This window comes from Musca autumnalis, unplaced genomic scaffold, assembly GCF_047663935.1.
Source record: "Musca autumnalis isolate F117 unplaced genomic scaffold, ASM4766393v1 scaffold_1, whole genome shotgun sequence".
Classification (NCBI taxonomy): domain Eukaryota; kingdom Metazoa; phylum Arthropoda; class Insecta; order Diptera; family Muscidae; genus Musca; species Musca autumnalis.
In genome coordinates, this window is record NW_027411644.1 from 41378279 (window position 1) to 41450367 (window position 72089).

Below are 72089 nucleotides of genomic sequence, written 5' to 3' on the forward strand. Positions count from 1 at the left end.
TATTGTTAGTTTTTTTCTATTTAGGAATGTTTTGCTATGTAATACTAGTGTTTTGGCCTTTAAGGCTTTTTGTATTACTAATAAATGAATAAATGAAATGAAATGAAAAAAGTTGTAAAATATTCACTTATCTTTAAACAAAAATGGCGCTCTCATTAAAAACTTTTTACTCGACAAATTTGAATGTGTAAAAAATAGTAACATGGTTGCTGGCGTCTGATTGGCTGGTACTCCGACTTTGACATTTGTTCCAGCTTTTTTGACGTTTTTTCCATTTTGCGTTCCTGAACTTTTTGAAAAAACTTTTGTGTGTGATCAATTTTTTTCTCTTTCTCTCTTTTACGAGTTTAAGTCCCAATTTACATTAGGCGAGTTTACTTGCGGCAATTGTCAGTTTGATGGAGAGAGAGGTGAGGCATATGGTAACCCTTTGCCTCTCAGCCCCCTCTCTCACCTACAAACTGACAATTGCCGCAAGTAAACTCGCCTAATGTAAATTGGGACTTACTATTAAAAAGTACGGGAACAAAGCTAGAGTTTTATACAATGATTTATGCCGGATTTAAAACAAATCCACTCAATACGAGAATTTATTTTTGTATGGAAAATCTGGTAGATTATCGCCGGATTTACAAATAAAGGTCATATCTAAATGGCCTATAACTCTAGTCCATTAAGAATTTCCATCTCGTGATTTTCCGTAAAAATGTTCGCTACTTTGGTTTATATTTTTTATACCCTACACACTGTGTGTAAAGGGTATTTATTATAAGTTTGCTTTTCCGAAATTTTCCGATCTGCGCGAAATTTTAAGTTCAGTTTGAGTTTATGACAGAGACGAAGCTTGCAATTCAACATGATGATCAGGTTAAATGGACCAAAACTTTTGTGTGAAAATTGGTAAAAAATCTAGTATAATGACTGTATCTTTATTCCTGAAAAACATATTTCGCCCTTCTGAGATTTATTTTGAAGACGATCTCTTGAATTTTCCATTGATGTCAATTATAGCTCTGTTCCAGAACTAAAAAGTTTTTACAATTTTTACCACTTTTACATATTTTGCGTTCCCGTACACAAAATTTATATAAAAATCGTTTACGACTTTTACCACATTATAAAGTACGGGAACAGGCCATATGTTGATGTACGTGTTTAGATAGCAGAGTTATGCTTGGTTTACATTTACGAAATCCACTCGATTTCAACTGTCAAATCCATAGGTTAAACGTCAAATGGAATCCAACGGATTTCAGATGAGATTTCATTTGACGTTTGAGCTATAGAATTGACAGTTGAAATCGAGTGGATTTCGTAAATGTAAACTTAGCATTACACCCCAGTATATAAAGGGATTCCACAGTATTTATTTTGTGTAGTGTAACCATAATCACACTAGAGGTCACATTTACAGTGCGATACTGCAAAATTTTTGCACGATGTTAGAGTTTTGGTCAAGGAAGATGCCATTAATTTTGAATAATGATCGCAGGTGAAATTAATCATAACTTTTGTGGAAAAAATTGATATTTTATTGTTGATCCATTCTGTAGCACATGTTTCGACAAATTACGAAACATTGAAACCAACTCTTCACCTCTTGCCCCCTTGATGCAAATTACATCAATGATTTGGACGTTTCAGAAAAGTTATAATTGATTTAACATGTCCGTTCGTCCGTCTGTCTGGCTGCCTGGAGCGCACGATAACTCTCAAACCGATCAACAGACAAAGTAATGTTTTGTCCAAACTTACGTCAAGTTGTAAGATGGATCATATGGGTGTACTCCATTGGGTGCCTCTCCCACAGAAGGTTAAATTTTTTTCTCTAAAATGATGATTGTGCGCATCGTAATATTTCTTTTCTAGGTTCGAATGCAGACTATATATGTATTCATACGCCTTTTTAGTGGGTTCATCATCGCTCATTCTTATGATATGGCCTAGCCAACGCAATCGTTGCATCTCGATACGTTTAACTATATTCATGTCTTTGTATAGCTTATATAGCTCGTGGTTCATACGACGTCGATATTCACCGTCAACGCAAATCGGCTCGTAGATCTTTCGAAGAATTTTCCTCTCAAACACACCAAGCACTGCCTTATCTGCTTGCGCAAGTACCCATGCTTCGGAGCCATACCTTAGCACGGGTAGTATCAGCGTTTTGTATAGTGTTATTTTTGTTTGACGAGATGTGGATTTGTTTTTAAATTGCTTACTTAAACCATAGTAGCATCTGTTGGCCAATACAATTCTTCTTCTTATTTCACAACTGATGTTGTTTGTTGTGTTTATGGCAGTGCCGAAGTAGACGAAGTCTTTATCTGCCTCAAAATTGTAGGTACCAACTTCCACAGTTGGTCCGAGCTCTATGAACGCTTTGCGCGTCGACACCATCAATTTGGTCTTTTCGCCGTTTCAAACATTGCATATCGTACAGTCCACAGTTTCTGGTAACTCTCCAAAAATGTTCAAAAATATTTGCTAATTTGGTACACGGGATATGTTTTAAATGGAGCAGCCGATTTGGTAGAAAACATTGGATCTCTTTATATTTTCTCAAAATTTAAGTTCAAAAATTGGCCCAATCGGTACACCTCTTAATGTACCCCCTTTACAAAATATTCTTTAAGGTCTGTTCGAGGGTCCTTTGAAGAATTTTACCGAAAGTACTCCTTGTAGCCCTGTTTACAGCGATATTATGTTTTCCGTTAGAATTCCTGATATAATGGACCAAAAACTTTAAATGTTACTGATAGAATCATTTCATCCACCGCGAAATATCTATCGAAAAGAATGTCTCCAAAATAATGCGGTCCATTTCATTAGATACCTCCATTCTATCACTTATGAGCATTAACCCAGATGCATATTTTGGTCCACATGTCCATACGGCCACAAAATTCTGAAAATCCCCTAAATACACAATTTTTAGGAAAAAATGATGTTGTTGTCCTCACATGATATCTGTGACTGATACTTTTTTTACCTATTTTCATCAGGTTGGCTCTGGTTTTCAATTTTATATATTTGTTGACATATACAATTTTAAATTCTATTCAATTCTATTCAAAATACTCGTATATCATTTCAAGCAAAAGAGCTAAAATTTTTCATAAAATCGTGTTTTTCTTGTAACATCTAATCCATTCGTTAATATATAAACAGTTTCGTGAAATATACCAATGTAGTACATAAGTCCCGGTCAACACTAGAGTGATTTCATTGAAAAAATTGCATGAAATTATGCGTCTCTAGATCGACCTCCATAGTAAAGTAAAATCATAAAATTGCTGTAGTGGTTTAAGAATTTAAGAACACCTAATTTCATGAAATTTTTTAACGAAATTCACGCTAGTGTGGACCGGGACTAATATTCGCAAGCAAAACTATATAGCACAAAAGTGTAACATTTCCCCAATGTGCAAATAATTAGACAATATCGTGCATAGCATTAATTTTTTAAAATGCGAACAAAATATGTTCCCAGCAAAATCTGAAGGAAGGAGTTCTTTGCGATGACGTGATTTCATGTCATCTTTTGCATTGGTTCAAAGGAAGTCGTGAAAGATCCGATCTTTGCATTAGGATTTGAACCAATGCAAAGGAAGTCGTGAAAGATCCGATCTTTTCATCAGCATTTGTACCCATTCCATCGATCCAATAAAGATGATGTTTGTGTTTTTATTTACACACCTGTTTATTTTCATTTTGGTATGTTCCAGTACTGCAAAAATCTACTAATTTTTACTATTTTTTTCCGATAACATAAAGGAAAGATTGTTATCGTAGTAAAAATTAGTAGATTCTTGCAGGTTCTGGAACAGACCAAAGTTGTTAGAACTGTCGTCGTGATGATGTCTTACATTTCCTGCATATCAGCAACTAAAACTTCTAAACAATTGGTATTCTATGAAACTCGAAATGTCTACAATAAAAATGAAGTCCCAATCATCGAGCTAAAAATAGAATCGGACCGCTAAAAATAGAATCGGACTGCACTGGGAACTTTTACCCTTGTCTGTTCTAAATCTGACATAGAACGAAATCAATCAAAGTCCGAAACGAAAAAGAATCTGAAAATAATGCCAAGTTTATACTTGCGCTCCAAAATCCACTGGATTTCACGAAATCCTGAAATACACCCCGGTGTTTACACTTATTTTTTTGTTGATTTCAAACATATCACAATGATCAAGGTGGATGCATATGCGCAGCTGATCGAACATGAATTTTCAAAACAAGTTGTTGTAAATTGAATTAAGCATCAAAAATATACGGCAATATAGAACTTTAAAACTTTATTTGGAAAATTATCGTAAAATGAGCTATATATCGTATTAATTGTGTATAGTACTAACAAATGAAAATATCAAAAAATGATTTTATCGTTGAGACTTCGTTATAATAAATTTTAGCTCTGTTCCAGAACTAAAAAGTTTTTACAATGTTTACCACTTTTACACATTTTCGTTCCCTTACACAAAATTTATATGAAAATCGTTTACTACTTTTACAACTTTTACCACTTTATAAAGTACGGGAACAGGCCATTTGATAGATAAAAATTGTGCTCAGAACCAGCACAAAATTAGTACTTGCAGTAGTTTTCCCGTTTATTGCTAAAAATGCGTTCCCATACTCCGAAATCTAGCAAGACTTGCACTTCTCTTTAAACAAAAATAGCGCCGAATAACACCCTCTTCTTCTGTTTTCTGCCATACAATTTTGGCCTAGTAGAAACTAGCAGCAAGCATGTTCATTGGCATCTAATATGATAGCCGATACGTTGATTTTGATATTTATGCTGGAGTTTTTGCAATTTCCGTCATTTTTCCGTTCCCTTATTTTTTAAGAAATTTGTATGGGGAAGCAATTTTTGACAATTCGCTCTTTTTTCTAACATTACCATTAAAAAGTACGGGAACACAATAAAAAATATCATTGTAACAAAGTAATTTAATATTTTTTTCACATTGTTTCCAAATTTTGATACTAAAATTTTTTGTTGCAGCAATTGACCATCTACCTTGTTTATTGTGAAACGTGAAAAGTGTTGCAACTTTTGGTACTTTTTTAGGCAAAAGCAGGGTTGTATATGATGTGTACTGTGATTTCGATGTTGATTTCGCTGAAATCACGAAATGAGAGGATTTCATTTTTGTATGCGAAATCATGATAAATTTTGCTTGATTCCGCGCGAAATCACGAAACGCCTTCGAAATCACGAAACGGCGCCAAATGTAAACTAAGCATAAGGAAGAAACGACTTTTGGAAAGAAACAACTAAAAATAAATTAATTAATCATAAATGGTATTTTCCAGAAAAAGTCTCTCCTCCCCGTTCGTTACATTTTGTACTTAGAGATCCCTAAAGCAAGCCGGGTTGTAGATCCCTAAATATTTTTGTCACTAAACAAAAGAGTATAAATTTCCAAAATGTTATAAAATAACAAAATTATAAAATAAACGTAATTTACGAAATAAAAATACTTAAAGGAGTGCAATTGGAGTCCATGTCGAAATCTGAACTGGTGATGGAAAGATAACAGAAAAAACCTTTAGTAAGATGAAAGAATATCAGTTTCGGAGAACAGAGGAAGTAATCGTTTGCGTTGCAGCAATTGCAATTTTGGATGTAAACTTTTTGCTGACCAATTAATTGTAGTTATTTCGTGAATTCGTTTGAATTAATAAAGAGTTTTGTTTGTCCATATTTCAATAGAGCACTTCCATTTTCCAAACAAGACATGAAAATGTCATGCCAAGGGGTTGGTGAAAATGACATGTCAAGCATTGGTTAAAATAATATGCCAAAGAATGGGTGAAAATGACATGCCAAAGCATTGGTGGAAATGGCATGTCAATGCATTGGTTAAAATGACATGCTTAGGATCCAAAAAAGAACGTCATCTTTTGGGGGTCACGTTCATATACAATTCATGAGTGAAAATGACAAAAAGATGACATGCCAGATCACTTTCACCCATGATTCAACTCATGATTTTTCATCGAAGATTTTACTGGGTTGTCGTATAACGATATCTGAATCTCTTCTATAATTGGAGACACTCGCAAAACCGCAACCAAAGTATTAAACTGTGTGGTAGAACATTCATATTGTTGAACATAACCATTGTCCATGTAAGAAAAAATATTCCTGAACGTGAATGCAATTTTGCCAATAGATACGTTAGAAGTATTATGTAGCAATAGTCAACATTTTTATCAAATGCCAAAATTATTTACAAATGTCCGTGAATTAAGAAATATACATTTCTACTGCATATCTTATTTAACTGGAGGCACTTGCGAAAATTTAATAAAAGCGTTTAGTTGGGATAAAGTGGTAGTAATTAAGTAAATCGTGTAGACCATAAAATGCCAAGATACTCAAGACAAAGCAAAAATCGGCGACGACAGTTAGCAAGGAATAGAGTTCGACTCATAAGAATCAACGCCAGTGAAAAGCTTGAGTCAACATTAAGTGGTAATTCCCAATGGAGGGCTCGTCGTCGACGAGAAGAACGTGTCGAAGATGCCTAAATCGCGATGTTGGACACGTAGAACAGTTAAATGATACGCAGATACATCGAGAAAGAAGAACAATTTCAATCAATAGATATGAGGAACAGCTGAGAAATACATCGGAACATCAACGTAGACGTGGAAATTTATTGAACCGGGAACCCGAACAGTTAAGAAATACTATTAAACATCGAAATAGACGCCTAAACTTAAGATATCAGGAAGAATAACAAGGTAGTAATTCAGAACAAGACCGTCAAAGACGGACTCGTTGATTGTATAGGGAAATAGAACAAGCCAGAAACACAGAAGAACATCACGAAAGACGTTCAGATTCCTTATATAGAATTTTAGAGCAATCTATAAATACCTGTCAGCGTCAATGAAGACCTCGGGATCATCTTAACCGGGAAATAGAACTATCTGAAAATAGGTCTCGTATGAATCTTAGGCGTAGATCAGGAAGACAGTTAAATTTTGACTCACAGCGAGCTAGAAATGTTAGAGTTATGATATATAGAAACATAGTGCTAACAGAATATTAGAAAACCAAAGACAGGTAGAAAGGAACAGACAATTTAGAAGAAGAAAACATGGTAACTGAAACATCGGTTTTATAAGATATAATGAGACAATAAAGAAGGGACCAACGATTATATGTATATGGTGGTGGATTATGGTTCCCACATCAAGTAGAAAGCATTAATATGGACAGATTTAACGCACATCCCACTTTCAAATCAGAAGTATTCTGTTTGGTGGATAAATTTCCAAATGAAAGTAATGAATATCAGTTCTGTCGTACGTGCATCAGATCTGTCAAAAACAAAAGGAAGCTGAACATTCGTTTATCTAATGGACTTGATTTCCCCGATATTCCTGACTGCTTGAAAGGTTTAACAACAATTGAGGAAAGACTCATTACTTCTAGGCTACCTTTCATGATAATTGTTTCTCTGAAAGGCAAAGCGCAATAAGAGGTGCTGTGGTAAATGTACCCATAAATATTAACATCACTTCCCAGGACGTTTGATCAAGCACAAGTGATCCAACTCCATTTGAAACGTCGTATGTCATATCAACACTATTATATGACCGAAAGACCTGCTACAGTAATAGAAGCAGCAAGGTATCTCGTCGGGGCCCACCTTTATAGAAAACACGAAATTAATATTATTGAATCTTGGCTAATGTACCTTTTATAGCTGATAGAGAAGACAGGGATGTCATTACAGATATCTATAATGCCCAAACGGCAAGACATTCAACTAATAATATTGCAGATGTAGTTAATGATTCCCACGATTTTGAAATCTTAAATCCAGGAGGACAAGAAACCTTATTGGCAAAGTTGCCAATTGAAAATTGGAACGTATTATAATGGCTCCCGGGGAAGGTCAACGTCCACTCGACATGCTGCTAGATGAAGATTCTGAAGAGCTCTCATTTGCAGCTATATATTGTGGATCAAAACGAACATGTCCAGAGACTTATAGTAAAATTGTAAGATCTGAGGTCCGTCGATATGATAGAAGAGCATGAAGTTGGAACTCACATCTATAAGAAACGCTACATCTATAGCTCTACGAAAGCATATGGGCAATAGAAATGTTACTGCTAGTAATGCTCTAAATGACGATTTTATAAATACCTTAATAAAACACGACGATATGTACAGAATTTTGAAAGGAGTTAGGTCTTCTCCTGCTCATTGGGAAGCAGAAATAAGAAGGTAATTGCTATGATTAGACAATTTGGACTTCCAACCCTATTTATGACATCTTCCGCAGCTGAGACTAGATAGCCAGAACTGTTGGTTATTTAAAAAAAACTATTGACAATGCGCATATTTCTGAAGAAGAAGCATCAAATGCATCCTTTGGGGAAAAGGCTCGACTTATACGCAATGATTCTGTCACATGTGCAAGATAATTCGATTTCCGATTTATGCAACTATTTGCTCTACTGAAATCACAAAATGGAATTTTTGATGAAAATAAAATAGAAAAGTATTACTGGAGCAAAAGGGTTCCACTCATGTGCTTGGAATGTACTGGTTAAAATATGTACAGAAAGTTGACTTAAATGATCATACAACATTCCCGCCAGTTATAAATTTTATAGATAAATATATTAGCACGAATAGCTCAGATCAAAGTGTGTACGAATATGTTAATTATCAGTTTCACAACCATAATCGGTCATGTACCAGAGAATGCAGAGGAGAAAAAACGTGTCGCTATGGTATCCCACATCCTCCAATGCCCCAAACAGAAGTTTTCTTGTCCTTACAGGCACAAGTGTGCCTACGATCGTATACAATGTTTTTAATAGCAAATTTGCCTAATGACGTCATATTGCAATTGGACGATTTTCGAACATGAGAAAATTAATATGAGTTACGACGAATATAAGTTGGCTATAAGATCATCATTGAAAAAACCAAAAATATTCCTGCGTAGAAAGTTTTCTGACAAAACGGTAAACGCATTTAATTCAGATATATTAGCTTTACATAAAGCTAATATGGATATACAATTCATTTTAGATGATTACGCTTGTTGTAGTTACATCATTAACTATATTAATAAGTCAAATAACGGTATATCTAGAATCTTAAGGGAAGCTTCAGAAGAAATTCAAACACGGAATTATACTTTGAAACAAAGATTGTAGCACAGAAAGCAGTAATGCTGATGTATACATACATAAATACTGGAAGATCTGGCGAAAGGGTTTCAATCTTGAAACCTCGGTAACAGTTTATGGCTTTACCTACTGATCCAACAGACATTTTTACGTCTGGCTTAAACAATTTAAGCTAATAAAAGAAAATATGATATTTTCGAACAAGAAGATCTCGACAATGCCTTTCAAAATGTACAGAAGGAATTTGATGTAAATAGTAATGGAAATAACAGAAGTAATAAATAATGGTAAATTTTACAAAAACCAAAAAATGATACATACTTACAAAAGTTTTTGTAAAATTTACCATTATTTATATTATGGAATATACTTTTGTTGTATTAAATATTGTTTATTAGTGAGACGAAATAAACCTGTGTAATTGGAATTTCATAAATATCATTACTTTTTCTAAAACCCGAGATTTATGGGGCGTACGTATACTTATGTAAGACTGTATACCTTAATTAGTCCATATGACAAAAACAGGCTGCCAATGAAAGTAATGGAGACAACTTTAACCTGCTTTGGTCATATGGACCAGTTAAGGTATGTCATAGGGCAAATACCGCCTTGGACCCAAACACACAATTTCAACAGTAACGCACAGAGGAGACTCTGTTGTGGTATGGCGTTGTATGAGTGCTTCCGGTGTAGGAAATCGTGTCTTTATCGAAGGAATTAAGGATAGGATGTATTATTTTAACATTCTGAAAGGATAATTTGAAATTTAGGCGCTGAAAAATGGGATTTGGGACAACATTCCAATTTTATCAATATATGAGCCCGAGCACAAATCACATATTTTTCCAAAATGGATGCTATGTAACTGTCCAAAAGTGATTCAAACACCTCCCCGATCCTCCGATTTGAATCCTATAGATAATTTATGGAGTATTTTGGAGACAAATATAAAAAATCGTAACATCTGAAGAATAGGAACCCTGAAATATGCCTTGCAAGAAGAATGGGGAAAAATTCCGATATCTTGCCTTGAAAACTTAGTTAAATCTTTGCCAAAAAGGCTAAAAGCTGTAAAGGATAACAAAGGATGTCATACCAAGTGCTAAACTCCTAAGAAATCCTCTTGGTTTCATGAAACTTTTAGAGTACATAATTTTCACTGTGAGGTAGAAATCGATGTTGTTTAACCATTTTTATATAAATTTATCTGAATTTCGTTAATTTTATTTTATTATATTTAAGTTAAGACACTAATGTAAAAATATAAAAAGGAATGAAATCGCTATCATTAACCAATTCTTAGCAATCGCAGTTTTAATGAAAGAAACTGAAGTGGATACTTTTGACTGTGATTCACTGTATGAGTGTGCAACTGAAATATTTTGACAAAGTTTGACTGCTATACCTAAATAACGACGAACGTACACAAATATTTCACCAACCTACCAAAACAACGCTTTCTGAGCGTCCGTATTGCCCAAATACTTTGTGTCTCAAATCACATTTAAATCACAAAATCCGCGACCGAAACTTACTTAAATGTTTTCATTCGTAAAACAAATAATTTTCCTTTGCAATGAATTGTATTTCATGTTTTGTTGGGCATTTGTTTTTAAAATAAAAAAACACACACACATACAAACAATAACGTTCTGTCAAAGTTAAACTTTTTCAACTTACAAAAAGTATACGCTCGACGTACATATTTCGGTAGTTCTCATAAGAATACATCCCAGCAAAATGTTTGCATCCGCGGATGCAGTTGAATCACTAAAAGTGTACAGTACATTTGCCGTTGGAGTACATCTTTTCCTATGAATTCACTTATGAATCCCAGCAAAAAGTTTGCATCCGCGGATGCAGTTGAATCACTACAAGTGTACGGTACATTTGCCGTTGGAGTACATCTTTTCCTATAAATTCACTTATGAATTTTACAAGAGAGCGCGCAGCTAGGATGCACTCCATTTTGCTTCCACAGCACACAGCTAGGATGCACTCCATTTTCGATCCAAATCACAGCTTTTGATGTAGTGTTTTGGATTGAATTTAAAGGCACTCTTCGGATTGCATTTTTAATCAGTCTAAAGCAGCCAAGATCATCCATATACACATAGCCCAGAAAGTCTGCGTTCACCTTACTACTTTTCAAAAACGATGCTACAACTTTAATAAATAGGTAAATGAGATCAGTTTTTCTTTCATAAATATGTTATTGGCACTCTTTACTTCCAGAATAAAAAGAAAAATTCCTGAAAATATATTATTATTACGAAGATAACGGTAAAAAAGTGTTACAACTGCTAAATTAGAGCCCCAAAAAGTCTGCGTTCACTTTGTATGTTGCAATAATACCGTTAATTTTTTTGATTTTTTTTTTGCAGATTTCTCCCATTTTTAATCAATATTGTCACAACTGGTCATTCTGTGAGGTCGTTTACACACTTAACTTAAAAAAGTAAAATATTTCAAGAATGGAAAACAAGGACAAAGAAATTGGCATCGATAAAAGGAAAATTCTAGGTAAATAATGGAAAAAGTTATCGAAATGTTGGCGAAACTGTAGGTAGAACATATTAGTCTATACATAGAGTGATAATTAACTATAAAAAAATCGGAATTTTGAAGTCAATGCCCAGATCTGGACGGTCAAAGCTCAGTTTTGGACGGTCAAAAATATTATCAGAACGGGAGGAGCGTAACATAACTAATATAGTTAAAACAAACAGTCCGATAATCACTTCAAAAATTGTTGAAAATGTGAAAATTGCATCCAAAAAAAAGTATTTGTGCACAAACCGCCAGAAAAATACTGCATAAAGCTGGATGTCATGGTATAGTCGCACGGCGAAAGCCGTACATATCACTAGTGAACAGGCAGAAGCATATTGAATTTGCTAATGAATACATAAACAAGCCTCCAAGTATTCCGGAATCAAGTCATATTTTCGGCCGAATGCATGTTCTATATGTTTGCAATGAAAGGACTTCAAACTGTTTGGAGAAAGCTCGAACAGCGCTTGAAAAACAAAACCTTGTTTTACACTGTAAAAACTGGCGAGGGTGCTGTTTTGGTTTGGGGTGTGTAGCAGCTTCTGGAGTGGGCCAACTTGTATTTATTGAATCGACAATGGACAAGTATGGTTACCTAAACATCATGAAGCGCAATTTGAACCAAAATGCAGAAGAACTACGAAATTTTGGTTGCAACAACATAACGTTTCAAAGCATACTGCTGAGACTGTAAGGTTTTGGTTCCTATATAATGCCCAGATCTGGGTTTTGACGTAAAAATTCTGGTTTGTTTATAGTTAATTATCACTCTATGTTGGACTAATATGTTCTACCTACAGTTTCGCCAATATTTCGATAGCTTTTTCCATAATTTATCTAGAATTTTCCTTTTATAGATGCCAATTTCTTTGCCCTTGTTTTCCATTCTTGAAGTAACTTATTTTTTTAAGTTAAGTATACAAGCGACCTCACAGAATGACCAGTTGTGACAATACTGATTAAAAATGGGAGAAAACTTCAAAAAAATTCAAAAAATTAACGGTATTATTGCAACATACAAAGTGAACGCAGACTTTTTGGGGCTCCAATTTAGCAGTTGTAAAACTTTTTGACCGTTATCTTCGTAATAATAATATATTTTCAGGAAATTTTCTTTTTATTCTGGTAGTAAAGAGTGCCAATAACATATTTATGATAGAAAAACTGATCTCATTTACCTATTTATTAAAGTTTTAGCATCATTTTTGAAAAGTAGTAAGGTGAACGCAGACTTTCTGGGCTATGTGTACGTTAACGTGACTACAACAACAACACACGTTCTCTTTTTTATCTCATCTGCCGTGGTTTAGCAAAGGAAAGACACTCTCAGAGAAACAAATGAACAAAATAATTTTAGCATCAATGGTCTAAAGATGTAATTAAATTACAAGCCATTGCGAAATAGCCCAAAATAAATAAAATGCATTTATTTTTTGTGTAAAACAAGAAAACAAAGAACTTTATTATATAAACACAAATTAAAAAAAGTTTCCATTAAATTCAATCACATTTGAGCTTACTTCCTCCGTTCTCGATTTAATCCAAGCTCATCTGATTTTCTTTCATCATCCTAATGTTTTTTATGTTGCCTTCCCATCACTAGTTCAGCTTTCGACATGGACTCCAACTCCTCTCGATTAACAATTTCCGTCTCGTGAATTACCTACTGCAAAAATGTTCCCAACTTATGTTGTTATTTCTTTATTTTATAACTAATTCTTCGAAATGTATACAGTTCCCGAAATAAACATAGGTTCACATGTACATTTCTATTTTTTCGTAATTCCGAAGACTTTTGTAGGATTTTATAATTTTGTATTATGGAATTGGACACTCCCCATGATATCAATTATTTGATTTTGCGACAAAATAAAAATTTGTAAAATTTTAAATTTTTTCCCTTATTTTTGGTGCGAAATAATGATAGGTTCAGGGCAATTATTGGGGATTTACACGTATAAATTTGAGAAAAACTTTTTACAAATCGTTGTTTTTCTAGATCGCCGATGTCCAACGAGTAATTTAGTTTAGATGTTGTCCGCGAATTATTTTCAAAATGCAGATTTGTTCAACACTTTAAAGCAGTTTTCAAGAAACAAATTTTTAACGTGGGAGAGGAGGCGAATCTTTGGTTATCAGAGGCCATGATCATTTCAAATTGCATGATAAGAGTATCAATCAAAAAACTAAATCCAGTTTTTTAAAAAGTTTCATAAATTGGGCGCAAATTTCAAGGTCAAAAAAGTCTGGAGGGTTCTCCAACGCCATTTTGACGGCAAGAATCGCTTATTTTTCCCATTTATTGCAGTTAAAATAATTTTGCATCTCAAAACAACATTCAACTTGATCTTCAGGTATCGAAAATGCGATGTAAACAAACGTTAGTAAGCTCGAATCGACCAAGGAAGAATACAAAAATTGCCAAGTAAAACTGCAACTGAGCCCAAAAAAGAAAACCGCCAGATTTCGACTAAAAATTCTGTGAACTCTCATGCAAAATCGCTAGAATGGAATTTTTCTATTACTAAAACAATTTTCCTAAATTTTTTAAACCTACGTCTGTTCTTCTTCAGGCTCGATTGCTGTTTTCCTTGGTAATTTTTGTATTCTTCCTAGGTCGATTCGAGCTTACTAACGTTTGTTTACATCGCATTTTCGATACCGGAAGGTCACGTTGACTGTTGTTTTTAGATGCAAAATTATTTTAACTCCAATAAATGGGAAAAATAAGCGATTCTTGCCGTCAAAGTGTTGTTGGAGAACCCTCCAGACTTTTTTGACGTTAAAATTTTACGCCCAATTTATGAAACTTTTTAAAAAATTGGATTTAGTTGTTTGATTGTTACTCTTTTCATGCAATTTGAAATGATCATGGCCTCTGACAACCAAAGATTCGCCTCCTCTCCCACGTTAAAAAATTTGTTTCTTGTAAACTGCTTTAAAGTGTTGAACAAATCTGCATTTTCAAAATAATTCGGAGGCAACTTCTAAACTAAATTACGCGTTGGACATCGGCGATCTAAAAAAACAATGATTTGTAAAAAGTTTCCCTCAAATTTATACGTGTAAATCCGCAAAAATTGCCCCTGACCCTTTCATTATTTCGCACCTAAAATAAGGAAAAAATTTTTTAAATTTTTATTATGTCGCAAAACCAAATAACTGATATATTGACATTATGGGGAATGCCAAAATCCGAAATACAAAATTATAAAATCCTATAAAAGTCATGTCAGTTATGAAAAAATTACAAATTTACATGTGAACCCATGATGAAATTATAAGGTGGCGTAAAACAGCCAGCTGATTGGTTTCAATCTGTCAAATATTTTGTTATTGTGAATAAATTGTATGAAAACGTAAACAAACATTTTGACATATTGAAGAATTTTCGGCCAAAATAGAGTTGTTGTTGTGCTACTTACGTGACCTGTTAAATAGATCTTGTGTGAACCTATGTTTATTTCGGGCACTGTACACTCTTGCTTATCTTTTGAAGAGATGTGTAGGGATCTCTACAGCAAGTGCTTATAAAACAATGATGTACGCGTAGAGAGCATTTGTATAGTGAATCGTACGAAAATGTAAAGGAGAGTCCTCATCTTGTTCATCTATGTTATAAAATGTAACGAACGGAGTTAATTTTTCATAACTCTGTTGGACTACATCGAAAGATGTTGTGAAATCATAACTCCAATTGCACAACTTCCAAAATTTTTTACTGTTGCAATTAACAACGACGAAGCTACGTGTTTCAAAATATCAACGCAGTTAAAAAGCAAACATGTATCATTTTATTTCTGTTACATTTAGTTGCATTTTCGAGAAACAATAGGTCTGTACGATAACCCCAAATTCTTACTGAATGCTGTTCGATAACAAAATTATCCAGCAAAAGAGAGCGAGTTTGGAGAGTCTTGTGACTGAGAACTTGCAAATTTTTGCTGGGAAAATTTGTCCCGCAAAAATTTGCAAATGTGATCAGCTGACTTTTAATCACCTGTTCAATGTAAACAACTCGAAATGTTAACATTTTTGACCAAGAAAATTTCACAATTGCACATTCATTTTTTTAGATTCTAAAGCGTTGTGGATAGGACTAAAGCATTAAATAAGTAAACTGCAATTTTAAAATTTATGTTTTTGTTCCGTTTTTTTTAAAATATCAAAAGAAACAAAAACAAATTTCATACATTTTCGGAAGCAGCTGACTTTCTTGCAAGTTTTTGCAAAATGCTGTTCGATAACTTTCTGCAATTTTTCTTGCTTGAGAGAGTAAAATTCACTGAGAGATGTTGCTGGAACTGACTGAGTAATTATTGCTGGGAAAGTTATCGTACACACCTAATTTATTGCTTGGTTTACATTTACGAAATCCACTCGATTTCAACTGTCAAATCCATAGGTTAAACGTCAAATGAAATCCAGATGAGACGTTTCGTAAATGTAAACTTATGCCAAGTTTACACTTACGCTCCAAAATCCACTGGATTTCACGAAATCCTGAAATACACCCCGGTGTCTACACTTATTTTTTGTTGATTTCAAACATATCACAATGATCAAGGTAGATGCATATGCGCAGCGCATCGAACATGAATTTTCAAAACAAGTTGTTGCAATTTGAATTAGTCATCAATAATATACACCAATATAGAACTTTACTGTTTTATTTCGAAAATCATCTATATATCGTATTAATGGTGTATAATACTAAAAAATTAAAATATAAAAACTGATTTTATCGTTGAGACATCATAATAATTAGTTTTGATAGATAAAAGTTGTGTTCAGAACCTGCAAAATATTACTACTTGCAGTAGTTTTCCCGTTTAGTGCTACAAATGCATTCCCGTACTCCGAAATCTAGCAAGACTTGCTTTTAAACAAAAATAGCGCTTAATAACAAACACTCTCTTCTCTTGTTTCCTGCTATACGAATTTGGAATAGCAAAAACTAGCACCATGTTTATTGGCATCTGAATATGATAGCTGATTCGTTGATTTTGACATTTCTGCTGGAGTTTTTGCAATTTCCGTCATTTTTTCGTTTCCGTATTATTAAGGAAATTTGTATGGGATTTTTTTTTAAATTCGCTCTTTTTTCTAACATTACCATTAAAAAGTACGGGAACACAATGAAAAATATCCTTGTAACAAATTTATTTAATATTTTTTTCATATTGTTTAAACATTTTGTTACCAAAATTGTTTGTTGCGGCAATTGACCATCTACCTTGTTTATTGTGATACTTGAAAAGTGTTGCAACTTTTGGTACTTTTTAGGCAAAATAAGGGTTGTATACCATGTGTACTGTGATTTCGTTGTTAATTTCGCTGAAATCACGAAATGAGATGATTTCATTTTTGTATGCGAAATCATGATAAATTTTGCTTGATTCCGCGCGAAATCACGAAACGCCTTCGAAATCACGAAACGACGCCGAATGTAAACCAAGCATTAGCATATGAGTGTGCAACTGAAATATTTTGACAAAGTTTAAACAATACTAATGCCCGTAATTTCTACGCGTAGTTATCTATGAGCTCTTAGATATGCCCCGTGTAAGCAAAATTTCATACAGCCCTATTCTGAACATTCCCATGGGAACTGTTTCCCATGGGAGCGAAATTTCCCATTCCCACGTTTTCCATATTCTCAACGACGTGGGAACATCAAATCATGGGAATTGAATTTTCGAAATTCGAAATTAGTTACACCAAATTATGATAGCATACTTTTAGGGGGCTGTAATTTTGTTTTGTAATACAAAATGCCTATTTGCATTGAATTCGCGGTTTTTGAATTAGATTAGCAAAAGCACAACTTACTTAATTCAACAACCTTGCATTGATTTATGGATTTTTTAAGTGAATGGAGTCAACGATGTGTGATGTTGTTCTAATAAGCACATTTTCTTCAGATTGTGCGAATTGGTGTAAGCATTTTTTAATTAGTAGGCAAACATAATTTTTATGTAAAAAGTAATAGGAACTTTTTAAGTTTGTAACGAATTTAAAAATTGTATGTTGATACCGAGTAATTTTAGTTAGGGGTTTAACGAGTATATCGCTAGTTTTACTTATTCCTAATGATCGCTAGAACTCGTATTTTGCATATTTTTAAAAAAATTCAAAAAGATAAGTTCGGATATTTTTCTCGATTATTACATATTTTTGCTTGTTATTACATATCGTCACCATAAATATCCGAAGACGTATCTCAAAAAAAATAATAATAATAATAAAATACGTTTGTGATTGAATCTAAAACTAAAACACATGCCCTTGTAAAATTTCAAGCTTTTACGTTCAAAAATAACGATCCTATTCAAGAAAAGGCATTTCGGAAAATGGAATAGCATTGCAATAATTTGGCATATATGTATGTACGCCTGTGATCTTTGTCGTGTCGTTGAGGAGACTAACACTAACGTTGGTCGTCTGATTTAAAAAACCCGAAAGTTATATTACGAAAATGAATAAAAGTTGTAAAGATTGTATATTATGGTTATTTTCCAATATATTTTAATAATTATTGCCAAAAATTCTTTTGAAATTGATTTGTTTTTACTTGTTGTTCTGCGTTAATAGAATCAACCATGACTCTTTTTCTCGTATTTCAATACATATGGTCTGTTCCAGAACTGCAAAAATCTACTAATTTTTACTACTTTTTTTGTTTTGTTCGATAACATAAAGGAACATTTTTTATCGGTGTAAAACATGTTAGATTCTTGCAGGTTTTTTTGTATCATATAAGAATATGCAAAATCCGAAGTCTACTAATGACATATTTTACAGTACATTTTGTATGCTTTTATTAATAGCTATATTACATTACGTGTATTTCATGTGTATGTTTTGAATTTTTTTGTCCTCGTGTAATTCTTTGTGTGTGCGAAAAATGACATTTTACATATGATTTATAATTTTTGCTATTACACCAGTATATGTTTTTTTGTGTGGCATAACCTATAAATGTAAACAAATCCTTTATCAAATCGATTTATTTAACTTTCTTTAAGAAATTATTTCTTTCAGCAAATTTTGCAAATTTCTGCTTTCATCAAAACAAACAAATCAGCTGTTTTCTATTTATTGTACATACAAAAATAGGAAGGGCTCTAAAACAAAAAAGTTACACATGGGTTCACACATCATTTTGATAGATGAAATTTTTTATATGGATCACACTATGTGTACAACATGTAGATGTAAAAAATGCAAAACATACACATGAAATACACGTAATGTAATATAGCTATAAGCAAACACATGGCGATTATAAATATTTGCAATAATTTTGTCGTGTAGATGTCTTAAAATATGAAATTTCATAAAAATATGAAATTTCTTGAATTTTTTTTTTCAAACTCCCACACTGTTTGCTGGGGAGATTTTTCCCACAAAAAGACGCAAAATTCTCCCACAATTCAAGATAGAGAATGTATACTTTTTTCCCATGGGAACAAATTCCCAATTCGAACTTCATTCAGAATGAGGGGAGATGGGAAATGGGAAAAAACTCCCACAAAATTTTGTTCAGAATACGAAAATGTGGGAATGGGAAAAAATTCCAAACTCCCATGCGTTCAGAATAGGGCTGATAATTTCAATACATAGGTAACGTTACCGGGTCGAAAACGGCCGTGTTACTTACACCAAGGATTTTGCTTGGTTGATCGTTGCCAATGTGCTAAAAATTGTAAAACACTTTTATGTGGCAATGTTTTTACGAAATCATGAATGAAAATCACCAATATTACCACATGTTTTCAAAATTTACACGCCTCGGTAAATGGCACGTAGAACCAAACGCGTAGGTAAAGATAACTAATAGGTAGCTACCTATCCAGTTACCTAGGGCTAGAAATTACGGGCATAAGAGGTAGTTTACACTATCTATCAATGTCATATGACACGAAAAAAAAAAACATTCCATATCTACCCACGAAGTCAATGTGGAGACGTAGTTTTTTACATTTTTGCTGGTGAGGGCCCACAGAGTAAATGGCGTAAGGAAAATCTCCAATATTGCAAATATTAGCGAATATATAACGATGGAAAATTTCATGTCATATGACATTTACATATAGTGTAAACTACCCCTAAACAAAATACATAAATAATCCAGCGCCATCTACCGATGTATATTAGCAATGGAAATGTCTCATCTTGCTATATATCTTTTATAATGTATTTAGTGTAGTTTGGATTGTTTACTACTGTCCGCCAGATGGCATTCACAGACTACTGATAACACCGTGACACCCATTTGTGGATAAAGCAGTGTTTACGAAGATATTGCAGTAATAGCTGTGTTCCTTTACTTACCTGCGGTTACCATTTTAACCATTTGTTACCATTTTTAACCTCCAAAGCGTTCCTTAACCCCGAAAAGTGGCAAAACTGGAAGCAACTTTTAAGAGAGTGAGAGGGGAGAGAGAGCGAAAATGGCTTTCTCTTCTACCACAGGGTACCAGCAAAATTTCTGCAGGTAGAAAATGGCAGAACTGATTTTTCGACTTTTGTTTGACGATTATTTCACAAAATGGACGAAAAACCGAAGAAAAAGTCGAACACTGACAACACTAAATTAAAAACTGTGAAATAAAAGACGAAAATTGATTTTTTATGTTTTTTCTGACATTGCTGCCGGATCTACCATTTTTCCGTTCCTTTACTTTTCTGGTAAAAATGTTCATGAGAGAGCAATTTTGAACAATTTTGACACTTTTCTCTTTTACCACTCTTACCATTAAAAAAGTAAAGGAACAAAGCTAATACAAGCGCTCCAGCAAATAAATTGAACTCTTCTTAACAAAATTAGGACTATTCGATAACCCAAAAGTTTGTACAATCTTTTACAAACTGCTGTTCGATAACAAACTTGCTTTGAAAAAGAGAAATGAGAAGAACTAGCAAGCAGTTGCAATAACTTGCAAATACTTTTTTACTTGCGAAGCTAACGAACAAACAGTCGTCCTATTGTTTGGTTTAAAATATTACTTACATTTCTTTTCCATTAAAAATAAATAAATTCTACAATTGCTTTATAAAAATACATGATTAATTATTGTTTTTTTTTTTTAATTTATTTTAAAAGCGAAACAAAAGCTAATGGAAACAAATCTAACAAATAAAATAAAAACGGTAGAAATTTGTAAAAAAATAAATTGTGTTAACAATTACATTTTGCGCTTATTTACACTGAAATAAATTAGACGAAGTAGAAGAAGAAATGTTTGATTTTGATTGTTTTTATTTTCTTGTTGTTAATATTATTGTTGTTGGAAAAATATTGTCATAATATCTTGAGAATTATTACAGATTTTCTTTGTAGATGACATTTTTTGCAAATGTTTTATTTTGTTTATATAAAAAATTGACAATGTTATTTTGGGGGTAGGTAGGGATGTAGGGGGATTTAAGCTTATAAAATGTTTCCAAAAATCTTGTTTTACAATATTTTTTTAGTTTTTATTTTTATTTTAAAAACAAAACAAATATTAGAAAAAATAATTGGCCTCAGTTGTGTAAGAAGTACGTGTTGTTTTTGTTTGTTTATACTTTGGCGTCTTGTTGGCTACTGCTATTGCTGGGCAATGGGTGTGGCTGTATTGGCGACATTCGTTGTGGGCACACCTCCTCCACGTTGTTTGTTAAGTTCCTCGGCCGATATGAATTCAATGGCGGCTGAATTGATGCAATAACGTTTACGTGTGGGCTTGGGACCATCCTCAAATACATGACCCATGTGGGCATTGCAACGGGCGCAGCGTACTTCTGTGCGTATGCGTTCTGGATGTTTAATTAGTAGTAAAATATTACCCCCTTTTAGTATTGTTTATTTTAATAGCAAATTGTTTAGTTTTTATAGCGTTTTTGCATATATTTTTGTTTTTGGTTTGCAATTAATTGATTTGCAAGAATTAAAAAGGTTTTAGTTTTTACAATATTGTTTTGCACAGTGGTGAAGAATTTGTTTTTATATTTAATTAAATTTAAATTTGCACAATTTTTTAAAAAGAGAGTATATTCAGAGATTATGATAGCGAAAACATTTGCGAACATTTGGGTTTAATTTGTTGTTGGTTGGATTAGTTTTAACACAAAGTTAAAGGAAAATAAGGTAACAAAATTTGCAAAATGATTGAGAAAAATAATAAATATTACAGAAAACAGAAACAAAAAAAAAGGAAAACAGAAAATGAAAGTTTGACCAGCCCAAAGAATTTTTGGGAGACAAAATTAAAAATAAAAAAATAAATATAAAAATAAAAAAGTCATAACATAAAAATAAAACAAAAAAGGGTGAGAGAAAAATCATCAAAGGAGAAACGACAATTGCCATAAATCAACCAAGCCAAGTGAAGTGAAAAAATAAAGTGAATGAAATGAAGAGTGAAGTGGAATGAAGAAATGTGAACACCAATTAAAGCAGAAATAAATTCACAACAAATCCAGGGGAAATTAATAATATGAGACAAAGTAAAAAAACCAATAGTTATTTTTGTGGAAATTAAATAGTGAAAAAATAATGAATTTTATTTTAGTTTAAAAATCAATGATGATAATGAAATTATTTATGCATCATTTTACAGTTAGAGAAATAAATCAGCATAATTTACAATTTAAAGCCATTATTTAATAAGAAAAAAATTAATTTGCACATTTTTGTTTTCGTTATAAAGCCAAAATGTTATGAAATGCAATGATAAATAACATTGATATATTGTCACAAAATATATTTGTTGTAATAATATTATTAATAATTTTTCAAGTTTTGTTGATGTTTTATTGCAGATGTTGGGAATTTATGTTCATTATTATTAAATTTTGTTGTTTGTTTGTTGATGTATTGAGTGTGAGTTGTAGTGGTTGTTGGTTATACCCCCCAGCATATAAAAACAGGCACATTTATATAAAAAGCAAGAAAAAAGAAATAGAAAAATACATAAAAAAATAATTTATTATTTATTATGGAATATATTTTTTAAAGATGAATGGTTTTTCTTATAATTTTCCTAAATTTAAAAATTATATTTTAATAAAAATAATAACAATAAAATAACATGAAAAGTAAAAATATAAAATAATAATAACAACACCAAAGCAAATTAAAACAAAAAACCATATAACATCCAAAAAAAGTTTCAGCCGAAAAATTTTGATATGTGTCTATTGAGATGTTTCTTCTGTTGTTTACTTTTGTATAAAAAACTACTAGACTTTTTGTTGTTGTTTTTATTATACAGTAATTAAGCTATTGGTTAATGGTAATACGTGAATGACCAACAAATAAAAAATTAAATTGTGATAGATACCAAAAGCAACGACTTCAATTGGCTTTAACGTGGCAATGTAGTTTTACACCCTTAACGAAGACTAAATACCAAATTTCAGTCACAGCAGTCGAATAATAATGTATACCGAAAATCTGGCGGTACCGTTATATTACCAAAACGTGGACCTACATCGACAATGCTCTGTAGGAATATTTTATACACCTAACTTGACTAAATACCAAATTTCAGCTACTTCCTTTAAATAATGCGCCTGAAACCTTCAAAAATACTGAAAATGGGTCGGGGTACCATTCTATTGGGCCTATATCAAAACGTGGACCTATACAGACAATTCTATGCAGGAATGTTTTGTACCTTTAACGAAAACTAAATAGCGAATTTCAGTAATTTCGGTTAACAAATAAGGATAAAATTTTCTAAATACCGAAAATCCGGCGGTACCGTTCTATATTAAAACGTAGAGCTACATCGAGAATTATCTGTAGGAATATTTTATTTAACGATGACAAAATACCAAATTTCAGCTACTTGCTAAATCCCTGAAAATAACGAAAATCGGGAGGTACAGTTCATTGGGACTACATCAAAACGTGGACCCATATCGGCAATGCTCTGCGGTAATGTTTTATACCCCCAACGAAGACTGAATACCAAATTTTATCTATTTCGGTTGTAAAACGTGGCTAAATCTCCAAAAATTCTCAAAATCTGGAGATATCGTTCTATTGGGGCTTTATAAAAACGTGGACCGATACCGAGAATTCTCTACAGAAATATTTTATACCCCTTGTGAAGACTTAATACCAAATTTCAGCCAGTTCTGTTGAATAATGTGGTGTTTAAAACCTTCAAACTAAAACTATACCCGTCTCGGCTAGGGTTAAAAACTTGGGCAAAAAAATGGCCACTTATCCCTATGGAATAGAGAGGAATTAGGGAAAAAATCCTATGGGGAGACCCAAATGAGGAAAAAACTAAAAACCTATTTCTGCTAGGTAAGGCAGAGTTGAGTAGACTTACAGGTGTCCTTACAGGTCACCTGGGTTTACAAGCTCATCTGCACAAAATTAATTGTGCAGACAACAGCGTATGCAGGGCATGCGGAGAAGATGACGAAACATTGGAGCATTTTCTCTGCCAATGCCCCGCTTTCGCAAACATCAGATCCCAGTTTTAAGGAACGACACAATACCAGATCTTAGTCAGGTAATTGTAGACGACCTGAAACAATTATGGGATTTTGTTAAGGGAACAGAGTTCCTTAAATAAAATACAGTAGAGCCCCCTTCTTCAAACACCTAGTCTAGAGCACACAACAGGCCTACTTCATGGCTTATGTGTATGTCCACCAGGGCATGTGGCGATTACTCGCCCCTCTTTTCAACCTAACCTAAGGGACTTGTCCGAAACACAATCACAGCTACAGCCGCTCGTTGTATACCTGCTGGTCGAATACCTGAAATTATACCAAATTTCCCAGCAGAGGCGACGGGCTAGTAAATGAGCGTGTTGAGTTTCGTCTGTCAACCCCAATGACAGGGAGCTGACACTGGAAGTTAACAGGTTGGTCGGTGAGCATAATGATTTGCAACATTGGAGCCGGAATAGGTGAATTGGGGGCAACGGTTATGCCATTCTCGAACCCTAAAAAGAAGGATGATAGGAACTCATTCACGTTTGACAACCTTGCGCTGACTGATCCGAAGAGATGCGCATGTTATTTCAAACGACAGTTTGTTGTGCACCCTGAAAAGTGACATGGCGAAGAGAAGAGTACTACATGGCATTAGATTTATTCCTGCCGAGGATGAACCATCACAATTTACAATGGATGATGTTGCGAATGTCATCAGGTACGCTAAATCACCCAAAACGTTGGGCCCTGATGGAATCTCCCTTGTAATGCTGAAACAGCTGTGAGTCGAGTATCTCACTAAAGTTCTTAGCCTGTCGCTAGACACCCACATCGTTCTCGAAGTCTGGAAAATGGGCAGGGTGGTGCCCTGAAAAATGACAGGACGAAGAGAAGAGTACTACGTGGCATTAGATTTATTCCTGCCGAGGATGAACCATCACAATTTACAATGGATGATGTTGCGAATGTCATCAGGAACGCTAAATCACCCAAAGCGTTGGGCCCTAATGGAATCTCCATTGTAATGCTGAAACAGCTGTGAGTCGAGTATCTCACTAAAGTTCTTAACCTGTCGCTAGACACCCACATCGTTCTCGAAGTCTGGAAAATGGGCAGGGTGGTGCTGCTACTGAAGCCAGACAAGGATGCTAAGCAAAGGTGAATTGTACAGACCGATTTCGCTTTTGTCGCCCGTAGCAAAATGACCCTCGAGGCTTTAGTCATCCACATCGTCAAAAATAGCTATCCTGTTGCCAATCATCAGCATGGGTTCTGTAGGTAGCAGAGCACGGCAACAGTTTTGCACGTTTGCAATTTCAGTGTGATAGAACATCATTGTGACGCTTTGGGGACGTTTGGGACAACTCTCCGGCCAAGTTTGAAATGTTGAATAATCGATGTGTGTGGACGCCAGTAGTACGTGGAATCAGGAACACGAATTTCAAGCGCCGTAGAGTGAAACAGGGATTTCCCCAAGGTGAAGTGATATCTCCGGAACTGTTTAACCTCTACCTCTCCTGCATTCCGCCCCCACCAGACGACATTGAGATCGTAATGTATGCGGACGATTGTACGATGGTGGCCGTCCTTCCCTGATGTCATTTGTGAAAGGCTAAACTCCTATTTGATTGATCTTACCAACTTTTTCCACGCGAGGAATATGTAAATATCCGCCAATAAGTCTTCGGCCACTCTGTTTAACACATGCATGGCAGAGGTGAGGACAGAGTTCAATGTTATGGTCGATGGTAGCCGAATTCCTACCCCAAAATTCTAGGGGTCACATTTGAGAGCATATGAGTCATTAACATATGTCCGTGCATGCCACATGTCCTCAAATCCATATCCGGCAGCACTTGGGGTGCAAATAAAGAAACCTTCTTTACCGCATATAATGTGATAGGTCGGTCGGTGGTAAGCTCTGCGTTCCTCGGAGAAAATCCCTCATCTATCGCAGCTGAGGAGCGTCAGCTGCCACTACAATCCCACGTCAGCGGGTTCTTTTGTATCGGATTGACCCGAAAACCATAGTGTTTCGGCCAGCGGCTGCCAACCCGGCATCAAACCTATGATTCTACGTAGGTTTCGATGCTGTTACAACAACAACGTATAGGTTTGATGCCGGGTTGGCAGCCGCTGGCCGAAACACTATGGTTTCGGGTCAATCCGGTACGAAAGAACCCGAAATTTTGTGCGGGTACCCGAAGGAGTGGATCAATAAAGTCCCACTGTCAAATTTGATGGAGGAAATAGTACTATGAGCAAAGTTTGGATTGATTACTCCCATCGAGAGTTATTGTGCGTACCATTTTAGCGAAAATGTTTGATCTTTTGTGGGGGAGTTACCCGAAGGAATGAACGAACCGATATGATCCATCTTTAATCTTGATCTATGCATGGACAAAATATTACTATGTTAATCCGCTCGATAGTTATGGTGTGCGAGTTCGGTCAGCTCGTTCGAAAGTTATTTGTGCACACCAGACATCCAGAAAGATAGGTGTATGCTCGGACTGGATTAAATTAACCTACTTCAGGCCTAAAACCATGCGCTGAGCTGAAATATTTTGTCCAGATTCGATTTAAGTTCAAAGATGGGCCATATAGGTCCACTCCTTCAGGTACCTCCCCCACAAATGTTCAAAAATTGTCGCAAAACTTGTGCGCACGATAACTCTCGAAGGGAATAGCCGATTTGGTCCATACTTTGCACATCGTGTAATTTCTACCAAACTTAGATGAGGTTCCAATATGGACTCAATCGGTCCACTCCTTCGGGTACCTCCCACACAAAATTTCGGAAAAGTTCAGTTTAGGACCTGGTCTCGAATCGCTTTGATTTTTGTTTACGCAAGTTGTATTCGCTGTCCTCTATACGACGCTGTAAGTTTCATTAGGGGCAAGTCCATACTTCCTGAGAAAATAGCCTGAGAGTTACAAAAAACCCTATGACACCGTGTGTAGTGGTTTGAGCGCAAGATAACTCTCGAACGGATCTGCCGATTCGGTCCAAAATTTGGTTTTCCTAATATTTTGTCCAAACTTAGTTCAAGTTCAAAGATGGATTATATCGGTCCACTCCTTCCGGTACCTCCCCCACAAAAGTTCGAAAATGTACGGAAAATTTGTGCGTACGATAACTCTTGATGGGAGTGACCGACTTGGTCCATATTTTACACATTCTCATAATATCTACCAGGCATATATCAGGTTCGAATATGGACTATATTTGTCCACTCCATCCCGTACCTCCCACACAAAATTTTGGATAAGTTCACTTTAAGACCTGATATCGAATCACTGTGATTTTTGTTGAAGCAACTTGCATTCGCTGCCTCAATTACGATGGTAAAAATTGTTTCAGGGGCAAGTCCATACTTCTTGAGAAAACAGCCCGAAGGGTGTAAAAACCCCCTATGGCACCGCCATGGTCTATGTCGGTCCATTCCTTTAAGTACCTTTTCCGCAAAATTTTTGAACTTTAATCCTAATCAACATTTTTGTCGGTTCATACGACCAAAATTTACATAAGTTGTTTGTGAAAAAAGTGTTTCAATTTGCACAGGCTGAGGGTATATCTCTGTCGGCAAAGCCGACTGATACTTTTTTACTTGTTCATTCTATGTAAAGATCTCATAAGACTTTATCATACTTCTTTATACATATTCATCTACTCAAAGAGTGACACATCTCAAAAAATCCAGTTTCGAGAAAAACGCGTTTTATATTGACGATTAAAATTTGACTTCCCAACTTAAAGATTATTACATAAAAACTAAAATAACTACTTGGACCATATTTTGCAAACAGCTAGCCAGATATCAATGCTAAATTTCTGTGCAAGATCGGGCATGATTTGAAGTGTTTTAGTGTTTCATAAACGCAAAAAGCTTTTTTGTTGAATTACGCCAAACCCATTGTAAATGAGCTGCATCTCGTAGAGTTTTAAGAGATATGAACATAAAAATTGTACACAATATAAAGTAGAAGTCGGATAAAAATATAAATTTCTAACTCAGAAAACTAATTTTTCTAGATATGCCACTCTTTGAGTAAATGAGCGATAGCTATCATGTCTTTCCTTAGGGTTTTCTATTCTAATTCTTACTTTTTGTGGATCATAAGAAGAATAGAAAATTATACATTTTTAAAGTACCTGGAAATATATAGGTCTTTCATTGAAGTCTTTACAAATAGAATAATTCCTCATTCGAATTCGATCTCCTTCTACTCAAGACCTCCCTAAAATCTTGTTAGTATTCAAACATATTACCAAAAACCAATAATGAACTATATGAAATGAATTCTAATGCTTAGCATGATACACCACCGCCATTAAATAAAAATAAAGCCAAATGTACGTAACAAAAAATTAACAACATGTATTGATGAGCGCGGCACAGGGCGAATGGAACATGGAAGTGAAGTGATGATAATTAAACATGAACGAATTAAAACAATTTTCAAATCCTTAATTATTTTATTCAGACTTGGGCGCATATATAAAGCACTCTTTAAACAGCAAATTTCTTTCTATATAATACTAATAAATTGTTTTACAACTCTTTTTCTTTACGTTTAACAAACAAATAGAATAAGTACATATGTTGTATGTATGTTTGTATGTGAATGCAAATCAGATACTTGAAATAATCTTCTATGTTCTTATTTGACACAAAAACAGAACTTATTTTTTGGACGCTTGTTGTGTATTTGAACCAGTTTGTTTATTGCCTGACGAATTGGCGTTGCCATTGGTATTTGGCCCTGACGGCTTAGGGGCTGCAGCAGCGGAGGAAGCAGAGGACGACGACGCTGATGAAGAGTTTGCTGGTGGCTTATAGGGCACAAAGTCAATAGAAGCCGAATTGATGCAATAGCGTAGATATTTAGGCGCTGGACCATCATCAAACACATGACCCATATGAGCACTGCATTTGGAACAACGCACTTCGGTGCGTACCATGCCTAGCATTTTTGAAATGACTACTATTGTTTTAAAACAGTTTCGATTTTTTTTCAGTAATACAAAATTAAAATTAAATTAAGTTTTAAGGAAAAATGAAGAGAAAAACCAAAACAACATAGTGGTGAATTAAGAAAAGAATAAATGAAACAAAAAATTGCCGTAAATTTTTGTCATTGTTTTTTGTTTGTTCGTTGTTTTAAGAATCAAGAAAACAAGAAAAAGGGTAAAGAAGAAAAGTTTTTTATTCAACATTAGAAGAGACGAGATCAATTCAATTTGTAGGATTTTTTACTACTTGATTTGAGTATTTTTGGTTTTTCATAACAAACATTGGTTAGTACAAACAACACAAACACATTTAACACTATAAAGGTTAGTTTTTTGGATTTCCATATCAAACAATACACACTATATAGAAGATAACAAATAAACATATATTTTATAAATCTACAACCTATGGGCGGCAATAGTATGCAACAGCATTTCATTTTCAAAACATTCTTTCAAACAATTTCATTTAATAGCTGAAGCTTAGACAAAAGAACTTCTCTTAATAGACAACAGCATTTTGAAAACAGGAAACTCTATACAGACTGAATAGACACAAACATTTAGAACGCAAGAATAAAACAATTAACATTTTTTAAACACAAAACATTTTGCAAATAATTTGTTTCTTTTTCTTTCCTTTTCGGGATTTTTTTCTTTTGCATTAAACAAGAAAAAAGGAAAATAAATAGGCAAAACAAAATTCAAAACTATTCATTTAAGTACATCGTCAGTGGTTTCAAATCAAATACATTGTCATTGATCTTTGGTGGTATAGTGGTATGTTATTAAGATCAAGAGATATTATATCAAATAATGTGCGTTAACCATTTACAGGTGTTAATTAAAAAAAAAAATAATTCTCTAAATTCTGTGCTATATGCATATTTGAAATAAACTCCATTATCTTTATTTAATACAAAACAAAAACGTTCAGAGCAATCATGAATATTTCCCTCGGAATTTTCCGCAATCAATATTTTATAACGTTGAAAATTACTAGAATCACTTAATTATGGAATCGACAAAAATATTCAATTTTTGACATAAATATAGAAATAAAAAATTGTGAAATTGGAGAAAGGGAGCAAATTCCGCACGGAATTTCTGCTCATACAGGGCAATCATGAATCTTTCCCTCGGAATTTTCCGCAAGACAAATAATTTTAAAAAGTTCATTTTTTTTTAAACAAGTCCTTTAAAACGTTTAATACTACTAGAATCACTTAATTATGGAATATTCTCCAAGAATCGACAAAATTATTCCCTTTTTGTACACAAATATGGAAGTAAAAAATTGTAAAATTGGGGAAAGGGAGCAAATTCCGCACGGAATTTTTATTCATGATTGCCCTTATTACCTTATTACCATTATTACCTTGATTGAGTATGGGGAATTTTGACATTTTCAGGCTAGTATAAATTTTTAATTTTTTAAGATTTGTGGTCTGTTCCAGTACTGCAAGAATCTACTAATTTTTAATATTTTCTTCGATAACATAAAGAAAAAATGTTATCGTAGTAAAAAGTAGTAGCTTCCTGCAGGTTCTGGAACAGAGCATTTATTTTCTAAAGTAGATAACATATTCGTATGTGACATTATCGAGAGAACTATGTATGAGAGAAATATTATAATGTGCAAATGTTACACCAATGCCAATCACTCTCTTCGACAGTTATCGTGCCCACCAGACATTTTAGTTGGTCGCTGTAGAATTTTTAATGCTTTTGGACCATTATACATGGACAGGATAGTCGGGCGGGTCCGACTATATGATACCCTAGGAGATATATATCAACTTGAACTGATTTCTATATAATATGATACCCTGTTTGGTGCAACAAATACGTGAAATCGGTCGAAAATATATATCCAAATCTGAAGCGATTTCGATATAATGTGGCACACTTATTTCTAGACCGAATTCAATCAAACATTCCAAATTTCATTAAAATCGGACGTGTATAGCGTGTTTGGTGCAGCAAATACGTCAAATCGGCCGAAAGTATATATGGCAGCTATATCCAAATCCGAACCGATTTCGATGTAATTTGGCACATTAATTTTTAGACCGAATTCAGTGACACACTCCATATTTCATATAAATCAAACATACATAGCGTGTTTGGTGCAGCAAATACGTGAAATCGGGCGAAAATATATATGGGAGCTATGTAGATGTAATTTGGCACGCTTATTTCTAGACCGAATTCAGGCACACATTTCAAGTTTCATCAAAATCGGACGTATATATCGTGTTTGGTGCAGCAAATACGTCAAATCGGTCGAAAATATATATGGGAGCTATATCCAAATCTGAACCGATTTTCACCAAAATAAATAGCGTTCTTCCTATGATAAAAAAATTATATTCCTCAATTTTCAACTGAATCGGACAAAAAATGCGACCTGTACGTTGCGAACAAAAATACATGGACAGACGGACGGACGGACATGTATAAATCGACTCAGAAAGTATATCCCCAAAAGGAACTATGGGTCTATTTCGTTTCCTTTTGTATGTTACATACAAATGCACAAAGACATAATACCCCTTACTACTGTGTGGTGTAGGGTATAATTAAAAAGAACAGTCCTTCAACTCCACGTAAGCGAAAATTATGAACTTTTGTGAGGGATGTACCCGAAGGTGTTGTCCAATATAGTCCATCTTGAAACTTGATGTAAGTTTGAGAGAAATATTACTATGTGCAACGGCTGGACCGAAGTCAGTTATCCTTTCGATGTTTATACGTGTATGTTCTGAGACACACTTCACCTCTCACTTCACGCCTCAAGCATTTTGTTCATCCCATTTACTCCAATTTTTTTGCGAATTTTTTGGGACTAAGATATATTAGGCTATTTAAAAAGAAAAGAACACCCTAGTCCGCCCATAAAAAACTCGAGAGTAAGTGAAAATGGGGTGAACAAAATGCTTGAGGCGTGAAGTGAGTCTCAGAACATAAACTATAGTGTCAACCATTTTTAGACAATCCCACGGCAGCGGGTTCTTTCGTACTGGATTGACCCGAAACCATACAGCCCAATTATGAACGGCATCTCACCGTGAGTTTTCTCTTTCTCGCCTCCTCCCCTATTATAAACATCATATCGCCGTGAGTGCTGTTATGTTCTCACTCTTCCCTTATTATAAACAACAAGAGGGTAAGCAAAACTCACGTTCGTGAAAAAATAGCTATTACAAATGTAAAAAAAGTGAGAAAAAGAGGCAAATTTGTGCTGAAATTTCTCACTACCGAAATCAAAGTGAGTTGAACAAAAAAATTTAAGTGTGGTCATTTATTTTAAAAAATACGAATATTTTGTATCTGTAATGATAATTAATTGTATTTTAGGTTGAAAGCAACAAAAAATAATTAGAAATTTTTTATGTTTTGAGGTTATTGTTGACCTTTGGACGCTTTTTTCTTTGGTTTTAATTTTGGCTTGAGGTCAACTTAAGAATTAAAATTTTTTTGTTTTTATTCTTATAAAAAGAAAGAAATATCATTGTTATTATAAATTTCTACCATATTGTTTATAGTTGCATAAAACAAATGTTCTTGTTTTTGAAAGCCAATCCCTGAGGATGACCATCAAAGATGGTTGAAATATTGGAAATGGAATAGATTCTACCTTATTGTGATAAGAGTTTCTTTATATTTTTAATCGCAATATGTTTTCGACAAAAACAAATATTAGGACATTTACCGCTAAAATTTTTTCAGAGTTCTTTACGAATTCGGTCTGAATCTCTGAATTCTTTCAGAATTTGGTACAAAATTGGGTCTAACTTCAGTTCCAAGAATGGGATGTAACTATCCACTGAAGTTAAATGACTAGGTTTGGCATCGCACCTTTAAAAGACGAAGAGTGCTATGCATGGTGCTATCAACATTTGCCCTATAAGAATTTAGACAACTGCAATATCCCGAGTATAGTTGAGCAAAAACTACTCTGGTTTGTGGTGGACTTTATTCACACTATATTTGTTTACATTAGAAACTGCGACTATGTGAAAGCTATACAAACCTACTTGAAATGCTTGTTGAGCAAGGGGTTCTCTCCTGTATCGTTGGGCTTTCCTCTCTAGAAAGTGAAGATCATTCTTGATGGACCTAGTGTGTCGGGCCAACCTACTAGATGGTGATTGGGATGGCTCTCACGGTAACGCCCAAGCAAGTACTGTAACTAAAGCGTTCCCCGTTTTCAGGTATGGACAGATCAAAAAGGTGCATACTGTATAAAGCGGTTCACAAATATACAAGGACCCAATCTGGAGCAACCCATGTCTGCGATTGTTGTTCCTAGAGAGAGTAATGTACACGATTTGGAACTTTTGGGGTCGCAGTCTTGGAAAAAATGGGTGCTGGTGCTCAAAAGATGACATGTCCAATCACTTGCCCTCAAGCTTGAATAGAATCAAATATTTTGATGGAATATAAGTCCAGACCGTTGCCCCAAAAAGATCCAAACCATTTTGAGATCTTAATCAAGTCATCGTCGATAACCCAGTGGAATGGTATCTACACCAAGCAATTTCCTGGAATAGTATTTTAAGTACCGGTTGTTATATGCCATGAACAAAAAAAAATTGGAATTACAATTGAAATTTATTGAAATTGTATTTAAAATTCATTAAATTGGTTTAAGTGTTGAAGAAAGCATTAGGAATTATACTTAGCATTCATAGAATTGGTTCTTATACTGGAGAAAATATCGGATGTTTCACGAATTGTATTTACAATTCTTGGAATTGGCTAAATGCTGAACCTCATTTGAACCAATCATTGATCTCCTGTGATGTCCTAACATCGCTGGTACAGCTTCCACTCCATTTCCTTGGTATTCCTCAGAACTTGCCATTTCTGTTATCACCCAAAATGCAACATTAAACATTTACTTATTGTAGCCATTTAATGACGTTTTTAAACGACATTTGTTCACTTTTTTACGATTTTCCAATAAATTTCACGAATTCTTCAGTGTAAATAAACAATTTTCACATATCTGTCAAAACAAAAGAACAGCTGTTACAGATGTTGCCATGTTGTTTCAATGTTGTATTTTCTTTTACCAATATTCATGTTCTTTTACAGTGGATTTTTAATAACCGACATTTTTATACCCTATACCACAATGTGAAAAGGGTATAATAAGTTTGTTTTCCCAAAAATTCATGTAACGCCGCGAAATATTCGTCGTAGACCCCTCATGTGGTATACCAAACTTCATATCTCGACGAGATAAAGCGATTTAGCGATGTGTGTCCGTCCGTCCGTCTGTCCGTCCATTAAAAATTGTAATCAAGCTAGAGGCCGCAATTATGGACCGATTGTCACGAAATTTAGTATGGAGGTCGGGTTTGGACCAGAATAGAACTGATTAGTTTTTGGCGATGATCGTGAAATGTTAAAGGGATGAAATGGACCAAAAACAAAATTTTTGCTCGATTTTGTAGCCGCTCTGTAGGTCGCAATAATAGTCCGATCGGCGCGAAATTTTAAACGTAGTTTTGGTTTGAGATGAAGAAGTAGCGTGCAAGTCAACGGTATGATCGGATAATATTTAGCGGGTTAAATTGATCAAAACTTTTGTGTGAAAATTGGTAAAATTTCTAATGCACATCTTATAACAGCTAGCCCGGAAAGCTAGTGCACAGGGATAGTGGTATAGGGTATCACATGGTCGGCCCCGTCCGACTATAGTCTGTTCTTACTTGTTCTTGCTAGAAATGTTTATTAATTTGAAAATTTATTTACTTTTTATGCAAAAAATAAGAATTTAATAATCCCAAAGTTATTTGTGCAAAAAATGACGGTATGGTAACACAAATTATTATTTCAAGGGTTCACAAGTCGCGCCATTATTTTCCATTTTCCGACTTGTCAACCCTTGTTCACTTTTTGTGCTCCTCCCTGCCCAATCGTAATAGCTCGAGCAGGTGAAAGTGAACTGCAACTCACTTGTGAGTAGCTCCCTACGTGAAGATTCATAATCGCTATGATAGTGTTTCGGCCAGCGGCTGCCAACCCAGCATCAAACCTATGCTTTATGTAGGTTTTCTATGCTGCTACAACAACAACAACCATTTTTAGGACTTTTGTACCATTATGCCAGGAGAGCATGAACTTGCCAACGGAAAACATTAGCTCCGTTCCAGTACTTTTTTAATGGTAAAATGTGCAAAAGAGAGAACCGTCAAAAACGAGTTCAACGCACACATTTTTCCAAAATGTACGGGAACGGAAAAATAGCAGAAACGTCAAAAAAACTGGAACAAATGTCAAAGTCGGCGTGTAAGCCAATCGGAAGCCGACAAACATGATGCACATTTTTGCTCGCTCAAATTTGTCGTTTAAAAAGTTTCTAAAGTGGAGTACACACCATCATTCAAAACTGACAGTCAACGTACTTTTACCACAATTTTCTGGCAAATAAAAACTTTTTTTGGCTAAAAATACATGAAATACAATATGTAAAGTATTATTTAGAGATTAGGAAGGTAATTATTCAGCTAGACTTTGATATTAACGAAATAGACCCCGATGACTGTCAGGTTTGTTGGTCAGTGTGTACTATGCTTAAAGAGAGAGCCATTCAGCGCCATTTTTGTTCAAAGTGAAGTGAACATTTTGCAACTTTTTTGGTGTACGGGAACGCATTTCGGGGAAAAATGTTCAAAATAAAAAAAAATAAATGTGTAAAAACTTTTTAGTTCTGGAACGAAGCTATTATATCGCTGTAAACTGAATCTTGAGAAGTAGCTTTGGTAACAATTTCAAAAAGATACATTTTGTTGAATTTATTGTCTGATATAGACATTCTTAGGAAATCTTATGATGTACAAAGTTGCGGCCAAAGATATGCTCATTTCACCGGCAGGTCTTTTTTAACATTTTGTTTAATTTTCTCAGGAAGTGTGCCCACGAAAAAATCCTATTGTTGTACAAGGCCTCTCACATACAATCTGCTTAAACAATTCAAAACGATCCGGGACATGTTGGTTACATGAAGTACTGGACCGATATACTTCATATTCGAAATTGATCTGTTTGGATTTGGACAAATTCGGTTATCGTGAACCTTGGTGTGGAGGTACATGAAGGTGTGGACCGATATGGCCCATCTTCGGATACATGATAAAATGTACTAAATAAATACGAGGAACAAACTTCGGTCATCACTTTCCTCTTGGTAACGGTTATCCCCGTTACCTGAATATCGATATCATAATTCTTCTGAAATTAATTAGTAGAGGCTTTTTTAAGAGTGATTGATTGCCCTATTCATCGCTCTGAGTCTATCTGGCAGACACTCATTTCAGGCTGGACTTCATTTACCGCTTAAAAGTGGGGTTAAGGGCAATCCATCGTTAAAAAGTAACGCGGTTAGAGTTCGTAATTGACATAGCTACCAGTTTTAGCTCCACACCACGCGGAACTTGTCACCCAAGGACAGAGCTCCGATTTACTCGCGAGTGTAAATTTTGGGGGGAAGTGGTAATTTTTTTGGTGGGCGTGGGGCAAGTTTATTTAAGGTTAGGGTAAGTTTTTGTTTGGTTGTGGGGATGGGGCAAGTTGCCCCACTCGCGAGTGAAATTCGAGTGAATTCGAGCGAGTATTCGGAACTCTGCCCAAGGGTGACACTAATGGAGGACAACACATTTAAAGTAGGTGTCTCACGGCGAGGAGCTAAACGGCATCTGAACTGGTGAATGACAAACTAAGTGGTTTTTCCTCAATCGAGTTATGTTTTCAGCCTCAGGAAGAATGCAACCTCATTTGGATGCGTATATAGATAATTATCTATCCGGCAGGATGAGTGAACATTGCTGGGCAATTGAAAAGGTGTAGCGTATCGTGTTGCCTGTTTGTAAAAGCTGGACAGATGTTTTGTATCTGCCATTCTTGTCTGCCTTGGGAGTTGTACTTCTCCAGGTGCAATAGATGGTCTATCAGTACATTATTCATACATCTGTGTAAATAGAATTTAATCCTGCGGTATTGATAATGGAGTGGGGCGATTCGAACATCTTAAAGGGCGCTTCGCGTTTCTGATTCTTGGGATTGTACTGAGCAAAAAAGTCCGTCTATTGTTAAAATCGAGCATCCAAATGTTCAGTTGCAGTTTTTTTCTTTTATATATATATATATATTATATTTTGGCCTATCACAGCCAAACCATTGACATTTTTGATACAATACTGATACAAAAATGGTAGCCTATTGTCTTGTATATCGCAAAAGCTCCTTCAGGCAGTTTTGGCGTTGTGAAGGTGCAATTTTTGGTAATTTATTGTGATATTGTGTGGTAGCGGCTCGAGAACATTGTTCCTGCTCTATAGCATATCGCAATTAGTTGTGTTGTGCTCGGATACTATTATTCTTTCAGAATCTATGCTAGTGAGAAGAAGGTATATAGAAAATTTTATTTTTTCTTGGATAAATTGTGTATATAGCGATCTACAGGAGTCTTTATATAAACGATAAACAAAACGGAAACTATCGTTGAACTATAAACTAAAATTCAAAGGGTGTCCATTTTACAGATAGAGCGAAATGGGAATATATCGATATGTGATAAGGGAATATATCTATAGACGGCTGAAAAGGTAATCTGTCATGGATGAACCATATGAGTTCATATTTCAGACAACTTTTTGGAGGCCAATGTAATTATAACGCTCTAAAAATAATGGCGATATAAAGAAATCACCCATCCTACATTTATAGACAAACACGACGAGAGTCTCTTCTATAAGAACCGACGTGGGAATCTCTTGGTAGTAAAAGCAAAAACTCATACTAATAGAACAACAAAAAAACTGCATCCTATTTATAGACGAACTGAAAAAGAAGACTAGACGAACTGAACTAGATCCTATTTATAAACGAACTGGAAAGAGACTCTATGTATAGACAAACTGGAATGGGATTCTATCTTTAGACAAATAGAGAGCTATTCATGTATGCTAAAAGCTAGCTATGCTATATTATGTTGTATCCCTCTGTTGGCATGATTCTATTTCAGAAAATACTAGCACTGCTGCTGTGCACATAATGCGTTATGCGGATTTGTGACAAGTGGCGGGTATACACGATTAGTTTTTGAATTTTTAAGGATTATTCCCGAATGCGTACTATATTCATTAACATTACTTTGATTGAAGAGACCATTTACTTGCTGTTGTGTAAGATACATTTCTGTTACTGATGTCACATGCTGTTCAAAGAATAATTTGGAGTCCAAAAAATATCCTATATATTTGCTATTTTTGATCTACTATTACTTCCTGGTCTTAGCTAGAGACACCTAACTCTACTTATAGCAAACGTAAATGGATCACTCGAAAATATTTCAATATTTTGGTAACTAACATTTTAAAGATCGTCTTACATACATACATATGTTCCCACAACATCCCTGAAGGGACAAGGGAGACTTCTCTCATATCAATGAGTGCACGCCGATTCATATTGGCTCGATGATATGGGACCTACTTTTTATTGCCGAGTCCGAACGGCGTGTCTTACGACACCACTTGTAGAGAAGTTTTTCATTGCTTAAATACTCAGGAAATGTCGCCAGCATTACTGAGGGGGAATTTTGCCACCGTTGAAAATTTGATGTTGCTTGGCCTGGGATTCGAACCGCAGACCTTCTGAGTGCAAGGCGAACGTTCTAACCATTGCACCATGGTGGCCCCCTAAAGATCATCTTATGTATCATAAAATACAGGACCAACATATTGTACTCTTTTTAAACAGCTCCTCAATGTTATCTGGTTATTCTTGAAAAATCTATTCTCATTCCAAAAAATGCATTTTGATTTGAAACCACTGTGTACATAATTGTTTTACTATAACGAAAAAGCTATAACTAAACAAATTAAAAAATATATATAACAAACCTCATTGGAGTTATGTTTCCAATATTTATATACAAAACTCAAGAAACTATTTAACAAACTTTTTTCAGAGTATTTGTATATCTGCTACGCGCTACATACCTGGTATACTGGCATCACGATGTAAAGTAATTTTGCCCTTATCTAAGACATCATTAAAAGCAGGCCAACCACAACCAGAATCATATTTTGTATCCGAACTAAATAAATCCTGATGACACACTATACACTGATAAAGGCCCTTTTCATAGTGTTTGTTGTAACAACCTGTAAGTGAAAAAAATTATTAGATTTTATTTCGAAAGTTGGAGTTGGTATTTATTTTGTGTGGTGTATCAAGTGCAGCAGTTTTTAGAAAGCTTTGATTTTTTATGGTGCAATCAAGAATGAGTGACAACACTATCCCATTATTGAGCCCCACAGAATAAATTCGAATACAAATTAGTTTAATCTATCGCCTTAATTATTATACATTGTATACTATGTATGTATGTTTAAACAGATTCAAACGACAAATTTTTAAGCTAATCTCATTTTCAAAAACAAAATTAACATTACAACTAACAATTGCCCCCAATAAATTCCATTGTTAGAATTTCTAAACACATACACCACACAAAATAAACATTATTAGCAAATAGCTTACCTGTAAACGGCCTCTCAGTAGCTGCCTCTTGGGTAACTTGATATTGTAAAGGTGTCAAGCGTTTCCTGAGCTCCTCCTTATCAACGGCAATTTTTTCTGTTTTATTTTCCATTTTATTGTGGGAATCTAGAAAAAATGAAACAAAAACAAACAACAATATAAAAATACTGATGATGCAAAAAATCTGTAAGAGGAGATTGGTGGCGGATGGTTCATAGTTTTTGGCTAGACGCTTTTCAAGTTCATCATAATCATCATCGCCGTCATCATCAACACACAATATAAACGTGAATATTCCTTTTGGTGGAAATAAACAAAACTGTAAATAAATCCACCTGCAAAACATACCATTAGTTTATATAGTTTGTAATCTTGCCAGTTTTTTGAAGATAAGCAATAAAGATTAGAGTTTACCAAACTTAAACATGGAAATAATTTTGGTCAATATCACGAAATCAACAATAGCCTGCACCAAGCTGTTAACCATTTGTGTTTATTTATCGTAAAATAATTATCTTAATGTGAAAATTAAGATGAAAATCATATCTATTTTGTGCAGTGCTTAAAGTCAATTGCCTTTTGGTAAAAAAATATTTTGTTTCCAAAAAAAGGTAGCAATACTCAAGTTATGCGAAAAAATCACTCAAGTGTGACCCAAATTTTGAAAACTAAAAGCAAACTCAAGTGTGTGCGTGTATATGCTCTTTGTTCATATCTTTTCACCAGATTGTCGATAAGCAGGCAGTTTATTAACAACAATATTGTTCACCACTAGTAGCTTTAATTAATTGAATTTTGAAAACAGATTGGCAATTAATCAATTCTTAAAAACACACACACACACATCAACATCAAATGCAATCTAGAGATGGTCATTTGTGAAGAAAAACTCAATGATTGTAAAAAATACATATGACTGACTGGACATACACGTGTGTTTTTGTTGTGCTCTTCAAGTGATAGAAATATTCCTCCAATATGTAAACAATCTCTTCATAGCAGTCATACCCCATATTTTAGGGTTAAAGTTTAAAACAATAAAATTTAAAAATACACATTCCTTATCACTGGAGTCAGAGGGTCACAAATTCTGCTTCAATTAAACAATCTCGACAAATTGACACGAAAAAAAAAACTCTCGAATGTGTCCCTAAATATATTGGAAATAAATAACAGTTCATCGCTCACAAGAATTTTGTACCGAAAAGAGTATAAAATAAATATTAATGAGATATGTACAGAATGGAAGAATAGTATAAGTTAATCGGGCAGAAAGAGGATAATGATGTACTATTCAAAGGTGTATTCTACAATGATTGCTGCCGTTGCTGAAACAGTTGGGCTGGAATCCAGGGTACTTCCCTCAAGAATACAATTAGAAAATGGGAAAAACAAAAGAAAATGAAATATGTAAGCAAGTATCGGTCAGCTGTGGCGACAGAGAAATACCCTCAGCCTCGGACCTAAGGAAAACATGTAAACACAAGACTTTTGTTTGAGTTTTAAATTTGCGCTCGAAAAAAAAAACGGTAGTATACAAAATGTTGCCAAACATTTTAAAACTATCCCAGACGAGTCCTTGAACTGTTCTCTTTCCAAATTTTGTGTGGGAGGTAAGCGAAAGAGTGGTCCGATGTAGTCAATATTCGGACATAAACCGAGTCTGTAAGAAATAATACGATGTACAACGTTTGGACCAAATCGGTTTCACCCTTCGAGAGTTATCTTACGTACTTACTACCCAGTTTAGTTGTTGCCGGCAGGCTTTTTTTGAAAAAGGTGAACCGATATAGCCCATCTTCGAAATTAAACTAAGTTTTGATATTAGGAACGAAAATTTGTTCCATATTGTTTCCTAACAGTTCTAATCCACAAAAGTTAAAATTCACTAAAATTTAGTACCTGAAGATAATAATAATGATAATAATAATAAGTAAAATCGACTACGGATTGTATTTATTCGGCAATAGCCCAAATTCAACATTAAAACAAATCAAATCAGTATACCATGACAGCATCAGAGCAAGTTTGTACGCGTACAGAACGACACCCATAATTACATTGTTTATTGAATCTGGTTTACCCTCTCTCGAGGATAGATACCTAGAATCTATAAATCTATTATTACCGGAAATTCTATCTTCTAAATCCACGCTTATCGATACTGATGTGTCGAAGATTTTAAGGGCGAAAAGAAAACCTAAAACACCGTCAGCCATTTATTGCTCTCTAACGAACAACACTCTCAATTTCAAAGAAAGGATATATAATAACAAAATAAACAAGTAAGCCAAGGCTATAGTCGGACGGGGCCGACCATGCAATACCCTACACCGTTACCCTTGGGAATTAGCTTTCCACATATCAAAATTTCTAACACAAGTGAGCCAAGGCTATAGTCGGGTCGGGGCCGACTATGTAATACCCTACACCACTACCCCCGTTCATAAGCTTTTGACTAATAAAATTCAAAATATTAAAATTGGGATAGTTTAGCGCCTTTGCTCTGAATGTCTCCATTAACACAGGTCAATTTTTTTGAAACGCAAACGACGGTACAACCCAAATAAAAAATGGAAAAGTGGGATGTATGCCAACCATCAATTGGCTTCTTTCTCTGTTAGACCCCCATCAACCCCCAAAATTTCGTGAGGATCCGATCAAAATTTCGTAGTGTGATTGCACAAAAATGGAAAAAGAGATGCATTTCCGACTATTGCAATATCTCTGTTGTTTGACCACCTATGACAACCTACTTCACATCGTTGTAAAGGTGATATTTTCTACTTTCCTTGCCAGGTTTTCCTTTCGATATACCTCCTACAGAAGGGAGATATTAACTTTGAAATAAAACGTTGGCCTTTTTTTCCAAATATTTTTTTTCACATTCCGACCCCTGAATAATATCCGCCCATTATCAAAAATCAAAGGGTTTTTTCCTCTGTGGGACCCCCAATAACCAATAACACCCAAAATTTCGTGACGATCCAATTAAAATTGCGACCTGTAGCGTGATTTCCAAAAAAGTGGAAAAATGGATGTATTACCGACTATTGCGATATCTCCGTTATTTGGATACCTACGCCAACCTGCTTTACATCATTGTAATGATGGGATTTTTTACTTTCATTGTCAGACTTTGCTTTTGGAAGGTCCCGAACCAAAGCTGTGATATTCGTTATTATTATTAAAATCGCAAAAAAGTTGAAAAGTTGTGTTCTATTAGCGGCTATTGCGATATCTTCGTTGTTTGACCACCTACGACAACCTACGTTGCAAAGTTTTCTACTTTCATTAGCAGGTTTTGCTTTTGATATACCCCTTTTAGAAGCGGAGCTATTCGCTTTGAAATAAAACGTTGACTTTTTCTCCAAATAAGTTTTTTCCCATTCCGACCCCTGAATATTATCCGACCATCGCCAAAATCAATAGGCTTCTTTCTCTGTAGGATCCCCATTAACCCCCAAAATTTTGTGACGATCCGATCAAAATTGCGACCTGTAGCGTGATTACAAAAAAAATGAAAAAATGGGATGTATTGCCGACTATTGTGATATCTCCGTTATGTGGCCACCTACGCCAACCTACTTTGCATCACTGTAAAGATGGGATTTTCTACTTTCATAGTTGGACTTTGTTTTTGGAAGATCCCCAACCGAAGCTGTGATATTCGTCATTATTATTAAAATCGCAAAAATAAAAAGTTGGGTTCTATTATCGGCTATTGCGATATATTCGTTGTTTGATCACCTACGAGAACCTACTTTACATCATTAGAAAGGCGATATTTTCTACTTTCATGGCCAGGTTCTGCTTTTGGTATACCCCATATTGAAGCTGAGATATTCGCTTAGGAAAAAAAACGTTGTTTTTCTCTAAATAAGTTTTTTGCCCATTACCACCCCTAAATATTATCCGACCATCACCAAAATCAATAGGCTTCTTCATCTGTGTGACCCCCATTAACCCTCAAAATTTCGTGACGATCCGATCAAAATTGCGACCTGTAGCGTGATTTCCAAAAAAGTGGAAAAATGGGATGTATTACCGACTATTGCGAAATCTCCGTTATTTGGTCACCTACGCCGACCTAGTTTACATCGTTGTAAAGATGGGATCTTCTACTTTCATAGCCAGGCTTTGCTTTTGGAAAGTCCCCAACCAAAGCTGTGATAATCGTCATTATAATTAAAATCGCAAAAATGAAAAGTTGGGTTTTATTTGCGACAATTGTGATATCTTCGTTGTTTGATCACCTACGATAACCTACTTTACATCATTAGAAAGGTGATATTTTCTACTTTTATCGTCAGGTTTTGCTTTTGGTATACCCCGTATAGAAGCTGAGATATTCGCTTTGGAAGAAAACGTTGTCTTTTTATCCACATAAGTTTTTTGCCCATTCCGACCCCTAAATATTATCCGACCATCACCAAAATCAATAGGCTTCTTCCCCTCCGGGACCCCCATCAACATCCAAAATTTCGTGACGATCCGATCAAAATTGCGACCTGTAGCGTGATTACAAGGTTTAGATGGACAGACGGACAGACGGACAGACGGACGGACGGACGGACTGACGGACGGACACACATAGCCAGATCGACTCAGCTCGTCGAGACATTCATTTTGGTATATATAAGTATGGGTCTACGACCATTATTTCGATGCGTTACAAACTTTTTGGCCAAAACCAACTTATAATACCCTCCCCACATAGTGGTGTAGGGTATAATAATAATTGTTTCGCTTTATTGCAATTTTCATCAGGGGGAAGATCAGTAGTTCTATATATGCCCTCCAGGATATAAAATATAGACCAAAAATATTTTTTTTTTTTTGTATTTTTCATACAAAAGTAATGGTCCATTTCACCCGCTAAATAATATCAGATCATCATCCAAAATTATAGGCATCTTCCTCTACCTAACTCCCAACCTTCGTGATTATTGGGGTATAATTGCGACCTCTAGCGTGTTTATCATTACACTACAAACAAATAACAGGGTATATTAGGCTGTAACTCTGTTATCTTATCATGTATACCAACACAATTGACATCAATAGAAAGGTCAAGCGTTCCTCTTCCAAGTATAGCTTACATGCCCGGAATGTCTCTTCCAAGAATAAAGATATAAGCTGCATACTAAAATTTTTCACAATTTTCACACAAAAGTTTTGGTCCATTTAACCCTCTAAATATTATCTGATCGCCATCTCAAATTGCAAGCTACTTTTTCGTCATATACTCTTACCTTACTTAAAATTTCGAGGCGACCTGACTATTATTGCGACCTACAGAGCATCTACAAAATCGGATAAAAATTATGTTTTTGGACCATTTCACCCGCTAAATATTTCACGATCATCACCAATTAAAATAGCGATCTATTCTGATGTGAAACCGACCTCCATACCAAATTTCGTGACAATCGGTCCATAATTGCGGCCTGGAGTTTGATTACAATTTATAATGGACAGACGGACACACGGACGGACGGACGGACACACATCTCAAAATCGCTTTATTTCGCCGAGATATGAAGATTGGTATACCACATTGGGGGTCTCCGACGAATATTTCGCGGTGTTACATGAATTTTTACCAAAACAAACTTATAATACCCTTTCCACATAGTGGTGTAGGGTATAAAAATCCCATTTGGACATTTTCCGACAAAGCTTGTGATACATCCCTCAGTACTCTAGGCAAAAGTACAACTCAAAATATAATATACTCCCAACATTTTCAAAAATTTTCATCTGAGCATTCTGATTGGCAATTTCTCTACACTGATGGTTCGAAAACAAACTCAGTATCATCATATGCTGTTGTTGACGCTGAAGGAAATGTTTTAAAAACCAAAAAGCTTATTGATATTGCTTCCATCTTCACAGCAGAGGCTGCAGGGATAATAGAAGCCATCAACTTCGCAATATCAACCAAACATAAAACTGTAATTTGTTCTGATAGTTTATCAGTAATTAAAGCTGTTTCTAATTTATCGAATATTAAATGGATTTCAGTTAATACAATCAGGGATGTATTATCTGAAAATAACAACATTAAATTATATTGGACACCTGGGCATGTTGGCCTCAAAGGAAACGTTTACGCAGATGAAGCAGCCAAAAGTGGATGTACATCGCCACTAGTGTATGACACAATTATAGAAAAAATGGATTTGAAAGCTCATATTAAATCCGATCTCCTTGATATTAGAGCTCGCAAATTATCTCTATTCAGACATAACCATTACAACCATGTCAATCCAACATGCATCAAACCCATTTACCCTACAAATATGGACAAAAAGAAAATACGACTATTCTCAAGGCTCTGCATGGGACATACTATCTCCACGCACCAACATCTCATTAACAGAGACGTCAACAATGCTTGCCCAGTAGAGCACATTTTACAATATTGCAACCGACTTTCGCATCTTCACCGCATCTGTCTTAAGAACCAAGGACTGGATATCCTGAAATCACCGACATCTGCCAACATTGATGCAATTTATAATTTTATATCAAAATCCAACATTATAATTTAAACTAAATACATTGTAACTTCCAACTATTACAAGTTCTAGCTGATGGCCACAGCAGCCAATGCTATATCTTGTCTTTTATTAACTCTGTATTTACTACACTGTTAATAATAAATAAATATTTTATTTTTTTTTTTTATTTTTATTTATTTATACATTGCGATAGAAGCCTATTGGCCAATTGGCATCGCAACACAGCAAGAAACTACAACATTATTTCATACTACAAAATGACTTACAGATAAGAGATAAGACAAAATAGATATATATTACACAATGTAAGTTAAAATTATTAAAACAAAAATTGCAAAAAAGGCTCCCCAGCCTTATAGAAGAATCAAAACTGGAACTGAGAGAAAAAAAAAATATATTGCTGGTAATTCAAAATGATCGAAAAAGCATGTATTCAGAACAATGTACTACTCAGTAAAATACCATATATGTATTAAGTAGTAGTATTACTATTAATAGTAAAGGCTTCAAACTTACGCCGAAATTCAAAACATGGGAAAGAGAAGTTACGTAGCTCATTGGGTAGGTGATTCCACAGCCGAGCAGCACGAACAACAAAAGAATTTTCTAACCAAGATGTGGAAAAAATGGGCAGAATTATCTGTATGTTACGAGTATATCTTGAAAACGAAAATCGTTCCCGAAGTAATACTGGCAGATTCAAGTATATCGTTTTATAAAGAAAAGATACAACACGTTGTTGGATAAAAACTTTAAAAGGTACTCCTAAGAAATTGTGCGCATGAGCAGAAATGTGGTCCCTTCTGCGCAAACTGTAAACAAATCTGACAACCATATTAAAAAGCTTTTCTACTCTCTTCAACTGTTCATCAGTTGTACCTGATATAACCTCAATGCCATAAGAAATAACTGACATTAGCAGTGCGTGAGCCAGATTCCTTTTAACAAAGAGGGGCAGGTAGAACTCTGTGCTATATAATTTACGAAGAACATTTATGATCTTAGGAAACAACGCATCAATATGTGCGGAAAAATCAAGTTTAGAATCGATAATGACACCTAGACACTTCATCTTGTCCACGAAATGTATAGGGGAACCATCAATAAGTATATTTACACTACCACCTAGACGACTAGTGGGACCATATATCATCGACTTAGATTTAGAAACATTAATCACCAAATTGTTGCTATCTAACCAATGTGATATGTCGCATAATGTAGAATTAATATTAGACTGCAATTCGGCAGCAGTTTTGCCATTAAAAAACAGATGAATGTCATCAGCATACAAAAACGGAGTACACCCACGTCTGTGTACACTGTTGGCAATATCATTAATGTATAAAATAAACAGGAGGGGACCCAGGATGGAACCCTGGGGTACTCCACTGTATATATTACGAATATTGGAAACACTACCATTGAATGTAACGAATTGGGAGCGACCCAATAAAAAAGATGAAATTAATGCACAAGCAGATGAATCGAATAAATAATTGGATCGAAGTTTACTTATCATCTTCGAAATATCCACTCGATCAAATGCTTTGGATAAATCCAATGCTACGAGAACTCCATTTTCACCTCTTTCAACTGTCTCTCTAATGGCATCAGTTAAATCAATCAGAAGCGAGGTAGTACTAAGCCCTCGTCTGAAACCATACTGGCATGATTTAAGAAGTCGATGGTTATCAATAAAATTCTCAATTTGCTCCTTAATTAGGTGCTCAGCGATTTTAGATAAGGCTGGCAAGATACTAATAGGCTTCATGTTTTCAATACCATTTAACTCCCTATCTTTGGGTATTGGCACTACGCGTGCAACTTTCCATGGTTTTGGAAAGACTGAAGTTGTCAATATAGTATTGAAAAAATAGGTGATATGTCTAGAAATATATGGAAAAATCAAAAATAAATAATAATAATAATAATAATAATAATAGTAATAATAATAAAAATAATAATAATAATAATAATTCAAACCTCTTCCACTTGTGTGTGTCGTCGACCAACCAAATTTTGGTGTGTGCATTTGTCGAAATTCGACGACACACACAAGTGGAAGAGGTTTGAATTGTTTCGCAGACACTTTCGTCGGAGTTGTATGAGGTTGCCAAGGAAAAACTTCTCATTGAACTTTTTTCTTTGCTCACCTTTATACTTCGAGCTGACGATTGATGTTTGGGTATAAAAAGTTTCTTGTTGAAGAAGTTATTGAAAAATAACTTCGGTGGAGAATATCCACAAACAAGAAACAAGGGAACTGATGAGATCCAGTGGCGTGGATCGAAACTATAGTATTCCCTGCCTTACCCCTTGGCGAACAATGCCAAATCTTTTCCACTAATAAAATAGTTGTTTTAAAATATTAAAACAACAACAATGGGATTAAGCCAGACTATTTTGAAAAAACAATAATAATAATAATAATAATAATACTAATAATAATAATAATAATAATAATAATAATAATAATAATAATAATAACAATAATAATTGTTCCACAAACATCCCAGATGGGACAAGGGAGACTTCTCTCATATCAATGAGTGCACCCCGATTCATATTAGCTCAATGATATGGGGACCTACTGTTTATGGCCGAGTCCGAACGGCGTGTCCTAAGACAGCACTTGCAGAGACGTTTTACAAGGCTGAAATACTCAGGAAATGTCGCCAACATCACTGGGAGGTATTTTACCACCGTTGAAATTTTGATATTGCCTGGCCTGGGAATCGAACCCACGACATTTGGCGTGCAAGGCGGGTGTGCATACCATTGTACCACGGTGGCACCCATATAGAAATTAAAAATCGATGACGAGAAAAATCGGACTTTGGCCCGGAAAATCGAACCATTGTGCGGCGGTCGGTTCTATGCATGGGATTGGCTCGGAGGAATGTTCGACCAGGGACATCCCGGAATGCCTGTTTCGAACTTTATTGGTCCGTGTCGAGATAGAGAAGAATTCTGGACATTGTTCCGTTCCGTTAGTCAGATCCGCATCTGCCACATGTCAATATCGTTCTGGTCTTAGGCGTCTCCTGGATTACTTCGATAGGAGTTAAGTTGTTGCTTGCTGCGGCAGATCATCTTCGTCTTCGTTGGAATACCAGGCACCGTCGCAGTCTTCCCAACAACAACAAATGCAGAATCTTACACCCAATATTGTTGTACAGCACCCCGGAAATGCATAATTCCTGCAATTCATTTGCATCGGTCTCCGCAAAAAAGTTAGCGAAAACGCAGACTGATGTGGCAGCCGCTGCCCGGAACGCTAATGCTGTGTGGCTCCGGAGAACCCGCTATCGTGGCCTCACAATTATATGTGTGGATGCAAGTCGTACGTGGAATTCAGGAACAAGAAGTCCAAACCCCGTAGAATTAAACAGGGAGTTCCCCAAGGTGGGGTGATATCTCCGGAACTGTTTAAACTCTACCTCTACTGTATACCACCCTCTCCAGACGGCATTGAGATTGTAACGTATGCGGATGATTTTACGCTCATGGCGTCAGGTACCTACCCTGATGACATCTGCGAGAGACTGAACTCCTATTTAACCGATCTTACCACCTTTTTCCACGCGAGAAATATGCAGATGTCCGCCACTAAATCTACGGCCACTCTGTTCACCACATGGACGGCGGAGTATAGAAGAGAGTGGAATGTCGTGGTCGATGGTAGCCGAATTCCTACCCCAAAATTCTAGGTGTCACATATGAGAATATGTCCGTGCATGTCACATGTCCTAAAATCCATATCCGGCACCACTTGGGGTGCAAATAAAGAAACCTTCTTTACCGCATATAATGCGATAGGTGGGTCTGTGGTAAGCTATGCGGCGCCAGTTTGGTCCCCGAATTTATGTGATACACATTAGAAAAAGATTCAAGCTTGTCAGTATGCCGCCCTGAGAACAGCGACAGGGTGCTTCCTCAAGTCTTCAGTGGACCATCTACATGAGGAGGCAAAGATTCTTCCAGTAAAGCAACACAATGAGTTGCTGTCGTTGCAATCACCATCGAACCATGAAGACCCAAGAGTTGGGCAACTTACTCAGGAACTTACACAGTACAGGATTATGTAAAATACGGACAAATCTCGAATCCGGGAAATAAGGATAAACAGTTCTTACTTTCAACGGCGTAACATATCCGAAGAGATGCGCGTGTTATTTTAATCCGCAGTTTATAGTGCACCCCGCTTCTGAAGCCAGACAAGGATCTCTCTCTTATCGGCAGTAGCGAACATTTTAGAGGTACTACATAGGGAAGACTTCCCTGGATACGTGTTTGTAACGTTGGATAATCAACTATAGGTTTGGGCGCCAGGCATTTGTGGAAACCAGAAATAAGACGTCGAATACCTTTAGAGTGAAAGAGGGAATTCCCCAAAGCTGGGAGATATCCCCGGAACTGTTTAACCTCAACTTTTCTGAAATTATACACCCTCCCAACGGCATAGATATCGTAACGTATCGTCAATGACGTACATTTGTGATAGGTTAAATGTCTGAATATCCCCCAACATTGACTAGAGCAGGCTACGTGACGGTGCAGAAGCTATGTGAAGATACTATCGAACATCTACTTTGTGGGTGTCCCTTGTTGCAAACAAGAAGATACCGAATATATATGAGATAGATACTCTGACCTTCTTATCTAACATAGACTTATCCTAGCTTGGAAAACGTCCATATTTCTATTTCCTGTAAAGCCTTCTTAAATGTTACCGCCGTAAGCATCCCTGCCACGATCTGGTAGACAGGTTTGTGAGGAGAGATCTTAGTGATCTGAAGAGAGGTACAAAAGGGAACCTCTAGATCAACGGGTCTATCAGGCATGCTTGGATAGAATTCACACTGTGGATTTTTTACTCGGAGACCAAGATCCGGGCGATGATGATGAATTGATGGCACGATACCCACCACTATACCTACACATTGATCCCTCCTCACAAGTACAAGTTTTACAAAGTCAAGAAGCATTTTATCCGTATAAAAACCTGGATGTGTTTATATGGTGACGACATCTGTATGGAATATCTAGAATCTCAAATGTTTGCAAAAATACCTATATTTCAAAGGAAATAGAGAAATTAACAAATAAAAACGATTTCCTCAACAAATGGCAAATGTACTAAAAGTACATAAATATAGCTATAGCTACACATTTTCAAATTTATTTTAAACAATGCAATGACCAAATTTTGAATTTTGAAATGGATATAAACGATTGTTTGCTTCATTAAAAACCAATACACAAATTCAATTTCAATAGTTTGGTCGACTCGTCACCCAACAAACCGCCGCCCTTCGTGACCACCACCTTGCACTAGACAATTAAGTGGGTGGAGCAAAAACAATAGCACCCAATATAATTTCGTAACAAAAAAATATAAACAAAACTAAAAAACAATAAAACTTAATACAAATACGCATTGTATTGGCTATAGATAGAATTGTAGTTTTTGAGGGCAATTACAAAAGAAATAAATTCCTTCGACATAAACAGAACACTTGTACATACCTGATGATGAAGAGAAATTACGATGGGAGGATGATGATGGTGTAAAAAGAAAGGTAGAGGGAATTGTTGCTGTTAAGTACCGGCTGCGGCGGCAGAGTGGGGTTGATTTTGTGGCCAATGAAGCGACAGGAAGCAAAAATAACGCAATACGACGTCTGCCAAGAGGAAATAAGATTTGATTTATTGCCGTAGTACTACTTAGAGTCAACGAGCCGCCAACAAATTTGGGTGTGTTACGAAAAAGTGAAAGCATTTTTCTTTGCTTCTTGACAATAATTAGATGTTTCGTTTTTTTTTTTTTTTTTTTTTTTTTGGAAGAAACAAATCTGGTGACAGTTATGTATTCGTGGTGACGTTTAAAACACGAAGATGCTTCTCCTCCCTTTGTGGTTGATTGCAACAATATTTTCACAAAAACCACAACGATATTTGATATGGAATTACAAAGATTTATTAACTGACTGACTGCACTGTACTTATTCCTCCAATGACAACAAAAGGTGTTGATTATTCAACACCACCAACTAGTATTGCAAGAGACTCAATAAACTGCGCTAACTAAACGTCAGTGAATTTGCAATGAATGCACAGACAAAAACGTCAATGGTAAATGAGAACAATTCTAACGGGAGAGTATGAAAATGCATTCACTGCAATATATAGTGCAAAGTGTCAAAATCATAGCAAAAGAATCAATGAATGGGGAAATAAACAAAAATAATAACAAAATAATACCTATACATAGTAAAAAATTTCACCATTAGTGGACGGACGGACATACATTACATAGCAAGATAGGGGAAAGGAGAAAGCTAGAGGCCTAAACCACCATATCAAACAATTGCAGCTGTCTAGGAAACAACAACACCTTTCCGCACTGCACCACATTGAAGATAGCACCACAACCAACCCAAAAACAACAACACCTAACGGAAATCGATTGTATTCTTTTTTGAGGCTATTTTTAAACATTTTATTTTTCAAATTCTTCTTCAGGCTTTTCCTAATGAATTATTCATTTAAAAAATCACACACCTGAAATGAATAGGGGATTCTCATTCACTACTACTTAGCTTTATGGTGTTGATTTAATTCAATTTTAATGTTTTTTAAGATTACAAACAAGTGTTTTGCTTTGCATAGTTTATATTATGGAATACCATTCATGTCCACACATTTATGGAGTACGCAATTGCCAGATGGTTGAGACACTACTGTCCTTGATATTGGCACCATTCCATACTATCCAATAAAATCTTATTGGATTATGCCCAACAACCTTCAAATTGTTTCATTAAAATTTTTTAGTTTACCTATTTTCTATTTATTATTGTTAATTTTTTTCACTTGGCACACACACACCACACACAACTATATAGTTTTTATTAAATAAGGCAACGAATTTGTTTTTTTTAACTTTTTCCCTCAGCAAGATACTTTTTATAAGATTTATGCCGACGAACAAACTCAAACTGCACTCTAAAAAAAGAGAAAATGTTATGTTGTTGTTGCTAAATGAAAGGTGAGAAAATCACAGAGTGCTGCCACTGCAATGAAATACTTAACAGCTGTTTAAAAATAGTGTAATGTGTCTTTAATTCAGCGTTGCCAGTATTTCTTAGCCTCTTTTCCCCAACTTGTAAAAACTTTTCCCCAAAATTCCCCAGATTTTATTGAACTTCCTCAAAAAAATCCCCAACTTTTTTTTAACAAATAATTACAAAAAATCTAAAGTAGTTTTATTTTACTATTGAAATTCATAACATTAAACTTGTAAGTTTTTTATACACTTATATATGAGTTAAATTACAATATTGAAAACTTCACTATCAAGTGATTCAGAATCATTAGTCTCATTGGATTTATATAAATTTTATAATGACAGAGTTGTAACATTTCGAAATATCTGGTTATTTTGTAAGTACTGGAAAAGGAAGATGGCAACCACTGAAATAAGTAGATACTGAGAAGATTCTGACTACTTATTTCAGTGGTTACAAAATAACCAGATATTTCGCGCGACATGCCCTTGTTAAAATAATGGGTGGGAAAGAGGTTTGTAATGAGTATTTTTGCTGGGTAGCTAAAATTGTGTTGACCCAGTGAGTTGCTGCAAATATTGGGGTAAAATTGCTTGTAAGTTTAAAATATACATATTTGTAGGCATCGGTTTCAGCAATTGTATTAACAGCGTTTAAGATATTCGGCACAGGTCTCTTCAACTTTAATAATTGTTTACTAAAAAAAATTACAAGTCAAAATTAAATCTCAGGTCCATGGCTCCTCATGGTAAATATGCCGAGACGTTTTCAATCGATTCCACTATATCTTCTTAATTTTTATAAATGGTTTCAATATTCGAGTGCACAGGGAAACATTCATATTAGCAGTGTGCATCGGTTTGAAAACATAGATTAAGGCCCGTTCTTACACCTTTTCTTTAAAATCCCTTTTTGTTATACCTTACTTTAAGAAACAGAAGGAATAAAGTTCGCATTACCAGGGATTTGTTACTACATCTTTCATTCCATTTCAAGCAAAACAGTCTGTATACATCAAATTTACTCAAATCGGATTGGCTGATTTGAATTTGCTCTCAACACAAAGTTCATTTTCAAATTTGTAGGAATAAAAAACGGGTTATCTGTCCGATATCGGCCAACATTTAACTACAAAATTTATTTTATAATTGGAGCCATGAATGTTAAATAAATTTCATCATTGCCCATCAATCCAGAAATCATTTTTGCAGTTAAGTGCCTTTTAGCAGTAGAAATGATGGAAAATGTTATTTCAATTCAACCCACTGTTCTAGTACGCTGTCAGTCGTCGAACCGCATAATAACACTTCAAATCTGTCATAAATTATTACAGCTGCGACCAGTTATTATATGATGCTTGTTATTTGGGCGTCACGCGTGCCCTACCACTATTCACGTACTGAAATTAAAAATATCAGATAATCTGAAGTCAAAAAAGAAATTCCCCAAAAATCCCCAAATATTTTTCAGATTTCCTCAACATTTTCCCAATTCCCCAAGTCGAATTTTTTTTCCCCATTTCAAATAAAAATTCCCCAATTTGGGGAAAAATCCCCAATACTGACAACGCTGCTTTAATTGCAACGTAAGACAAGTGGCAGAAAATGTAACTTTTTAACTTTTTACCAAATCTTCGTTCCAGAACTAAAATATTTTTACACATTTTGCACATATTCCCCAAAATGCGTTCCCGTTTATATGAAAATCGTTTACGACTTTTACCACTTTATAAAGTACGGGATCAGGCCAATCATGTTGAAACAAACTTTTGAACATATACAGAAGCTGACTCTGTAAGTCCCGGTCCACACTAGTGTGAATTTCAATAAAAAATTTCATGAAATTAGGCGTTCTTAGCTCGAATTCCCCACTACAGCATTTTTATGATTTTAGTCTACTATGGAACTCGATCTAGAGACGCATAATTTCGTGTCAAAATTTCAGTGAAATTACTGTAGTGTGGCCCGAGACTAAAGAAACTTATGCTAATGCTTGGTTTACATTTACGAAATCCACTCGATTTCAACTGTCAATTCCATAGCTCGAACGTCAAATGAAATCTCATCTGAAATCCATTGGATTTCATTTGACGTTTAACCTATGGATTTAACAGTTGAAATCGAGTTGATTTCGTAAATATAAACCAAGCATTAGCCTCCCACTCATTTTTCGCGTTTTTAGTTAATGATCCAAAATATCAAATAAACAGTACAACCTGTTGCATATTCAGTTATGGTAATTCTGACAGAATAAGCAAATACAACCTGACCTACCTCCCAAATTATTTGGTCTGTACGATAACTTCGCAAGTGAAAAGTATTTGCAAGTGCTCAGCAAGTTCTCAGTAACGTCTCTCCACCAATTTTACTCTCTCGAAGCTAAAAATTTGCAGATTGTTATCGAACAGCAATTTGGAAAAACTTGCAAGAAGTCAGGTGATTTGAAGAAGAAGTTGGCGGAAAAGATTAAATAAATAAATAATAAAATAAAAAAAGTAGTCACCACAAACTACTAAATAAGTTATTTTATTTACATTATCGTTTTCCATAATTTATTTAATAATTTTTCCCTTTTTTATTTCTATTTATTTTAATAACCAAACGTTTGTTTACGTTTTTGCCAAGAAGTCCGCCACAAAACATTCGAATTTCATTCATTTCATTTATTTATTCATGACATTGTGTGGGTTTACAGTATTAAATATGAATATAAAGAGTTTAGGATCTAATGTTCCTTTTCTGCTTAATTATGATTTTACTATTTGTAACATTATGAGGCATGTATAATTAACATTTCAATTCTATATGTAAGGAAAAAATAATAAAAACCTTATAAGTTATATGACTAGAATGGGGTTGGATTTACAAATCCTTATGAAACAAGTTCATTGATGTGGGGATAGCACGAAGATATGCATCGTTGTTCAAACGTAGATCTAGATTTTTCTAGTTTATCTTTTACAAGCAGGAATCCTGATAAAGTATGCAACCTTAGGGTGGAGTAATGCCAAGGTAGATCGAGTATCATTTTTAGTAGTTTGTTTTGCGCCACTTGTAACTTCTTGATGTGGGTAGTTGCAATGGACGAAAAAAGAGGAGCACAATAAAACATTATTGGCAAAAAAATGGATTTGAGTATTAGCTTTTTGTTTTCTTTGTTTAAACCAGATTTTCGGTTTATTAGTGGATACATTATCCTAGTTACTTTATTAGTTTTATCTATAATATATGATATGTGGTCACCGAAGTTTAATTTTTTGTCTAGGATATTCCCCAAGTATTTGACATTGTTTTCCCATTCTATGCGATGATGGAGAAAATGAAGAGGATGTTGAGGCAAGAAGCACTCTTTTCGTTTCCTTGAGAAATAAATTGCTTGAGTTTTGTCAGGATTTACAAGAATTTTCCATTTGGTAAAGTATTTATTCAGTTGGACCAAGCCATCTTGTAGGTTTGATAGAATAATACTTGAGTGAGTGCCAGCACTCAATATTGATGTATCATCAGCGAAAATTGAAATATTGCAGTCATTTAAAGTTGGTATATCAGCAGTGTATATATTATACAGGATAGGGGATAAACAGGAACCTTGAGGACATCCACTTGGTATGGTAATTTCTCTAGATTTAGATTTTCCAATGTGTACAGCAAATGATCTTCCCTTTATGTAACTCTGTATAATTTTTATTATTTGTAAGGGAAAACCAAATTTTTTCATTTTGAAGATTAGGCCATTGTGCCATACTCCATCAAAAGCAGATTTTATATCTAGCAGGACCATACCTGTAGATAGCGAATTTTGAAAATTCCTTTTCACCAGATTTTTAATTTTTAAAAGTGGGTGGCAGGTGTTTATTGTTCTCCTAAAGCCATATTGCTGCTGAGGAAGAATGTTGTTTCTTTCAATAAAATCGTTGAGTTGTTCTTGAATAATTTTCTCGTAGATTTTACTAACAGATGATAGCAGACTGATAGGCCTATATGATTTTGGATCGTCATATGGTTTATTAATTTTGTGAATTGGTACTATTTTTGATATTTTCCAACTACGGGGGAAATAGCACAATTTCAAGCAGGCGTTCAATATATTTGTAAGGTAAATAATACCGTTTCTAGGCAACATTTTAAGGCATTTATTGCTAATTCCATCTATACCTGGGGCCTTTTTGGTTTTCAATTGTTTAATTATGGTCTCGACTTTATTTACTGACGTTATACGAAAGCTTGTTGGTGTCGTTAAATTAATAATATTGACGGCGTTGTCCACTTCATAAATTGTGTTTGGATCGCTAAGAGATTCTGAGATTTTATGGTTTTTAAGGAATGTTTCCGCCAGAGCTTCACATTTTTCTTCCTGGGTGTATATTGGCTTATTATTTATTTTAAGCGATGGAATGATATTTGTCTTTTTCTTCATCACTTTCGACATTTTCCAGAATGGTGACGTACCTTTATCCAGGCCATTTAGCATTTTGTTCCAATTATTATTTCGGAAATCAGATAATTCCTTACTGATTTTCTTATTAAGTACATTCATTTGTAATCTGTCATTGGGGTCTCTAAAACGCTTCCAATTGCGCTTGTAGATGTTTCTAAATTGTATTAGTTCCTTAATTTTCTGGGAAATTTGAGAAGGCTTACATTTGACATTAACTTTTGGTACACTAATTTCAATTGCCTCTTTAATAGTGTCTGTGAAATTTTTTACCATAAGGTCAATATTTTGCACCGAAAGTTGTTCTATAGGACATGTACTACTATTTCTTGTAATATGTTTCTTAAATTGTTTCCAGTTTGCTTTGTTAAGGTTATAGAACCAAACATCTGACAGTTCGGCTTTAAAATTTAATTCTACTTTTACCGGAAGGTGGTCAGATGATAGGTCGTTTATTGTTCTTAAAGAAAATATGTTTGCGGGTATATCAGTCAGAATTAAATCCAATGTTGACGGCTGTCTTCTGGGATCTGCGGGTACATATGTAGATCCATGAGGGAACATAATAGTACACGAACTTGTTTGAAGTTTATTATATAGAAGGTTTCCCCAGACATTGCTTCTCAGGCAACATTCGAATTTAAATCAGCTGATCAAACTTGCAAATTCTTACAAGAAAAATTTTCCTTGCGAAAACTTGTAAACAAAACTCTCCAAAATTCTCTCACTATTGTCTCCAAATTCGCTCTCTTTTACTTTACAAGTTTGTTATCGAACAGCATTTTGAAAAGTTTGTGCAAATTTGTACAAACTTTTGGGTTATCGTACATACCTATTGTACCATGGTTGTACCCACACTTATGAGAGTAAAAAAGTCATTCTCTTATTTTCTACTTAACAAGTTTTTCTGATCTAACATCGTGATTGCTGGCATCCGATTTGCAGATACATTTCAGCTAGAATTTTTACAAAATTGTAATTTTTCCATTCCCGTACTTTTGGAACAAATTTCAATTACGGCCTGTTTCACTATGTCGAAAGAAAATGATTGCGAACGAATAACACCTAAACTTTTGTTTTTATGGCAATATCGACTTTGTGTTTGCTTTAAAACAACTACAACATTTAAAAATCATACACGAGTTTAGTTGTTTTTCTTTCGTTTTTACTTTCGTTCGACATAGAGAAACAGGCTGTTAATATCAATATTTGACGAATCGTTCTTTCGCAAGTATTAGCTGTGTTCCTTAACTTACCTGAGGTTACCATTTTTAACATTTGTTACCATTTTTAACCTGCAAAGCGTTCCTTAACCCCGAAAAGTGGCAAAACTGGAAGCAATTTTTAAGAGAGTGAGAGTGGAGAGAGAGCGAAAATGGCTTTCTCTTCTACCACAGGCAACCAGCAAAATTTCTGCAGGTAAAAAATGGCAGAACTGATTTTTCGACGAAAAACAGAAGAAAAAGTCGAACGCTGACAAAAGTAAATTAAAAACTGTGAAATAAAAGACGAAAATTGTTTTTTTTATGTTTCTTTTTGACATTGCTGCCAGATCTACCATTTTTTCGTTCCTTTACTTTTCTGTTAAAAATGTTCATGAGAGAGCAATTTTGAGCCAATTTGACACTTTTCTCTTTTACCACCCTTACCATTAAAAAAGTAAAGGAACAAAGCTTGTATTAGCTTTGTTTAAAGGGTCACACCATGGCAGAACTACCAGGTAGTGGTATCACACCAGCTGATCGAATATGAAAAGTCAAATCCCTTTATAAAAAAATTATTTTTGTTTTAATTTCCCCAACAACAAAAAGAAAGTTTTGACATAACATATTCAAAATTTTACGATGCCACTACCTGGGTAATTGTGCCATGGGTCACACCTAGTCGTGCAGCCATGGCAGAACTACCAGGTAGTGGTATCACACCAGCTGATCGAATATGAAAAGTCAAATCCCTTTATAAAAAATTTATTTTTGTTGTAATTTCCCCAACAACATAAAGAAAGTTTTGACATAACATATTCAAAATTTTACGATGCCACTACCTGGGTAATTGTGCCATGCGTGCAGCTCAAAAACATTTTTTTCATGAAAAGTACCAGACTTTTTTAACATATATTTTTTCATGAAAAAGGCACATTTTGATTTACCTTCGGTAATTTTTTGTTGAAAAATATTGCATAGTTTTGTGGCTAATGTCCATCTACGAGACAGTGTCCGCTCTATCTCGAAAACGACTGGATGGATCATAACATGTTTCTATTGGCTTATTAATAATCTTGTCTTAAGACTAGGGAAGTTGAAAAATATTAATTAAAAAATGGACATTTATAATTCAAACTTTGTTACAAAATTGGGTAGTTTTTTGGCCAAAAAACGTTCAAAATTCAAAAAATCTCTTCTTTAAAGAAAAGATTTTTATGTACTTAATAATATGGAAAAATTGTTCCACAAATATCGAACACAGTTTTTTTCAAAAACAGCGTTGCGTAGGTGGTCATTTGTCACAAAACTGTTTTGTTTTATTAATTGGTAATTGTTTTCTTTGCTTAACATTTTATTTTATATCTTATAGTACGTTTATATGTAATCGGATTTAAGAAACCCACTGGGTTTCAAATGTCATATCCTTTGCGTATACGTCAAATAAATCCTCATTAAGAAGGTTAACACTGCAAATGGCTATAGTATAAACCATGGTACAATAATTCTTAGGTAGGCCACAGCTAACAGCTGATTACAATTTTTTTTTGTTATGGCTTAATTGTCAAAACCGTGTTGACATGCAGAGTTGATATTTATTATTGATCAAAAAATTCAACTCTGTTTTGTTTTCATTTCAACATTTCGTTCTTCTTCTTCTTAGTTTACTCATCCGTTATCATTCATCAAAACAATTTTGACGTTTTACGCCATAGCGACAGGGTTGTATTTTTTTGGCGATTCTCATACCTGGCCTACCTATGAATTATTGTACCATGGTATAAACCATGGTACAATTATTACAGGTAAAAGCAAGTGTTGTTGTACAACAATCGATACAACAACCACATAGAAATTTGTTGTTGTACGTAATACTAGTGTCAACTTCATTTTTGAAAATTGTAAACAAAAATATAAAATATCAATATTCTTTGACGTCTCATAAATATTGGTTTAAAGAAATACAAATATATGTAAATTTAATAAATGAATTAAAAACTATTTAAACTAACATCAATGATAATTCCGCGTGTTACTTTTCTTCTAAGATGTTGACAGTGGTAAGTATCACTGCATCTAAATATCCAGAATTACTAATAATTCATGGTTAATTTCAGATTGGGCACATTGAATCACAATTTTCAATTAACCAAATCCAAACATATTATATGCGAAGAAAAGATGAAATCCACGATTCAAAATGAAATTTATCAACATTAATGGATAAACACTGCTAGAAACAAATCAAGAAAGCCGATGGTGATGCAGTACTGCAGAAAACTACATTCCTGCTGTAATAGGAAAGTAGCCGATGTTGCCAGGCATAAACAAATGAAACTTCTCAATTCGATATAAAAATATATTTTATGTACATATGTTTTAAATAAAATCAGTGTGTTTGGACATTATCCCCAAAAATGGTTGGCTGAAGTCCATAGATGCAAAATGGGTTCACTATATTCATCATACAGGTGTAACGAAAGATAGTAAGTTCAGATTTACGAAATCTGAACGTGGGTTTATGTTCTGTTTAATCCATCGCTTGACGTTTTTGTAGCTAAAAGCAACAACCACATAGGACTGGTTTCGTGATGCCAACCACAGCAACACTTGAGACGAAACTGGTGTTCTGATAACTCTTCCTTAGCAAGATGTGCCTACTAGGGATATTTCGAACAAATCTGCTTCGTCATAACCAAAAAAACGACTGAAGTTCCATGATAGAAGTGTAACCATACTCTGCAATTTTCTTATTCCGTATAATTCACAGTGCATCCAATATATTGCAATTTCATTCATTCATTCCCTATTCTCAAGAAAATATTCTCGAGAAAATATTCTCAAGAAAATATTCTCGAGAAAATATTCTCAAGAAAATATTCTCGAGAAAATATTCTCAAGAAAATATTCTCAAGAAAATATTCTCGAGAAAATATTCTCCAGAAAATATTCTCAAGAAAATATTCTCGAGAAAATATTCTCAAGAAAATATTCTCAAGAAAATATTCTCAAGAAAATATTCTCAAGAAAATATTCTCAAGAAAATATTCTCGAGAAAATATTCTCGAGAAAATATTCTCAAGAAAATATTCTCAAGAAAATATTCTCGAGAAAATATTCTCGAGAAAATATTCTCAAGAAAATATTCTCAAGAAAATATTCTCAAGAAAATATTCTCGAGAAAATATTCTCAAGAAAATATTCTCGAGCAAATATTCTCAAGAAAATATTCTCGAGAAAATATTCTCAAGAAAATATTCTCAAGAAAATATTCTCAAGAAAATATTCTCGAGAAAATATTCTCAAGAAAATATTCTCAAGAAAATATTCTCAAGAAAATATTCTCAAGAAAATATTCTCGAGAAAATATTCTCAAGAAAATATTCTCAAGAAAATATTCTCAAGAAAATATTCTCGAGAAAATATTCTCAAGAAAATATTCTCGAGAAAATATTCTCGAGAAAATATTCTCAAGAAAATATTCTCGAGAAAATATTCTCAAGAAAATATTCTCAAGAAAATATTCTCAAGAAAATATTCTCGAGAAAATATTCTCAAGAAAATATTCTCGAGAAAATATTCTCAAGAAAATATTCTCGAGAAAATATTCTCAAGAAAATATTCTCAAGAAAATATTCTCAAGAAAATATTCTCGAGAAAATATTCTCAAGAAAATATTCTCAAGAAAATATTCTCGAGAAAATATTCTCAAGAAAATATTCTCAAGAAAATATTCTCGAGAAAATATTCTCAAGAAAATATTCTCAAGAAAATATTCTCGAGAAAATATTCTCAAGAAAATATTCTCGAGAAAATATTCTCAAGAAAATATTCTCGAGAAAATATTCTCAAGAAAATATTCTCAAGAAAATATTATCGAGAAAATATTCTCAAGAAAATATTCTCGAGAAAATATTCTCAAGAAAATATTCTCAAGAAAATATTCTCAAGAAAATATTCTCAAGAAAATATTCTCGAGAAAATATTCTCAAGAAAATATTCTCGAGAAAATATTCTCAAGAAAATATTCTCAATTTCAATAGGAAAGAGAAAAAAGAGAAAACCGATATAAAATTAATAATTAAATAAAATAAAATATATAATATAATAAATAATTTATTTACTTACATTTAATAACGAAAATAAGAAAATAACGAACGAATTAACAGAATCCAATTAGCTTTTCAAGTTCTTTTCTTCTTTTTTTCTTAAATGAAGAAATTAAATGATTCCGAAAAGAATTTTAAATGCCGGTCATATGGTCAGTAACGGCGTTGAGTTTTTCAATGCGGCAAACGTAACGAATACAATCGATTAGTGTTATCGATACTTCTAGTTATGGACAGTGATGCCAGATAAGTTTTCTCGAAAATCGTAAAATTTCGTGCCAAAATAGTTGCTCTGTTCCAGAACCTGCCAGAAGCTACTATTTTTTACTACGATAACATTTTTTCCTTTATGTTATCGGGAAAAATAGTAAAAATTAGTAGATTCTTGCAGTACTGGAACAGATCAAGTATTTCAGATAGGTATTTGGCAGGCATCATGTGGTTTTTGAGTGAGCTCTTGGCAACAAAACTTGCCCACAACCATGAATGGTGAATCTTTGGCCTTCTTGGATAGTTTTCCGCCTTGATCTCCAGGTTCATCAAAATATGATTTGGAACTCATGATGTTGGCTGGTACTTAATGGCTTATTAAACTACTTAAAAAAACTCAGAAAAACTTTTCCGTTCCACTCTCGTAGCCGACGAACAAACTCAAACTGCACTCTAAAAAAGAGAAAATGTTATGTTGTTGTTGTTCAGCGTTGCCAGTATTTCTTAGCCTCTTTTCCCCAACTTGTAAAAACTTTTCCCCAAAATTCCCCAGATTTTATTGAATTTCCTCAAAAAAATCCCCAACTTTTTTTTAACAAATAATTACAAAAAATCTAAAGTAGTTTTATTTTACTATTGAAATTCATAACATTAAACTTGTAAGTTTTTTATACACTTATATATGAGTTAAATTACAATATTGAAAACTTCACTATCAAGTGATTCAGAATCATTAGTCTCATTGGATTTATATAAATTTTATAATGACAGAGTTGTAACATTTCGAAATATCTGGTTATTTTGTAAGTACTGGAAAAGGAAGATGGCAACCACTGAAATAAGTAGATACTGAGAAGATTCTGACTACTTATTTCAGTGGTTACAAAATAACCAGATATTTCGCGCGACATTCCCTTGTTAAAATAATGGGTGGGAAAGAGGTTTGTAATGAGTATTTTTGCTGGGTAGCTAAAATTGTGTTGACCCAGTGAGTTGCTGCAAATATTGGGGTAAAATTGCTTGTAAGTTTAAAATATACATATTTGTAGGCATCGGTTTCAGCAATTGTATTAACAGCGTTTAAGATATTCGGCACAGGTCTCTTCAACTTTAATAATTGTTTACTAAAAAAAATTACAAGTCAAAATTAAATCTCAGGTCCATGGCTCCTCATGGTAAATATGCCGAGACGTTTTCAATCGATTCCACTATATCTTCTTAATTTTTATAAATGGTTTCAATATTCGAGTGCACAGGGAAACATTCATATTAGCAGTGTGCATCGGTTTGAAAACATAGATTAAGGCCCGTTCTTACACCTTTTCTTTAAAATCCCTTTTTGTTATACCTTACTTTAAGAAACAGAAGGAATAAAGTTCGCATTACCAGGGATTTGTTACTACATCTTTCATTCCATTTCAAGCAAAACAGTCTGTATACATCAAATTTACTCAAATCGGATTGGCTGATTTGAATTTGCTCTCAACACAAAGTTCATTTTCAAATTTGTAGGAATAAAAAACGGGTTATCTGTCCGATATCGGCCAACATTTAACTACAAAATTTATTTTATAATTGGAGCCATGAATGTTAAATAAATTTCATCATTGCCCATCAATCCAGAAATCATTTTTGCAGTTAAGTGCCTTTTAGCAGTAGAAATGATGGAAAATGTTATTTCAATTCAACCCACTGTTCTAGTACGCTGTCAGTCGTCGAACCGCATAATAACACTTCAAATCTGTCATAAATTATTACAGCTGCGACCAGTTATTATATGATGCTTGTTATTTGGGCGTCACGCGTGCCCTACCACTATTCACGTACTGAAATTAAAAATATCAGATAATCTGAAGTCAAAAAAGAAATTCCCCAAAAATCCCCAAATATTTTTCAGATTTCCTCAACATTTTCCCAATTCCCCAAGTCGAATTTTTTTTCCCCATTTCAAATAAAAATTCCCCAATTTGGGGAAAAATCCCCAATACTGACAACGCTGCTTTAATTGCAACGTAAGACAAGTGGCAGAAAATGTAACTTTTTAACTTTTTACCAAATCTTCGTTCCAGAACTAAAATATTTTTACACATTTTGCACATATTCCCCAAAATGCGTTCCCGTTTATATGAAAATCGTTTACGACTTTTACCACTTTATAAAGTACGGGATCAGGCCAATCATGTTGAAACAAACTTTTGAACATATACAGAAGCTGACTCTGTAAGTCCCGGTCCACACTAGTGTGAATTTCAATAAAAAATTTCATGAAATTAGGCGTTCTTAGCTCGAATTCCCCACTACAGCATTTTTATAATTTTAGTCTACTATGGAACTCGATCTAGAGACGCATAATTTCGTGTCAAAATTTCAGTGAAATTACTGTAGTGTGGCCCGAGACTAAAGAAACTTATGCTAATGCTTGGTTTACATTTACGAAATCCACTCGATTTCAACTGTCAATTCCATAGCTCGAACGTCAAATGAAATCTCATCTGAAATCCATTGGATTTCATTTGACGTTTAACCTATGGATTTAACAGTTGAAATCGAGTTGATTTCGTAAATATAAACCAAGCATTAGCCTCCCACTCATTTTTCGCGTTTTTAGTTAATGATCCAAAATATCAAATAAACAGTACAACCTGTTGCATATTCAGTTATGGTAATTCTGACAGAATAAGCAAATACAACCTGACCTACCTCCCAAATTATTTGGTCTGTACGATAACTTCGCAAGTGAAAAGTATATGCAAGTGCTCAGCAAGTTCTCAGTAACGTCTCTCCACCAATTTTACTCTCTCGAAGCTAAAAATTTGCAGATTGTTATCGAACAGCAATTTGGAAAAACTTGCAAGAAGTCAGGTGATTTGAAGAAGAAGTTGGCGGAAAAGATTAAATAAATAAATAATAAAATAAAAAAGTAGTCACCACAAACTACTAAATAAGTTATTTTATTTACATTATCGTTTTCCATAATTTATTTAATAATTTTTCCCTTTTTTATTTCTATTTATTTTAATAACCAAACGTTTGTTTACGTTTTTGCCAAGAAGTCCGCCACAAAACATTCGAATTTCATTCATTTCATTTATTTATTCATGACATTGTGTGGGTTTACAGTATTAAATATGAATATAAAGAGTTTAGGATCTAATGTTCCTTTTCTGCTTAATTATGATTTTACTATTTGTAACATTATGAGGCATGTATAATTAACATTTCAATTCTATATGTAAGGAAAAAATAATAAAAACCTTATAAGTTATATGACTAGAATGGGGTTGGATTTACAAATCCTTATGAAACAAGTTCATTGATGTGGGGATAGCACGAAGATATGCATCGTTGTTCAAACGTAGATCTAGATTTTTCTAGTTTATCTTTTACAAGCAGGAATCCTGATAAAGTATGCAACCTTAGGGTGGAGTAATGCCAAGGTAGATCGAGTATCATTTTTAGTAGTTTGTTTTGCGCCACTTGTAACTTCTTGATGTGGGTAGTTGCAATGGACGAAAAAAGAGGAGCACAATAAAACATTATTGGCAAAAAAATGGATTTGAGTATTAGCTTTTTGTTTTCTTTGTTTAAACCAGATTTTCGGTTTATTAGTGGATACATTATCCTAGTTACTTTATTAGTTTTATCTATAATATATGATATGTGGTCACCGAAGTTTAATTTTTTGTCTAGGATAATCCCCAAGTATTTGACATTGTTTTCCCATTCTATGCGATGATGGAGAAAATGAAGAGGATGTTGAGGCAAGAAGCACTCTTTTCGTTTCCTTGAGAAATAAATTGCTTGAGTTTTGTCAGGATTTACAAGAATTTTCCATTTGGTAAAGTATTTATTCAGTTGGACCAAGCCATCTTGTAGGTTTGATAGAATAATACTTGAGTGAGTGCCAGCACTCAATATTGATGTATCATCAGCGAAAATTGAAATATTGCAGTCATTTAAAGTTGGTATATCAGCAGTGTATATATTATACAGGATAGGGGATAAACAGGAACCTTGAGGACATCCACTTGGTATGGTAATTTCTCTAGATTTAGATTTTCCAATGTGTACAGCAAATGATCTTCCCTTTATGTAACTCTGTATAATTTTTATTATTTGTAAGGGAAAACCAAATTTTTTCATTTTGAAGATTAGGCCATTGTGCCATACTCCATCAAAAGCAGATTTTATATCTAGCAGGACCATACCTGTAGATAGCGAATTTTGAAAATTCCTTTTCACCAGATTTTTAATTTTTAAAAGTGGGTGGCAGGTGTTTATTGTTCTCCTAAAGCCATATTGCTGCTGAGGAAGAATGTTGTTTCTTTCAATAAAATCGTTGAGTTGTTCTTGAATAATTTTCTCGTAGATTTTACTAACAGATGATAGCAGACTGATAGGCCTATATGATTTTGGATCGTCATATGGTTTATTAATTTTGTGAATTGGTACTATTTTTGATATTTTCCAACTACGGGGGAAATAGCACAATTTCAAGCAGGCGTTCAATATATTTGTAAGGTAAATAATACCGTTTCTAGGCAACATTTTAAGGCATTTATTGCTAATTCCATCTATACCTGGGGCCTTTTTGGTTTTCAATTGTTTAATTATGGTCTCGACTTTATTTACTGACGTTATACGAAAGCTTGTTGGTGTCGTTAAATTAATAATATTGACGGCGTTGTCCACTTCATAAATTGTGTTTGGATCGCTAAGAGATTCTGAGATTTTATGGTTTTTAAGGAATGTTTCCGCCAGAGCTTCACATTTTTCTTCCTGGGTGTATATTGGCTTATTATTTATTTTAAGCGATGGAATGATATTTGTCTTTTTCTTCATCACTTTCGACATTTTCCAGAATGGTGACGTACCTTTATCCAGGCCATTTAGCATTTTGTTCCAATTATTATTTCGGAAATCAGATAATTCCTTACTGATTTTCTTATTAAGTACATTCATTTGTAATCTGTCATTGGGGTCTCTAAAACGCTTCCAATTGCGCTTGTAGATGTTTCTAAATTGTATTAGTTCCTTAATTTTCTGGGAAATTTGAGAAGGCTTACATTTGACATTAACTTTTGGTACACTAATTTCAATTGCCTCTTTAATAGTGTCTGTGAAATTTTTTACCATAAGGTCAATATTTTGCACCGAAAGTTGTTCTATAGGACATGTACTACTATTTCTTGTAATATGTTTCTTAAATTGTTTCCAGTTTGCTTTGTTAAGGTTATAGAACCAAACATCTGACAGTTCGGCTTTAAAATTTAATTCTACTTTTACCGGAAGGTGGTCAGATGATAGGTCGTTTATTGTTCTTAAAGAAAATATGTTTGCGGGTATATCAGTCAGAATTAAATCCAATGTTGACGGCTGTCTTCTGGGATCTGCGGGTACATATGTAGATCCATGAGGGAACATAATAGTACACGAACTTGTTTGAAGTTTATTATATAGAAGGTTTCCCCAGACATTGCTTCTCAGGCAACATTCGAATTTAAATCAGCTGATCAAACTTGCAAATTCTTACAAGAAAAATTTTCCTTGCGAAAACTTGTAAACAAAACTCTCCAAAATTCTCTCACTATTGTCTCCAAATTCGCTCTCTTTTACTTTACAAGTTTGTTATCGAACAGCATTTTGAAAAGTTTGTGCAAATTTGTACAAACTTTTGGGTTATCGTACATACCTATTGTACCATGGTTGTACCCACACTTATGAGAGTAAAAAAGTCATTCTCTTATTTTCTACTTAACAAGTTTTTCTGATCTAACATCGTGATTGCTGGCATCCGATTTGCAGATACATTTCAGCTAGAATTTTTACAAAATTGTAATTTTTCCATTCCCGTACTTTTGGAACAAATTTCAATTACGGCCTGTTTCACTATGTCGAAAGAAAATGATTGCGAACGAATAACACCTAAACTTTTGTTTTTATGGCAATATCGACTTTGTGTTTGCTTTAAAACAACTACAACATTTAAAAATCATACACGAGTTTAGTTGTTTTTCTTTCGTTTTTACTTTCGTTCGACATAGAGAAACAGGCTGTTAATATCAATATTTGACGAATCGTTCTTTCGCAAGTATTAGCTGTGTTCCTTAACTTACCTGAGGTTACCATTTTTAACATTTGTTACCATTTTTAACCTGCAAAGCGTTCCTTAACCCCGAAAAGTGGCAAAACTGGAAGCAATTTTTAAGAGAGTGAGAGTGGAGAGAGAGCGAAAATGGCTTTCTCTTCTACCACAGGCAACCAGCAAAATTTCTGCAGGTAAAAAATGGCAGAACTGATTTTTCGACGAAAAACAGAAGAAAAAGTCGAACGCTGACAAAAGTAAATTAAAAACTGTGAAATAAAAGACGAAAATTGTTTTTTTTATGTTTCTTTTTGACATTGCTGCCAGATCTACCATTTTTTCGTTCCTTTACTTTTCTGTTAAAAATGTTCATGAGAGAGCAATTTTGAGCCAATTTGACACTTTTCTCTTTTACCACCCTTACCATTAAAAAAGTAAAGGAACAAAGCTTGTATTAGCTTTGTTTAAAGGGTCACACCATGGCAGAACTACCAGGTAGTGGTATCACACCAGCTGATCGAATATGAAAAGTCAAATCCCTTTATAAAAAAATTATTTTTGTTTTAATTTCCCCAACAACAAAAAGAAAGTTTTGACATAACATATTCAAAATTTTACGATGCCACTACCTGGGTAATTGTGCCATGGGTCACACCTAGTCGTGCAGCCATGGCAGAACTACCAGGTAGTGGTATCACACCAGCTGATCGAATATGAAAAGTCAAATCCCTTTATAAAAAATTTATTTTTGTTGTAATTTCCCCAACAACATAAAGAAAGTTTTGACATAACATATTCAAAATTTTACGATGCCACTACCTGGGTAATTGTGCCATGCGTGCAGCTCAAAAACATTTTTTTCATGAAAAGTACCAGACTTTTTTAACATATATTTTTTCATGAAAAAGGCACATTTTGATTTACCTTCGGTAATTTTTTGTTGAAAAATATTGCATAGTTTTGTGGCTAATGTCCATCTACGAGACAGTGTCCGCTCTATCTCGAAAACGACTGGATGGATCATAACATGTTTCTATTGGCTTATTAATAATCTTGTCTTAAGACTAGGGAAGTTGAAAAATATTAATTAAAAAATGGACATTTATAATTCAAACTTTGTTACAAAATTGGGTAGTTTTTTGGCCAAAAAACGTTCAAAATTCAAAAAATCTCTTCTTTAAAGAAAAGATTTTTATGTACTTAATAATATGGAAAAATTGTTCCACAAATATCGAACACAGTTTTTTTCAAAAACAGCGTTGCGTAGGTGGTCATTTGTCACAAAACTGTTTTGTTTTATTAATTGGTAATTGTTTTCTTTGCTTAACATTTTATTTTATATCTTATAGTACGTTTATATGTAATCGGATTTAAGAAACCCACTGGGTTTCAAATGTCATATCCTTTGCGTATACGTCAAATAAATCCTCATTAAGAAGGTTAACACTGCAAATGGCTATAGTATAAACCATGGTACAATAATTCTTAGGTAGGCCACAGCTAACAGCTGATTACAATTTTTTTTTGTTATGGCTTAATTGTCAAAACCGTGTTGACATGCAGAGTTGATATTTATTATTGATCAAAAAATTCAACTCTGTTTTGTTTTCATTTCAACATTTCGTTCTTCTTCTTCTTAGTTTACTCATCCGTTATCATTCATCAAAACAATTTTGACGTTTTACGCCATAGCGACAGGGTTGTATTTTTTTGGCGATTCTCATACCTGGCCTACCTATGAATTATTGTACCATGGTATAAACCATGGTACAATTATTACAGGTAAAAGCAAGTGTTGTTGTACAACAATCGATACAACAACCACATAGAAATTTGTTGTTGTACGTAATACTAGTGTCAACTTCATTTTTGAAAATTGTAAACAAAAATATAAAATATCAATATTCTTTGACGTCTCATAAATATTGGTTTAAAGAAATACAAATATATGTAAATTTAATAAATGAATTAAAAACTATTTAAACTAACATCAATGATAATTCCGCGTGTTACTTTTCTTCTAAGATGTTGACAGTGGTAAGTATCACTGCATCTAAATATCCAGAATTACTAATAATTCATGGTTAATTTCAGATTGGGCACATTGAATCACAATTTTCAATTAACCAAATCCAAACATATTATATGCGAAGAAAAGATGAAATCCACGATTCAAAATGAAATTTATCAACATTAATGGATAAACACTGCTAGAAACAAATCAAGAAAGCCGATGGTGATGCAGTACTGCAGAAAACTACATTCCTGCTGTAATAGGAAAGTAGCCGATGTTGCCAGGCATAAACAAATGAAACTTCTCAATTCGATATAAAAATATATTTTATGTACATATGTTTTAAATAAAATCAGTGTGTTTGGACATTATCCCCAAAAATGGTTGGCTGAAGTCCATAGATGCAAAATGGGTTCACTATATTCATCATACAGGTGTAACGAAAGATAGTAAGTTCAGATTTACGAAATCTGAACGTGGGTTTATGTTCTGTTTAATCCATCGCTTGACGTTTTTGTAGCTAAAAGCAACAACCACATAGGACTGGTTTCGTGATGCCAACCACAGCAACACTTGAGACGAAACTGGTGTTCTGATAACTCTTCCTTAGCAAGATGTGCCTACTAGGGATATTTCGAACAAATCTGCTTCGTCATAACCAAAAAAACGACTGAA

At 34.4% G+C, this 72089-nt stretch overlaps 1 protein-coding gene across 9 annotated transcripts; it reads right to left on the reverse strand.

Moving 5' to 3' along the window:
• Nucleotides 1–20787: 20787 nt before the first annotated feature.
• SelR (methionine sulfoxide reductase SelR) lies at nucleotides 20788–53354 on the reverse strand. Of its 9 annotated transcripts, none has more exons than XM_073973653.1 (4): nucleotides 53133–53354; nucleotides 39761–39886; nucleotides 39217–39381; nucleotides 20788–21540 (listed from the first exon to the last, which is right to left on the reverse strand). In XM_073973653.1, exons 2-4 carry the CDS (start codon nucleotides 39870–39872, stop codon nucleotides 21332–21334), a joined length of 486 nt encoding a protein of 161 aa, XP_073829754.1. In that variant the 5' UTR covers nucleotides 39873–39886; nucleotides 53133–53354; the 3' UTR covers nucleotides 20788–21331. The 9 variants fall into 9 exon arrangements, with proteins under 9 accessions (XP_073829754.1, XP_073829745.1, XP_073829715.1 ...); XM_073973644.1 differs by having other exon boundaries at nucleotides 20788–21573; XM_073973614.1 differs by lacking the exon at nucleotides 53133–53354 and adding an exon at nucleotides 51820–52726.
• Nucleotides 53355–72089: the final 18735 nt, after the last annotated feature.

What these genes read in the sequence shown, in the direction of transcription:
- SelR (XM_073973590.1), bottom strand. Translation starts at nt 52,072, where the DNA reads ATGCTTTCACTTTTTCGTAACACACCCAAATTTGTTGGCGGCTCGTTG. An exon ending in TAATTTCTCTTCATCATCAG is followed by an intron (nt 39,887 to 51,819) that starts GTATGTACAAGT and finishes CATTTTTTCTAG; the next exon opens with ATTCCCACAATAAAATGGAA. An exon ending in TACTGAGAGGCCGTTTACAG is followed by an intron (nt 39,382 to 39,760) that starts GTAAGCTATTTG and finishes TTTCACTTACAG; the next exon opens with GTTGTTACAACAAACACTAT.